The sequence below is a fragment of the Falco punctatus genome (genome assembly GCF_963210335.1).
Source record: "Falco punctatus genome assembly, contig: scaffold_33, whole genome shotgun sequence".
NCBI classification, from domain to species: Eukaryota; Metazoa; Chordata; class Aves; order Falconiformes; family Falconidae; genus Falco; species Falco punctatus.
In genome coordinates this window covers 839,677-911,263 of record NW_027660146.1, presented here as the reverse complement: position 1 = coordinate 911,263, position 71,587 = coordinate 839,677, and the positions used below count along the sequence as shown (strand labels likewise).

Genomic DNA, 71,587 nt, shown 5'->3' with positions numbered 1-71,587 from the left:
TTGCTAACTCCTCTCCCTGGACAGGAAAAGGAATATAGTGCACTGAGGTAGCCTTTCAAATTGTTTCATAATGAAAAAAAATAATATTGGTGTGAGGCATTAAAAAAAAGACATGTTTTCATTAAGTACCCTGCTTCTTTTTCAAGAACATAGCTTCCCTTTGATACTGGCTTTTTGGCCATTTGCAACTGAACACTTGGAAAGAGAAATCTGGACAATTGCATTCCTAACCAATATTCTTTTTCATTTTGCTTTCAAAAGGTGTCTCTGGATTGGAGAAGTTACAGTTCAAAGTTATAACGACCGTTCCTGATAGTTTGTAAAAATTTCATCATTATCCCAAATCACATCAGCCACACTTACATTTAGGAATCCATTTGAAGACTGCCACGTAAACTTAAGCATGTTTTCCTGAGGCATTGCCTAACTACATAACAAACACCGCTATCATATGCAGTTCAGTGTAATATCGTGTTTCTTGTGGTTTTGACATTTCAGCACTTGTTCATTAGGAAATTCAAACCCCACTGCCGTTAGATGCTACAAGATAGAAGAATGCAGTTTAGTTACACTGTGAGTGACAGACAATTTTTGATGTCTTGATTCTCTGTTACTAATCTCTCAAATGAAGCATAACGTAGAACTCCACAGTACATCACAGTACTTCAGTGAATTCATTTATCATAAAAAACCCATTCGTTGTTTTAAAGCACATTCTATACATAGCATTTTAGCAAACCTGTGGTTTGAAACATGACATTATGAGAAAAGAAAAAGCTAGTTAGACTTCATGTTAAAGTAAGCATCTTTAATGAAGCCAGTTTAAAAGTTTTTCCTTGTGTGGATGTTGTGATCTGGTTCTATCTCAGTCAGCTCGTAAGGTAGAAGAGAGAAATCATAATTTATCATGTCAAATTACAGAAAAAGGCATAGCTTGGTCCTAAGACAAAAGTCCCACATATGAATAGTAAAGATCACAAGTTTAATTCTTTTAATGAAAAAATTAAAATTACGATAAGAGGAATAAAGATTATGCTAGATTGACAAGAAACTTTCAACCTCCAGAGATTCACATTCTCCAGAATGTGAAATTTTTCACATCCACATAACCAAACGATGGGACCTCTTTCCCTCTCATCTCAGGAGCTACACAACCATCATTAAACACACCCTAACTCATTGCAGGGGATACTACTTCCACCTGAAGGGACAGAGTGCTTTTATACAAGTGGTTCTGTTAAGGAAACACAAATCAGCATTCTCAGAAATTCCAACTATCCTTGCAGTCTGCATCCTGTGAAAGTGGTACCTGGAGTGTCATATACCTCCAACAGTGCTGTGCAGAAGCAACACTCCAAGAAACCCCAGTGTTGTACCATCTGCCTCGTGGCTTCCTGCTAGCAGATATCCAACAGATTCTTTCTAGCATCAGCAGGCATAGGATTCATGAGAAGAAAAGCAGAGAAAGGTGTATTTCCATAAACCTGTTTTTCCTGCATACTCTTTTTATGCATTCATAAAGAAGTCAGATCATGCACAGAAATGACCACAGAATTCGGAGAAGAGGGTGGAATACATGAAAATACAGATGCTTTACTATGTCTAATATTGCTTTCCTTTTCATTGAAGGCTTATAAACGCTGTCCCATCTACTCCAATAATACTCAGAACGAAAACACTACCTATTAATATATTCAACATATATTTCATTATGCAGAGATGATATTTTTTAGATTACTATTTCTGAGAAGCTAAAACAATTGTGACTGTGCATAGTTGGACTTTGTAGCTTGGCTCCATGAGGACTGAATGGCTAAGTGGTTTTGTTCCATCCTTATCAGGGAAAAGATTCATTACACCATCTCTGGTCCTACTGAGGTTTCAAGTACATACAGAAGCCATCCATGACAACAGCTAACTGCTTTCCAGAGCAACGAGAAATTTTATTTGCAATGAAACACCTCAATTCACAAGAGACAGCCTGATATTTAGGGATTATAGAGAATACTACGCTGGATCAGGCAAGGTCCCACATGTGATCAAGTGGATTACTGCAAAAGCTTCCCCAAACGCTCCAGCATATTTGGTCTGGGCCTGCACTTTGGCCTCCCTCCATGACTACTCTTTACACATACATCATCTTTTCTCTAGGCAAGTACACTTGCATTTCATGCAGCTTTGCTGGACGTTTAGCTGTTTGACTACGTTTGACATAGCACTTTAAAGGATTTCTCCATCATAATATAAAAAGATGACATCTGGAATAAAACATATAAGTCTCAAGTGGAAGTACTGACTGTAATGGAAACTATCTAAATATTAACAAGTTTCCTATTTATTTTATTAGCTTTCCCCATATTTAACAAATAGAAAGTTGACTTCCTTGAGCAAGAGAAACAAACGATACCGTCTTTTATAATCAGGCAACCTTCTGATTTCTAGAGTTCTTTGTAAACACAAGAACATTAAATTATCTATGGACCAAATTAACTAATGACATCCAAGAGGTCTCTGAAGTTTTTCTTGCCCAACAGACTTGTATTTATTTACACTTCAATATTCAGTTTTAGAATTTCCTACACTATGACAAATTATCCTCATTGTTTAACTTCAAATATTATCCGCTACAGAAGATGAAATCCATTAACCAAACACCGAAACTTTATGAAGACTACTGACTTCATTGCACACTGTGTAGCCACAGAAATCCATCTGCTTGCAGACTTCCAAATGCAGCTCTGAAACTTGCACGACAACTTATATTTATTTCTTCTATACTATCTGAACAATTCCAAACATGCACACATAAAGATTACATGCAGAAAGAAACCAGTGAACACACAAATATTCCCCAATTAATTCAATGGGCCAAAGGTTTTGTTGTACTTCTTCAATAGACTTGTCCACTAGTTAAGAAGCACAATAAAAAGACAGGAGAAGACAAGGAAAGGGAAAGGAAATGGAGGGGAGGAGAGGAGGAGGAGGAGGAGAAGGAGAAGGAAAAGAAAAAAGGAAAAAGAAAGAGAAAAAAAGGCACAAAACCCCTCAACAACAAGGTACACAGTGCATGGGGTGAAAGGCTGGATGAATGGCTCAAAGAGTTAGTAGTGCATGGGGCAATACCTGACTGGTGACCAGTCACCAGCGGTGTTTCTTGGGGCTCAGTTCTAGGGCCAGTTCTCTTCAATATTTGTATCAGTGACGTGGATGCAGGATTTGCAGAGGGCTCTGGATAGACGGGGGCAATGGGCAATCATCGGTGGCATGAAATATAACAAGACCAAATGCCGGATCCTGCACCTGGGAGGGAGTAAAGCTGGCCACAAGTACAGCTTGGGAGAGGAGTGGCGGGAGAGCAGCCCTGCAGGAAGGGCTCAGGGGGTGCTGGCTGACAGGAGGCTCAGCAGCAGTCAGCAGTGTGCCCTTGCAGCCACGGGGGCAAACCCCACCCTGGGGTGCACCAAGCACAGCATCATCGGCCCGTCCAAAGGGTGATCATCCCGCTGTGTTTAGTGCTGGGGCGGCCTCACCTTGAGCATTGTGTGCAGCACCCCCCCCTCCCCACACACACACACACACACCCCCATTTAGGAAGGCTGTTAAGGTCCTTGATTGTGCCCAAAGTAGGGCACCAAAGCTGGTGAAGGGCTGGAAGGCATGTCCCATGTCCTTTGTGGCGTGGCTGAGGACTCTGCGTTTGTCTAGTATGGAGAGAAGGTAGCTGTGGGGTGACACGGGTGATCTCTACGGCTGCCTGAGGAAGGGACATGGAGAAGGAGGTGCTGAGCTGTTCCCCCTGGTGCCCAGTGCCAGTATGCCTGGGAATGGCTCAAAGCTACGTTGACAACACAAAGAGGGTGGTTAAACCCTTGAACAGGCTTCCTGGCCAAGTGGACATTACCCCATTCCTTTCAGTGATTAAGAAGCATTTGGATAATGCCCATTAATATATAATACCATTATATAACACCATGCTTTGCTTTTACTCATCCCTGAAGTCATCAGGCAGTTCAATGAGATGGCTGTTGTAGGTACCTTGCAACACAACTAGTCTACTCCCATTCCATTCCATTCCTTGTTCTCACCATGAGTTCAATAACAATGAGACTGTCTCATAGTTTCATTGTTTCATAGTATCATCCCTAAAATGCCAAGGGTTTCTTGGCTCCGTAAACACTTTCAAGGACACAAATCAGAAAGGTTACAAGTAGAAACAGGACTTTATTCTTCTGAAGCTGCTTTGAAGCACATGTTCACAAGCATTAAGACAACGCACATGTGTAGCCAGGAGCAGGCTGGTGCATCCCACAGTTCAGCTGGAAAAGCCATCCCTTGCAGCCTGGCACAGGAAAGGCACAGAGCCACGGAGAGGAGCAGCAGGGACACAGGCCAAGAGGGATGCCAAAGATGGAATTCAGTTTTAGAAGCTCTTTCAATACGCACCCAGTACTTCTTCTATGCTCTAATTGTGTATGATAGCATTTGATGTTATATAAATCCTTAATGGTACTGATCGAAGACTGGGTTATAAGTGGAAACATAGAACACATTTTCATGGATGTGAAATGAGTTCATTGTGATGGGAGCAATTAAAATGCATTTCAGATGAAACTAATGGCTGTATGCTTACAGTCTTACATTTTAAACTGCTTTCCCTCATGGATTTATTTTGGTATATTTTCTTATGGTGCTATAGATAAGGATTCATTTGGCATGCATGTGCATCTTATCCCTATTTCCATAAGCATTCCGTTAGTTAATAGATACTGTAGTGCTTGTTACTCCTCTCCCTCCTCCCTGCTGTTTGTGGACTATTTCTAATGCATGGTTTGTCTCTGTTGCTATTATTTTGCTTAATTTAGCGTAGCACAGAGACTCTGCAAGTGGAAAATGATTTCTTCTTCCTTGGGCCTTAACATATAGGATCCTGAATCATGTTAATAAACTAGAAGTACTGTGAATAGATTCTGCTGATGGATACAAGCTCCCCTCTTGCATATGTTTCAAAAAAGTAGTATATGGATGTATCTTTGGCAGGTGTTTAGAAGTTGAATTCACCTGGGGACAGAGCTGGAGATAATTTTCACAGAAAGCTCGTCGTTTGCACGGAGTACAGGGTTAGATTCTAGATTCTCCTCTAAATGTATAAGACTATTATTTCAGGACCAAATTGTACTTGTTAGTATGTATTTATATTATAATAAAAGAAATAAATACTGTAATTGCAGGTGTTTGCCCTAGCTTCTAGATTTAAAAGACCAATTAAGCAGCACACAAAATAATAGCTTACTGAAGATTTCTTTAAGGAATAGTCAGTTCCAGATATTTGCATTTTTAAGCTTCTTAGAAATGGTTGGGTGTATTTTGCAGATACCTTTCCACATTTTCACCTTTTATATGGAAAGATAAATTGTCTTAGAAACTCCTTCTAAGCCAGCTTTTTGGGCTGGAAAGTAGGTTTCAGGAGATATTCTGAGATGGGTTGTTTGTGGGATTTTTTTGTTTGTTTTTTCTTTTTTTTTTTTTTTTTCTTTAAGTGAGAGAAAGAAACAACAAAGCATTTTAAGCTAGACAGTAACAAAAAATTGCACCGCAGTGTTCGCATAACACCTGTAATAGTTTGTACATATAGTACAGCAATGACTTGTGTGTTCATAGGGAAGAGGCCAATGCATTTTCTTTCTAAGCTATGTATTCTTGGTTTCAGTCTATAGCTTCTAAGCTAAGGAACTAATTTTTCATACCTTTCTGTTTCAAGGTTTGTTTTTTTTTTGTTTGGTTTTTTTCCCCCCACCCCGGAGGATTGCCTTATTTGCTAAATATGACACCTTATTCATCTCACAGCACCGCTCCAAGTGCTCATATGGCTTCTTCCACCACAGAGCTTTCTATATAAATTTTTCTATTATGGTGCCCACACAAGCAAATGAAAAAAAAAAAAAATCTACATTTTTGTATTCCTCAGGAAACGGAATCCTGGTTGCATTGAAGCCAGTGGTAAAACCTCTATAGATTTCCTGGGGTCAGGATAACATTTGTGGCCTTGACCACCGGTGCTTTTCTAGGTTGAACCATTTCTGTTACAACTTTCAGATGTTCAATCAACCACTTAGAATAGACTAGCCCTTTTGTATCAAATTGCATCAGAGAGAACAGAAAATTCAGAAAATAGTGCAGCAACTCAACTTTTTGCACCTTTTTGTCTCTTGGGGATCATGGCATTTTGCAAAATCACTCCTGCTCAGGGATAAATTGCTCAATTAACATATTCAAACAAATCAGAATCAAAGCTGTTTATTGATCTATTCGTAGCAAGTAATTAAGTAGCCATCTGAACTATAGCTTCTGCTGCTTTTAGTTATGCATTTCCTGATAAGGTAAAGTCATATACAATTGCACTAATATATGTTCTGCTGCTAATAATAGCTTAAATAACTTTTTCATATACAGTGTATGCTGCATCAAAATGCAGTGCTTGAGGGAAGTCTGCACATTAATAAACCTGTTTTGTTGTGGGGTTTTTTTGGCTTCGTGCACAGTGGTTAAAGGATTCTCATTGCCGGGTACTTTGAGAGCCACAAATGAAGAGTAGTTTGTACAGGCTAAGAATTCTCATTCTTCTATTATGAGTTTTAGGCTTTGAGTCTTTATTCCTCTAGGTCCATGTCTTTTTTTTTTTTCTTTTTTTTTTTCTAATCATGGGCTTTCATCCGAGAAAAATAAGATGTACATCCCAGAGAACTGATTAAAATCATTTCCAACAATACATTGAGAGTCATTTTGCAGGTCACAAAGCCATTGACTTTCCACTCAGTCTGAAGGAAGCCAGTAATAAGATATTCCATGTAAATTAAATCATAAGGGACTTCTGAAAACATACCCAAAACCAAGAATCTTGTAAGACTATAGGATAATCCAGGTCTGAAGGAACTGCAGTAGGCCATCTACTCCACTATTCTGCTCAAAGCTGGATGAACAGTCCTTGTCTAGTAGTAAGTAAAGACTATCTGAAATTTGATTTTCCTTCCTTACAGTTTTGGGTTTTTTGGGGGGTTTTGGTGGGGGGTTTTTATTATTATTATTTTGAACTTGCAGCCCAATATATTTAAATTATGTTTGGAGCTAGGGATCTGTTTACAAGCCGTAATAAAGGCTGATTAGAAAAACAACATTAGTCAAATAGTTTGGAGACGTTCTTAAGAAAGTGCAAAACCAGACACCTCTGTGAAAATACACTATGTTATCACAATAAACAAAAAAGCTATAGGTACACTGTAAATTTCTGGGGAAGCCGTTTTCAAGCAGGGACCCTGCAGTTCGTGCGGTTGTCTCACAGCCTTTATGCCAGTTAACTACAGACTAAGGAGATCTGTGTCCTGTTCCTGACTGGTACAGATTTTGTCTATGATTTTAACAATTTATTTGATTTTATTATCATTATCTTTTTCAGTTAGGTCAATATGGGGCTAATGCTTCTTATTGTCTATATTGTCTGTTTAGAATCATGGAATCATGTAGGTTGGAAAAGACCTTTGAGATCATCAAGCCCAGCCATTAACCCAGCACTGCCAAGCCCACCACTAACCATGTTGCTTAAGCGCAGCATCTATGTGTTTTCTAAACGCCTCCAGGGATGGTGATTCTACCACCTCCCTGGGCAGCCTGTTCCAATGTTTGGGCACCCTTTCAGTGAAGAAATGTCTCCTAATATCCAATCTAAACCTCCCCTAATGCAGCTTGAGGCCATTTGCTCTTGTCCTGTTGCTTGTTACCTGGGAGAAAAGAGCAACCCCCCCTGCCTACAGCCTCTGTCAGGCAGCTGTAGGGAGTGAGAAGGTCCCCCCTGAGCACCCCCCCAGCCTCAACACCCCCAGTGCCCTCAGATGCTCCCCCTGCCCCCCCGGCAGATCGACGCTCCTGCCCAGCTTGGTGTCCTCTGCCAACTGACGGAGGGTGCGCTCCATCCCCTCGTCTGCGCCATCGGTGAAGATGTTGAACAGAACCGGCCCCGCCATCAAGCCCTGGGGACACCCCCTGTGCCCGGCGCCAGCGGGATGTAGCTCCATTCCCCACCGCACTCTGGGCTCGCTCCAGGCAGCTCCTAACCCCGCGCAGAGCGCCCAGCCCGGCCAGGAGCAGCCAGGTTCTCCGGGAGATGCTGTGGGAGACGGTGTCAGTGTCCAGGTAGACACCACCCACAGCATTTCCCTTGTCCACTGGGTGGGTCATCTTGTCGTAGAAGGAGATTTATTTACATTTATTTATTTAGAGAATACATCTTGTGGAACAGGAATTCCTTTGTGAATATGCAGTTGTTAGCACGACTGAAGCTTGATCTTGGTAATCCAAGTAGCTATTACTGTCAATAAATGAATGAAATGATAAGCCTATGGATCATAATTGCAATTTAATAAGTGTACATGTATATGTAAATTAAAAAAATAATACCACTTCTTTTCTTTTTTGCTCTTTCACATTTACATTTCTCATATCCTCTTTTCTTCTTGTTTCCTTGGAAACTTCCATTTTGAGAAGATAACGATAGGTTCAGTATTAAATATATGCAGAACACTAGCTGTTTTCTGCATTCTCGATGCCCATCCAGTTTCCAGTTGGTATGGGAGGTGATGGAACATTTCCCTCATTTGCAGAAAAGAACTTACTTGGAGGACTTTCATGCCCACTGGTTAGTAAGAGGGGAAAAGGCAATGCAGGATATAGAATCACTTTGGTTTTATAGGAAGGATCTTTCCTTCTTTGCTGTAAGAAACAAAGTGATATAGAGGACAGTGATACAATATACTAATAGAATGTCGAAAGTTAGTTGACAAAATTATGTATCTTCATCCACTGTTGTCATTTGACTTCCTAGTAACTCCTGCCTGTGACCTTCTTGGTATGAAATTTTCCATGGGCCACTGATCTCAGTCTCTGAAGTGGGAAGGGAACGGCACGCTGGTTCTGCAATTCTTCCGTTCGCCCTGAGAACGAAACTCTGAAGGGAGGAGGGCTGCTGTTTTCAGCATATTTGTGAGTCTGTCATTTCCCAGAGCTCTAGGAGCTGTAACAAATAATCAGAGTGTGGGAGCTAAAAGCATAGATACAGAGAACAGAACAAGATCTGTTGGTGTTGTGTTCCAATTTTTATTCCTGTTCGCTGTGCCTGCAGGCAGCATATGAAAAGCATAAAGCAGAGCTACTACAGGACATGAATTACTGTTTCAAGCCTGTTTGGAGGAAATCAGACCGCAGCTTCATGAATTCAGGAGTTTCACAAGTGAAATAGAAAACTTTATTTGCTCTTCGGTTGGTTTAGTTACAATAAAGCAATTATAATACCAGTAGTAAATAATATTTATGAGTAGATGGAGAAAAAACAAAATTAAACATTGCAATATGGAAATATGCTATTTTTCCTAAGTAGCTATCCAAATCAGAACTTAATATATAAACTTTCACATTGCTATACAGGAACAGATCAAGAATGTTAGTTGCAGTTAAAATTCCTACTTAATAAGAATTTTTCAGAAAGAGTCTGAGAGAGGAGTGGGGTTTCTGCAGTCCTACAGATGAACAGAAGCTGCTCCAAAACTTGCTCAAGCTTCAGCATTCTATTCTCAGTGTTCTTTCACAAAACATGCCCATAAGCTTTCATGTATCTTGTCCAGCCTTAAGAAATTTATTGATCAATCCTTTCTTCTCTGTCAGTGTTCCAGAAAAGCTGATTCCAACTTCTAGTGATTTTTCAAGCAGAAGGGTAGCAGGAACAATGTACCTGCTCTGCTCTGATCTACATCCCCATGTCCTAGAAGTGGAAACCGACAGCTTTTCGAAATACCTTTTTCTCCTTAGTCGTCGTCATGTTGCCACGGAACTGAAGCAGGCATTAATTCATAGGTTAAATGTTTCTCGTGAAATAGGTATTCAGTCTCCTAGGTAAATGTTAGGTAGGTAAATGGTTAGTTAATAGGCCATTTTTTCTTGTCCATTGTTAATACACCCTTTAATTATGTCTTTGTTTCACTCTGCACCTTTGCTTGTCTCTTAGCAATTCGTTTGAGGTTTTTTGATACTGTGATCAGAGTCTCTTAGTTTCACCTTATCTTCATCATTCTTTGAGCTGGTGAACTGTATGTGGTGATTTTCCCAATTATCTTTGCTGTTGTGTAGGAATTAGACTTAATCCATTATCACTAAGTGAAAAAGGCTACACGTTGCTTTGGCATTTGTTAGAAATAATAGTAGCTGGTAAGAGCTTTGTGGGTATTTGAAATCCTGTATGGAAAATGTAACTGCAGTGCTGTAAGCCCTAGTTTCTTTCCTGTGCTTTTTAAAGAAAAACTGGTGCATTTGTGTTTTAATTTTGCAGTTATAGCAGAATGTTCCAAACTGGCTGTTTCTCAGTCCCGCTCTGCAAATGTGCTCGACCTATTACAGGTTAAGATTGACTATATTTATTTTTTAAAAGACAGAGGAAGGCAATAATTACTCCACTGTTTGTGCTGAACCCTCTTTTATAAAAACTGTGTAAAACTATTCATGGTTATTGTTTTCACAGAAAGAGTCACAGACATTAATTCTTTATGAACCCAGGTTACCTTGGGGAAAAGTCATCTTTCTTGCTGAATAACCGAAACAGATTAGTTTATTAATTTCTTAGACAAAATTAATCTAGATGTTATGTCACTGCACATCTTGACCAGAATTTCTCTTTCACCCATATCCTAAATGCATTACACCTGAGTATTTTTTCTTACGCAAATCTGCAGTACAAATAACCGGTGTTTCTTTTTCCATTCCCATTCCTGAGATGAGTGTGTGTCATAAACAACTGTATGAAGAATCAAGCTAAATGTATGTGATTAGAAAAAGATGTCTATAATGACAAGTGTCTATTGAAGCATTGCCTGCCCTGTTTGCATTGATGAGATGATCCTGTTCATTTCTTGAAGCTGTGCCTTTTACCGATTATCTGAAGGTTATGGTTAGGCTTCCCTAAATTCTGACCTGAGCTTTCCCAGCTGACAGCCTGGGGCATTGAGCTGTATCTTCTATATTAGATTTTACATCTGGAAAGCATTTCTGCTTCTCAGGAGCCTCTTTAAACAGTCTTTAGTTAATGTTTGGAGCTCAGAAGTAACTGGAACTGATTTGTAAGAACTACTTTTTGTTGTTAGTAACGTTATCAGATCCCAGCCCCTGTATGATACCTTCTTTTCATAGTGAGTTCATCAGATAAACCTTCAAAACACAGCAGAACACATATGAACTTGAGAATGCATATGTAATTACTCACGTATGTGTGGCTGTTTGAGGTATGAAAGCCCAAAATACATCTTCTTCCAGGAGTATGTTTGAGTATGTTTTTTTAGTGTGCTTTTTATGTATGTATGCTTGATGTTATTTATCAAATCAGACTGTTAAAATATTTCTCTGAATTGTCTCTGAAACAGAGTGCCTGAAATAGCTTCCCTTTTTCACCTTGTGAATAATTCTGCATGTTTCCCCTACTTCTCCACATTTTCTGTATAGTATAGCCCATTCTTTCCTTGAATCCCCTTCAACAATTTCATACTCTGCCTGCATACGTTTGCTAATGTTAAACTATGTTGCTTAGAGCAGCCAACATTGCCTAAGCGTGTACGAGGATGGAGTTTTACAAAAAGCTAGAGTATGCAGGAAGTATAACATATTTAGAATCAGGTTCACTACCATCATTGCTATCATAATCTGGGGGAGTGCCTTGTCCCCTTGAACTTTTGTGCCTATATGTGCTTGTGATATAAGCCATATGTACCTGTAGATTACTTTGTGGAAATGTGTGTAATATATATGTATATATTCCACATATATATATATGTGGAAATCTATATAGGTATTTCTATAAAGGGTGTGGCCTCCAGGTAATGATCACTTCCTCTTGGAAGGGATTACTTCAACAAGATCCTTTTCCAATGTACCTCTTTAAATATTTTGTTATGTGAGATTTGCTCAATATGAGAAGACGAAAAAGATTAATTTCCTATTTTCTGTAAGGTAGACATATTTCACTGCAAAGGCATATGGACAGTAACTTCTGTTGTCAAGGAATGTGTGTTGCCAGCAAAAATTATTCATGATCGCTTCCTTAAATTGTTGGAATAAGGAGTGGGAAAAATATTTCACTTGATTAATAGGATTAGGAATAAGAAATCAAGAACCATATTTTCTGGAACAATGGATCTGCAGATTTAAAAAAGGAAAAGAAAGGATGCTTCCCATATCTACTAGTGGAAATTTAACTTTGTATCTGGGCATTTGTTGGCCTGTGCCATGATGAAGATGGAGCTGCTAACAAGGTGCAAAAGATTGAAATGCAGTTCAGCATTTCAGAAACAGCAGCTAAAGATTTGGAATCAGGTAGCAACGTAGCTGTTAAACTATAATGAGTTTCAGAAAGTGGCAGCTGATTAGTACACGCCGCTCTCTCTGTTACCCTAGAAAATACCCATTACGCTGGTTTCTGTTGGAAGCGTACCCCAACATCGCTTTGCAGAAATAGCTGGGATGTTTGGGTAGTCAGCGTGGACTCTGTAAAGCAAACATAAACTCCACAACTCATCCCGGGGTTTCACCTGCAGGTCGTTAAGGTCCTGTGCATTGCCCCAACAGCAATGATGAGGCTTGGTTTAAACTACGGGTATGCAATTAGGTATACGTGACTTATCGGATAGATCTTACTAACTCATAGGTTCAAGATATATTTAATATCTATCAAGCTTTTTTTAAAATTACATGGCTCACAAAGCACTTACATAGATGAACAAATAGCTCTAATGAATCTATTTTACCGAGTTTAAATTGTAGCCACAAAAATATTTCTATTTTGGAACATGCTATACTACTAAACAGAATCTTTTCTCCCACCACCTTAAGAACTACTAATCTGCTTTGTGCTAACATTAGTCTATCTCAAAAGTTCTTTTTACATTTATCTCTTTCCCTTTTTCTCATTGCTCTTTGATGTTTTATTGTGTCTCTGCCTCTGATATTTGTAACATATTCTGATTTCATATACACTTTTGTAACATCTTAGTAGCATTTACAGTGGTATTACTCTTGAACGACACAGAAGTAACAGATCAAAGCTTCTTTTCTTTTTAATCATCTGCCCCCTATGGCATAGACTGTGTTTTCGTCATTCTTTGCAAAGCACTGTGTCAAGCAGCAAGAATGTTTGGAAGAGATACTGAACCAATTTCCTTTCCGGAAAATCTGAAATTGCAAGCAGACAAAAAAAAAATAAAAAATCAGACATATAAGATAACTCATCTGTGATGATGTTCTGCGCCACTGTGCCAATTTTTCACCCACAGATCTAAAAATATCTTAACACAATCTCCAAACGTTAGGGAGTTGGAACTGATGAAAGTTTTGTTTTGTTTGGATTGGGGGTTTTGGGTTTGTTTGTTTGAAGATTTCTGCACAAAGTCTGTTTGAATGTAGCAGCCCTGAGGAATTGAGAGGATTGCTGAACACAACTTGATGATCGATGCAGATCAACATTTACCATGCTAAGCAAAGAGCAAGCTTAATCTGACTGAACCAACTTCAACTTGACTCTTGCTCTCATTAGTACTGCCTATTGATTTGTGGCCTGATGGCCAACTCTTGTTCACAATCATGTTCAAGTACAAAAAATCTGTAACATCAGCAAGGCTTTGGGAACACAGGAAAAACCAAAGGATAAGGAGTGGTAACTAAAAGTCTGCCAAATTAGGTCCCTCCTCTGGTAAATTTAAGGTTTTATCCGGAGAAATTCTTCCTGGCATCCACTTAGCTCATTATTGAAGTGGAACAACTGAATGAATATGCAGCATCCCAACATCAACGTCTGCTGTTCTTTGGACTCATGTGCAAATTTTGTATTGTACAGTAACACCTGGACAAAGACAGATAAAGCAGTTACTCATTATGTCAAATCACTTGGCATCCTCTGTGGTCTGACTGTTAGTGTTTTGTATTATATATGGATTCCAGTGAGCACAAGAAAAATAATAAGCATTTCCACTGTTTATAGTATGACTATTGTCAAGATCCATTTTTATTCAAAGTACTGCAACTATATGAACTAATGCTCAGAGAAAGAGAAAAGAGTTTGATTGTTTTTTGAATGTCATGCTAACTTTGGTAATCCTTTTATTATATGCCTTTTCATCAGGCCTTCACTGTATATCTATATTTTAAGAGAAAACATACACACAAAAAAATCCTGTCAATTCAGTCTGTTAAAGGATTTTTTCTCTCCCGAACTTTGTAATCCTTGCTTGGAGTTCTGACAGAGGAATGGTAACAGGAGAGCTCCGCTTTGTCAAAGACTGAAAAACAGCAATGCTTGCTTGCTGACAAAATCTTGAATAAATAAGTTGAGCATAATCAAAAACAAATTTAAAATAATTTCTCTCCTACTGCAGGATATTATTTGAGATTTCTCTCAAATTAATTGCAGTGCAACACTATTGGCAGTAGCATGGAACTTACTGAAGTCCTATCTCCTGTATTAAGAGAAATGTTAATACAGTGAAAACTTACTATACGATACCCTTGACCTCATGAAAGAGGAGGCAGAGACTTGCCGGGCCGACCCTGTCTGTGATGCGGTGGATTTCTCTGTCCTGCAGGGCAATGGGTGGGAGTGAGCTGCGCTTTTCCAGCCCCGGGTGGGCAGCGGGGCCCGGGGGGCAGCAATCTCCCTCGGGCTCTCAGCAGAGGAGCTCGGCAGCAGCCCGGGCTGCGAGAGGGGGGCGGCTCGGGGGGTGGGGGGACACCCGGGGCAGGGGGCCACCCCTCCCGGCCTGTGGGCAGTCCGGCAGGCGGTGCCGTGGGCTGGAGCGACCCCGCCCGCCCCTCCCTCGGGGACGGCCGGTGGCTGGAACCCGGTGGCCGCCCCCCGCCCCCCTGCGCCGCGGTGCGCTCGCTGCGGGGTGCGCCAGCGGGGCCGCTGTGCCCGGGCCACAGACCCCGCATGGCAGCCGGGGAGGGCTCCGCCGTCCCCCCCCCGCCCTGCCCGGGGGCGGCTGCAGGAGCGGGGCGGGTGAGCCAGGGGAGCTGCGGGTGACGGGCGCCCCCCGAGCGGTTGCGGAGGACGGGAACGGCCGCGGCAGAGGCCGCGAGTGCGGCGTGAAGGTGCTGGTCAGCCGGAGCCGCCTCCCGCGGGGGGCCCGGGCTCGCTGCCGGGTCTCCGCGCGGTCGGGGCTGTCGCTGCTGAGGTTCGAGATGTTTCGCCGCCGCCCCTCGCCCCGACACACTCCTGCGACAGCAGCGCTGGCCGTGCCTGGCTCGGGGCAGGCGTTTGCCAGCCGGAGACCGGACCCCTTTTCCGGGAGAGGCCGGAGCGAGGCGGCGAGCGCCGGGGAGCGCGCAGGGAAGGGAGCGGGCAGCCCTCCGCAGGGGGCGAGCCCGGGGGCTGCGCTGCGGCTCCGCACTCGCGGCTCCGCCTCAGCCGCAGGCAGCCCCCGCAGAGCCGCCCCCGGCCCCGAGCCGCGCCGCGCCGCAGGCAGCCCCCGGTGCCCCGGGAAGCGTTGCGGACCGACGGCTTGCACATAGGTGGTCATCAGAAGGCAGCTCTTCGCCTTCAGTGGCAACGTAGAGAAAATATGTGAGTGTCTGCAGCGAAGCACAGGAGAGGGTCCGGAGGACATAGCGTGTTGCAGGCGCTTGGCAGCACACAGCCTCGGGAGAGGGAACAGATGCCATGGGTCAAGCTGGGGTATAAGGTAAGCTCAAGGAGAACCAATTGGTTAATGAGACCAAACAGAAATTACTTGAACTGTGCATGAACACTTTAGTGAAACTAAAGACCTCTGTGCCTTTAAATGGGGACGAGGCTCGTAAGACCCAGTGAGGATTAAGTGTGACTAAAGGTCATCGTAAACGGTTTTTCCAGGTGTATAAAGTATCTTCCTGTTGCGAAGAGCTGTGCTAGCTTTGTGGGTTTGCCCCCCAGCTCCCGTCCCCGCAGAGACGTGTGCCTGGTCCCTCGGCCGTGCGGGATCTCGATCTGTTGCACGGCGGGCGATGGGATCCGGCCATTCGACGGCAGCATCAGGTCCCGAGGAGACGGTCGCTGCCAGCCCCAGCCGGCCTCGGCGCTCGGAGGGGCTGCGCGACGTCCTGGTGCGACAGAGGCCCTTCCTGGGGCTTGCCCCCCGTCTGGGTGCGAGGGGGGTGGCAGCACAGCAGGTGGCGGTCCTGCCGGGGTGGGAGATGCGGCTCCAGGTGCTTTGCCCGCCGGCCCGGACGGTGCTTTCGCCTCTTGTTATGCGTTCGGGGGAGGCAGGAGGGTCGCCATTACCGTCAGCGAGCCCGTGCTGCCGCCGCTGCCCGGCATCGGGGCTGTGTGGCATCCCGGGGTGGCGGGGAGGGGAGCGATGCACCTCGTCTTTGCAGGGTGCTGAGCTGCCCTTCCCCAGGGCCAGGGCTCGCTGCCGCTTCCAGCTGCACAGGATTTGGTCCCGCAGCCTCAGTATGAGGGCTGGATTTTCGCGAAACGAGGAGGAACTGCTGGCACCTTCTGTACTAACGGTCGGCTTGATTTCTTGCTGTGCTTTTCATACATTTTTAATAGCCAGGTGGAGTACAAATTGTAAAGGAAACGTCATACGCAGAGTTTTAAAGTTTGAAGAGAGGTTATTCACCCTCTAGCTGTCGTGAGGTTTCACCTCTCCTTCCTGGCAGGACTGATCTTCCAGTTAGAAGTGAAACAAGGTCAAACGGTTAAAAAAAAAAGTTTCCTTCTGTCAGGGCGAATCTAAATCAATCAAATTCCCAGGCACCAAAGTGTGTTGTGTAACAAATGGGAGTGCAAAGGTAAGCACGTAGCTTTGCGTGTGCGAGAGCAGTTGTGGGACTTCTCTGTAAGTTCTAACACCTTGCTCTTTGCGCTGTTCTTCTGCAAATTTGCCTGGATTTTAAGTATGGACAGAAGAGGGAGAGAACGAACATATGCATTTGATTTGCTTAATAGAAAATATCTTGGCAGAAACACATGCTTGTGCTGTGTATTCTGTTAGAGTTTGGCTTTTTAGAATACTCGTGTTCTGTCTAATGAAAATCTGATAGTATCTCCCATTCACCTAAGAATATGTTCAAACATAGCTTGAGATATGCTGCTAATCACGTTAAGAAAAATGTATAGCTTAGTATCAAACTCGCTAAAGTGCAGTCACTGGGGGATATCTTGGTGCTTGTAAACTTTAATTTAAAGAGTGCTATGAGGCTGGATTACCCAATAACCAGTACAATTGAAACAGCAGTATACCCCCTCTTTTTTGAAGGAAGACTGTAGGTCATTTTGAACAGCATAGAATCATAGAATCATTTAGGTTGGAAAAGTCCTTTAAGATCATTGAGTCCAACCATTAACCTAACACTGCCAAGTCCACCACTAAGCTGTGTCCCTGAGCACCACATCTACACATCTTTGAAATGCCTCCAGGGATGGTGAGGCTACCCTGAAACTTCCCTAGGCAGCTGGTTCCAGTCCTTGACAACCCTTTCAGTGAAGAATTTTTTCCTAATGTCCACTGAAAACCTCCCCTGGGGCAACTTGAGGCCATTTCCTCTTGTCCTATCCCTTGTATCCTTGTTGGATCTGGTAGAAATGATCCCCAAATGGCAGTGTGTAAAGGATTAATTTAAATTCCAGATTCCGGTTGCCTGGCATTAGCAAAAATAAAGCTCTTGTGTTATTTCTCTTAACATTTAAAAATTAGATGCAGGAAAAATAAAGAGAAACACTTTAAGTTCTGAATTTCCCCCCCTCCATTTACATTTTGGTAAGACAGAACTAATTTGCTCTCCTATCTGCTGTGCATCCTGCTGCTGATGATATGGAGAAATAGTGTGAAATGGGGACGATGAACACCGACTGTGATTGTATATGACTACTCAGGAATGTGGGTATGGTGACTAGTCATGGGTGCGGTGTCTGGTCACATAGGCACACAGCTCTGAGGAGACAACTACAGTTTTGAGGAGATGCCTGCCCCTCTTCCTCTAACAAAGGGGCTATTTAAAAGAGAAAGAGAAAAGGATGAGAGACATTCAAATGCGGCGAATGAAGAGACGGGACGCAGCTTGATGCAAGCAAATGTCCATTTATTAGTGATTTTCTTACAATTATATACGTTTCTACCTTCTACATATTACACACTGATTGGTTAAATCTTAAGCGTGAAAAACACGGATTGGTTGATATTTAAGGCACACCGTTAGAACAATAGGAACTTATTAGTATATCTTGACATAGCAATAATTTCTATTCCAAAGTTAGGGAGTTTCTTTCTAGGCGGCTTTCTTGATTAACAAAGTTACATATCGGCGCCATCCGTTCCCTTATCTGGCTACTTGTTTTTCTGTCCGTCTGGCTGCCTCCTCAGCTGTAAAGGCTCAGGGGTCTGCAGTTAGCTTGTTCCTTGGTTCCCAGGGCTTGTGCCCTACAAGTTCTAACAAGTCTCTATTCATCAGGCTATCAGTACTTGGACTCTTGTCCTTGAAACCTTGTCCTACATCTCCCCCTTCCTGTTGCACAAAAAGAACCCCTGAAATCGAACGAGTTATTAATTTTTGTAAGCATTGTAAAAGACAAGGTATAAGTAATAAAACAAATTAAAAAAGCAACTAAGACATATTGTCAGTGTAAAAATAACCCACTGTCTCTGTTCCGTACAATTTTACAATTTCCCCTTTTTGTTTTTTAACAGCTAGTACCAGGTTTGCCATGTTCTGCAGGCCCCTTGCAAACATGACAGCAACCAAGGTAATAGCAAACAAACAATACTGCAAATTGAGTGAATGGATGCCAAAAAGGCTGACATTTTCTCAGATTTTGATAACATGTTGCTGCAATGGGACGCCTAAAATCCACGCAGGACATACCATCCAAATGCTCACAGCCATGTCCTTGAACCAACAACAAAAAACAGTGGCGATTTTGACTCACATTCTTAACTGCCTACCAAACAAGGTGATCTAACTCTTTAATGCTTTCCCTGCTGTTACTCCGGATAAGAGAAGAACCGCTGCGACATGTTCCCATCATAGCCTCCTACTACATTAACATCTACAGAAAGACAATTATCGACATTCAAAGTGTAAACAATATCATCTTCTTTTGGATTAACATTATACATAGGTGGAAGGGCACACCAAACAAGAACTGTTTCAGTCAAAAAGTTCGAAACATCGCATGCCTGCTCTGAACATACCTCTGGGGTCATTCCCTTCATTCCCTCTCTTTTTTATGCAAAGAGAAACACTTTCACCACAACAGAGAATCCCCTATTTACATCTCTGAGCCTGGACACAAACCGCAGCTGTATGCTCCACCAGGCTCAGGGCAGAAATCATTCATGTAGTTACATAGCTATATATCTCTACAAGCATGCAGACACCTATTAAACACTAGATAACCATGTTTATCTTTCCTATTCTCCTTCACAATACCTAGCTGTTCTCTCATTTCTTGTTAGGTCAAAATATTCTCCAGTTTCCTCTCCTATCTCTCTCTTCAGACATTCTCTATCCTCCTCTTTTTTGCTTGTTAATTGCGACAAGGCAAAGGTTGTGTGTAGCTGGGTGACCATGACCTGATTTATGTTACAATCAACTAAACACTGAATACAGGAAAAAAAAAGCATGGGAGACATAAGGCAAACATCAATAAGGTGGTTAAAGATAATTATAATAAATCCTGTAATACTTTTGAGTCATGGCCCAAAGTTTCCCAGCCGTGAGAAGAGACCAAAGGCATCCCGCCCCTGGCTCTGCTGCAGATCTTTGTTTCAAGGCTTTTGAGTTTTGTATACTTTTGTAAATTAATTCACAATGGTCACTCAGATTCACGTAACACATCCTATCAAAGTCTTCACACTTGTGTCCCTGTGCTAATAATAAAAATCAATAGCAACTCAGTTCTGTAGCAACATATGATGGGACAGAATCAACATCTGTTAATAAGCCAGAAAAAAAAAAATAGTATTTGTAGTATTACTTTGTTTAGCAAGCTAGCAGCCTAATTTACTAAGCAAGTTAAGAGTGTGTACTATTCTTACAGAAGAGATTAGAGAAGCAAAAATCTGTTATGCTGCATTCCAGAACTCAGCCTGAGAATTACAGTCTGCTGTGAGTTCTGCGTTACAATCACTTGACACATGTTGGGGTTGCGATTGTGAAAGTTGCCCATTTACAATTTTCATTGACACTATCACAGCTAGTTGTTTTAAAAGCAACCCTTGAGCTTCCTGATGTTCGACTTGTTGCAAAATATTCTGAAGCCAATCAATCAAGTTAGTATTAAAGTTGGTGACTCTCTAGGACCCGGCAAGACTGTGGCAAGACTCCCGCATCCGGACTGCCTTAATAGCCATCTCATTCATTTGCAAACAGTTGTCCCTGGGATACCTTGCCTGAGTCACAGAATCGGCACAATTAATTTTCTCCAGCCAACTGCTCATAGTTAACAGCAGTTCCCCGATTAAGGTTTTCAGTCAAGGCCACTACACATAGCTCACAAAAATCAGATAACCACATCATATACTGTATCAGTTAGTACCATACAAAGCAATAACTTCCAAACATGCAGTGTGAGTGTATAAGGCTCTGCCATCACCTCAAGAAGGGACATAGCAAATGTATTATGAATCCTCCCTTCCCGCACTGCTTTGCTTAACTCTTTAACAGCCTCGTATTGCACAGGCTGCCACTCTGCAGGTTGATTTGTCTGACAAAATACTGAACATGCCATAGCGACTCCCAAAACCCATCACTTAAGTGTTTCCCACTTGCATTCCTGCCACCAATCCCTCAGATCCCCTTTCACCCTCCCCAAAAATACAATCAATGCATCAGGAGAGACAAGGGGGTGGGGGAAAGGTCTAGCTCCTTTTCCAGATCTATAGGACCTGGATCAAAAGGTTTATCAGTGTCAATAAAATCATTGTCCGAGTTGTCCTGTTCCCGTGCTTGGTCCTGTGTTGTGAGGGTCGCTGCAGTCAGTGACAGAAGCTTTGGGGGCAGAGGAGGTGTGGACGGAATCACCATCGCTGACGGTGTCTTGAGAAGAGTCGTGCTGTCGGTGGAATTTACAGCTTCCTCTGGTTTAGCACCGTTAGTAGAATTAGTCCACACTTGGCAAAGAGTAGTCAGAATTTGCCACCAAGGTGCTAAATGCATTCCCGACACGGAGTTCCCCTCCGCGGCAGCATCATACAATCGGCTGCTGTATGTACACACTTTCATTCTTTCAAAGTCTCTAAAGTTTCTTGGCTGCTCACCTGTCTCGATGAATACAGGTGTTATCCTCGGGGTTTAGGTTGTCCGCCTGGTCCAGACAGCAAGACGATCATTCAGCCAAGACGTCTCCTCCGGAACACAGCCCTCTTCCATGAGCTGTCTTTTTTCCGTCCTTATTCTTCCAAGGCTTCGGAACACCACCATAGGGGTCACCATTTGAGGAAACTGAGGCACGGACTCCCGGATCTGACTAGAAGACCCTTCATGAGTCCATATACGTCTCTTTCTGGGGACGAAGCCTGATTCCCCATTACGGATTTCCCACAGCTCACCTCTCAACTCCGGAGGGATTTCTGGCCGGCTCCTGCTTCCTTTCAGCAGATCATTCAAAGTTCTGTGGGATTCGCTGCATGTCGCTCAGATAGGCGATTCGAGAGCCCTTCACGAAGTCAGATCCTCATCACGTCGGGGTCACCAGTTTGCGGCGAATGAAGAGACAGGACGCAGCTTGATGCAAGCAAATGTCAATTTATTGTACAGAAGCACGAGTTTTTATACACTTTCAGAAGCTGCGCGTTTTAAACAGATTGGTTCTTGAAGCTAAGCCTTGCATACTAGGCAATCCCTGATTGGTGGTTAACTACCATCAATTAACCGCAAGGTGTTACCTTTCCTTGGCGCCATCCGTCTCCCACTCCCCTGTGCTCTGTAAACATCTCATCATGTTAATTGTTGTCTAGACAAGCTCGAGCAAATTCCCCTCAGCTAACTGACTTCCATGCATGGTCCTAGTTTCCAGCCCGCTCCTGCACTTTTCCCCTTTTTTAACAATTCCAGGGCCCTACACAGGGCATACAGCTCACAAGCCTGAGCTGACCATGATGGACTCAAAGGTCCTGATTCCACAGGTTCTAAGTCCTTATTAATTCTTGCATATCCTGATTTTATTTTCCCTTCCATACCTGGGAGGAGCCATCTGTAAACAGTGGTTCTCCTTTCTCCAATTCAGTATCCCTTAAATCTGGCCTTACCTTCGTCTGGGTTTCAATTACCTCTAAACAGTTGTGTTGTAATTTCTCCGATGGTTCTCCAAACAAAAACTGTGCTGGACTCTGAGCAGAGGTTACCCTCAGTTCTGAGTCAGGGGAGTCAATTAGTATTGCTTCATACTTTAGGATCCGGCTATCTGTTAACCATTTTTCCGCTTTCTGTTGTAAAACACTTCTGACATTGTGTGGAGTATACACCTTTAAAGGAGCACTAAAGGTAATCTTCCTAACTTCCTCTATTAGTAATGCTGTAGCGACCAAAGCTTGGAGACAAGCAGGCCGTCCTCTACTTACCGGATCAAGTAACTTAGAACAATACCCCGCGGGTTTCTTAATTCCTGCCCAGTCTTGAGTAAGACTCCATATGCTGTCTGGTTTGATGTATTCACAAAAAAAATAAAAAGGTTTTCCCAGATCTAGGAGGCTCAATACAGACACTTGCATTAATGCCCTTTTTATTTCCTCAAATTTCTGATCATCTTCTGTGAATCACTGAAGTTGGTTATTAATTTCTCCTTTAAGAATTTAACCTTTTTGCTGTAGCTTTCAAGCCATGGTCTACAATATCCTAATAATCCCAATATCTGCCAAATTCCCTTTTTAGTTTGTGGGGGTCTTAAGGATAGGATCCCAGATACCCTGTCAGGATCCAACTTCTTTCTTCCCTTACTCAGCCAATGCCCTAAATATTTCACTTCCTGTTTTACAACCTGTAATTTTGATTGAGACACCTTTAATCCCTTTTCTCCTAGAAAATCTAACAATTTAATAGTAGTTTCTCGGGTTCCTTCTTCAGTTTCTCCTGCTACTAATAGATCGTCCACATATTGCAATAATTTTACCTCCCTGGGTAATGTAAAATCTTGTAAGATTTTCTCTAAAGTTTGTCCAAATAAATTCGGTGATTCTGTAAACCCCTTTGGTAGTATAGTCCATCTTAATTGTTGTTTTCATCTCGTTTCAGGGTCCTCCCACTCAAAGGCAAAATAATCTCTGGATCTCTCACCCAGGGGGCAGGCCCAAAAGGCATCTTTCAAATCTATTACGCTATTCTAAGTATGTTTGGGAGATAGATGGCTCAGTAAAGTATAAGGATTTGCCACTACAGGGAATTTAGTGATTGTTTGCTGATTTACAGCTCTCAGGTCCTGTACCATCCTGTATGACCCATCAGATTTCTTTACAGGGAGGATGGGTGGATTATGAGTTGACATACATGGTTCTGAAGTTCCTTTTTCCAGAAGTCTGTCAACTACAAGTTTTAATCCCTTTCGACCCTCCATTGGTATACGGTATTATTTGACTCTAATGGGACAATGCGGATCTATTATTTGAACTTTTATGGGGCCCATTTCTATCTTTCCAGTTTCCCCCTCCTTATACCATACTGAAGGGTTAATGGCTTCTTCATCCTCTTGTGTTAAAGTGTGAAATTTAATCTGCAATTTGTCCCCTTGACTCTGAATCCTCAAGTTTAGTTTCAAAATCAGATCCCTTCCTAATAAGTTGTACTCCGCTTCAGGGAGCAAAAGTAAACCATTAAGACAATTTTTTTTCTCTGTTTCTACTTCTACATCTTTCAAGACAGGTACTTGAAAAGGTTCTCCTTTTGCCCCTACTACTGACATATAACTCTTCCCTTTTTCTATTCCTTTTGGAAGTTTTCTAATAGTGGATTTTTCAGCCCCTGTGTCCACTAAGAATAAAACTTCCTCCTTATGGGGACCGATTAATAATTTTATCAAGGGCTCTGTTGATGTTGAAGTCCCCAGAAGATATAGCCCCTGACACTTCTATTCTTCTTTGAATACTTTCTCATCCTGTTCCCGCTTGCGACAGTTCTTCCGAACATGTCCCTTCTTATTGCAATAGTAACAGACAGGAATTGTGGATCTGTCTCGATAAGATTGTCCCCTGGGTGTTTTCTCTATTCCTTTTTCCCTTCTCTCTCCAGACGGGGTCTTATTTCTCTGGCTTTCTCTTACTGCTGCTACAAAGATTTTGGCTTTTGCTTTTTGTTTTTCCTCATCTCTCCTAACATATACTTTCTGTGCTTCCCTAAGTAACTTTTCTAATCCTCTCTCTTGCCAGTCTTCCAACTTTTCTAATTTCCTTCTTATGTCCCCCCAGGATCTAGCCACAAATTGTGTTCTAAGGAGTGTGGTTCCGGCCACTGTACTCGGATCAATTCCAGAATACATTTGTAGGCTTTTCCTTAATCTCTCCAACCATTCTGTTGGAGATTCATCTTTCCCTTGTTGTTCATTAAATGCTTTATTAATGTTTTGCCCTCAGGGAACCGCTTCCCTTATTCCCTGTATGATTAATGTTCTCAAGTCCCTCATATTCTGTCTTCCTTGGGGTTGTTGATGACCCCAGTGGGGATCCACATTTGGCCATTTTTGGTCTCCCGGGGGTCCTGCCTGATTCTGTCTTTCCCAAATTCTCATTCCAGCTTGCCTAATCATTCCCTTCTCCTCAGCAGTAAATAAGATCCCTAAAACGGACTGTATTTCTTCCCAAGTATAAGTATTGGGGCCTAGGAACTGGTCCAGTTTTTCAGCTACTCCAAAGGGATCACCTAATAGGGTGCCCATTTCTTTCATCTGTAGTATTTAATGGGACTGCCACAAACCTGATGCCTCCCTGATTGCCTCCGAGGGGTACCTCTCGTAAGGGATATAGAGAAGCTCCCTCAGATACGGCAGTCCTACTTCTCATACGTGCAGCCGGGGGTTGATCTAATTCCGGTGCTGTTGGTGGTGGAGGCAGGGGCAATGGTGGTACTGGTGGAGATACCACGGCCACCGGAGGGGGAGCTGCCGCCGGGGGTGGATTGTTAAGATATGGAGGTGGTAGGTTATCTAATGGCTCCCATTTATCATCTTTTTCTCTTTCCTGTTTTTCTTCTTCTGCTTTTAGTGTAAGTATTGAGGCTGGAAAAGGACGTGAAGTCCTGATCCATAATCCTGCATAATCACTTTCCTCCTGACTAAAAGGTTCCTTTGAATTAGCATGTATATTTAAGGCCTGGCAAATCCAGTCTTCAAAAGAACCGAAAACAGGCCAAAAGACATGTGGTCTTATAGGCTCCTTTGGCCATTCTACCATACAATACTGGATCATTTTTAATTTACTTTTTCCTTTTATGGGGCCCTTGTTGTTCCAATTTCTAATCATTATTGCTAATGGACTTTCTGGTGGTATGTCTGGCAATTTGCTCCCTTTCTCGTGGTCCCTGGTCTTCGATTTTGTCTGGCCCATCTAGGAATTTTACTGTGGCAATTCCTACGGCCCTTGGTTACCTTAGTAGGAGTGTCTTGCAGGGGGTTTAGGACCCATCACCCACCCACGAATCCTATAGGAATCGCTTCGGTCCTTCACCAGCCAAGTCCCTAGCAGGAGATTGGAACCGCGGTAAGAAGACCTCCACAATGGCTTTGGAACAAAGTTCCGTCTCAGTCACACTCTTACACACAGAGGCAACTGAATCCCACCCAAGGGAACGGTATGCGCCTTAAATACTTACGACTCTGTCTTCGTTCGGATCTGTGCATGCAGAATTACGGGCAAAATATAGTGCTGCAGCCAGCAAGGGAGCTCATTAAAAAAATCAAATTCTTTGCTTGCCTTTATTCAGGTTCAGGATGGCGTTAGTCCCGACCTGACTCGAACAGGAGCCACCGAATGGTGGGGCGCCCCTCCTTGATCAAGTCAGAATTCAGGAACCAAAGCCATCCCGGATGAGCCCCCAGTTGTGATAAAGAACTTAGTCCCAAAATAGGATTATAATCAAAGTTTGCAATTTATTAAGCAAATAGAGGCAAGCAAACAGCGCTGGGTGCGCCGGGAGCCTCCGCTCCACCAAGACGCGTGCTGTACAAAGTTTATTTTTGGTTTATATTTCCTAAACTAATACATATTCCTAGCTATTTCTAAGAAAGGGTCGGTTTATATAAATGGATCCTTGGAACAGGCGTATACTTCATGGCGTATGCTCTTTCTATCTCCGAGGGTCTTCTTAACCCCTGTCTGGCGGTCAGTGGATGAAGTCAGCAGTCTTCCTTGGCTCACCCTTAGGATGACCCTAGATTTTACGCATGCGCCCTGTAAACTTCTCTTACTTAACACTATGCAGTTAGCAGCTCAGCCTGCATATCAGGGTGTGTAACCAGATGTCCTTTTTAAGATACAGAAATTAGGTATGTAGCCAGATGTTCTTTGCAAGATACAGGAACTATATACATTGATCACTCTGTTTTTCTTAAGCGTGTGGTTATACAAGGGTATGTAAGACAGAAGGTTACATTTCATCATGCGGTCCTAGCATTGTTCTATATTGACACGAATCAAATGAACACATTTCACACAGGGAAAGTGGCTGTGATGAGGGAGAGCGATTTAGTGGGGCAGAAGGTTTTAGCCCAGCCGCAGGGTGGGAGCAGGCCAAACCAGGGGAAGTGATACAGGCTCCCCTGCGCCAGGCTGTGGGAAATGAAGGACCCATTACGGTGACGGTCCCGTTTTCAATAACAGAGCTGAAGAATTGCAAAAGCAACCGCAGGAAATTACTGAGATGACCCTGAGAAGGCGGCTGGTGTTTTTGAAATAATGATGGTTAAAACACAGGATGGTCCATGGCGGGACCAGTGCGCTCCCCAGCCAGCTCTGGGAGCCGAGCGGCAACTCCCTGTTGGGCTGAGTGCTGCCCTGGGGGCTGGCAGGGGAGCCAGCACAGGGGCTTTTCCAGCTGGGACACAGGGGCACAGGCGAAGGGCCACAGTCACGCAGCCTCTCTCCTCGCCTTCTCTTGCAGACTGACAGCCCAGCATGCAGGGTGGTAATGCCCCCCATCAGGGTGAGGCGGGAGGAGACGGCCCGTCTGCCAGCAAGGCAGGCAGCAGCACCACAGAAGGTGCACACAGCTCGGGCACCAGGAGCTGCCAGCACTGGCTGCAAGCTCCTGCCTCTGCCAGCAGCAGCCTCTGCAGCTTCTGCCCAGGGCAGGGGAAAGGCCAGCAGCACTGCAACCAGCAGACACCGACAGCTTGTCCCATCTACTCGGGGCATCCCTGGTGAGCAGGGGAAAGCCACCAGAGTGCAGAGCAGGAGGCATGCCCCACACAGCCCTGCAGCCAATGCCACAGCTGGGAAGGAGACAAAGTGGTACCTTTTGAGTAAGGACCCGGACAAGGTTTTCACTGGGAGCCACCGACCCAGCCAGCAGACAGCGGCACAGTAGCATTGGGAACACAGGCTGGGTGTGGCGAAGATGGCAAGATCAGAGGAGGTCCGGGTGGCCCACAGTGGCAAGGCCCCTGCAGGTCAGCACGTGCCTGATCCTCATGCATGTAAAAGCACTGGTGCTGCTGGCAGGGTTTCTGTGCCAGCTTCCCTGGGCAGGAGGGATGTGGCTTCAGGGCAGCAGGGACAAGTGGAAGAGCGCGATCTCAAAACACAGGTGACACTCACCAAAAACAAGTGCAAAGGCAAATCGCTGCGGGAGCACCACAAGGCTCTTCAGGAGCATGTGGCCATCCCGTCAGTGAAGACGGAGGATCGGAAAGCCCAGCACAGCAGGACAGGCAGTCATGCAAGCGCAGCGGCTCGTGTCCTCAAGAAGAACTGGGCAAGGGCAGCAAGGCCACAGAACAACCCAGGGTCCCTGCCAAAGGAAAAAGACTGGGGAAAAGACAGAGACAATGAGCTGCCCCAAGAAGAGGACATCACCATTCACAGCATCTGGGTCAACCCCTAATTCCTGGAGTGCTTCCAGGACCCCCACGCTGGTCCCCAGGATGGGCCCTGCTGGCTGAGCAGTGTAGGCAGAGGGGCAGCAGCAGACGCAGCTGGCAACCTACAGAGCATTTCAGCTATGCAAGGGGAACCCGTGGAAGTTGAGCCAGCAGCTGCTGCCCTGGCCACACCTTCTGAGGAAGAGGGGCACTGCGCACATCTAGCTCCCATAGCACAAGAGTCAATGAATGCACCCGATTCTGCTCTCCTCAGTGAGCAGCCCACAGCAGCACAGGCAGAGAGCCAGGCGGCTGCCTCACACAGCCCCGCAGCCTACAACATGGCTCTGCAGGACACAGACGAGTGTAAAATGAGTGGGGTCCTGAACGAGGCTGTGGCTGCGATCCAGGGACTCGGTCAGCAACTGGCAGAACACTGGGACCCAGCACGAAACATGCATGTGGTGATGGCACCAAGACCATCTTCAGCAACTCAGGACAGCGAGTCTTCCTTGCCTGGAAAGCCTCCAGGAGAGCCCAGCACAGCCTCTCTCGTGCAAGAGGAATGTGAGGATGGAGAACACATGGCTTCTGCCATGTCTGGAGACCATCAAGGAGAGGCCAGCACAGCCATTTTCTCCCCAGCAGCGCACGAGGAAGATCTGGCTTCATTGCTGCCTCAGATCTCTCTGGATGATGCTGCCGCACCCCACCTTGACCCAGCAGTAGAAGATGAAACAGATGCCACGGGGTCTCCCTTGTCCTGGGACTCTTGGCACCAGGTGAGCCAGGGGCGCGTGACCAGCACTGAGCACCACGAGTTACTGCAGGCAGGTGCAGTGTCCAGGCCATGTGCAGCAGGGAGATGGCTGGTGCTGTCTGTGTCAGCCCGCTGACATCCCCTCCATCCCCTGCCTGTGCTCTTGCTCTCCACGTGCATGTGGCTTCCCAGCACAGAGGTGACGCACAGCCCTCCTCTGGCTGCAGGGACCATAAACCTAACCAACCCGACACATGGCACTGCGTAGTCTACAACTAAAGCATGCCCCTAAGCCCCTGTGTTTCCCCCGGTAGCCAATAACGCATGCTTAGATCTCCTTTGGCTGTTAATGTTTTTATAGGAGCAGCCAGGGCACTCAGCCATAGAGGAGGACAAGCGGGAAGACGACAGTGGCAAAGACCTGTGCCAAGGGGAAGACATCGCCATCCACAGCATTATGGCCAACCCCTCATTCCTGGAGCTGTTCCAGGACCCCCGTGCTGGTTTCCAGGAGGGGCAGCCAGCCCCTGAGCAGAGCGATAACACGTGGCCCTGCTCCAAGCCCAGGGATGAGCCTGAGGATGAGCCAGGTACATCCCCGAGTGTAGTGCTGGCCCGGCAAGGGAAGGCTTAGCCCAGCCATCCCGGCAATGTGCACTGAGGCCAAAGCAGAATGACTGCATGCATGGGGGCTGGCTGTTCCCTGGCCACCACTCCCTGGGGAAAGCTCTCGGTGGCGGGGAGCAGGCAGGATCTTGCCCGGTACCTGCCCAGCCCCCTGCCTACACTTGTCTTCCTTCCACAGGCATGGCTGCCCTCCCGCATGCCCCAGCTCAACGGCAACGGCCCTCCCTCTTCCGCAGGGCACTCAGGGCTCTGCGCAAGGCTTTCTGCTCTACTTGCATCAGGCCACAGCAAGAGCAGCAGCGCCGTGCTGGCAAAGGGGTCCCCAGAGATGGCAGCTGGCCCCGATCCTGTGCAGTATCCAGAGGGTGTGGCACAGGGAGGCACGCGAGGTATGGGTGCACGGACGGTGCCCAACACGTTCAGCTGCCATGAGGACATTGTGGTGCCAGACTCTGCTCCACCCTGGACACATTCTGAGAGCAATAAAAGCTGAGCACGTTCCCCCAGTGGTTGTCTGTGCCTGGTCCATCCTGGGAGAAAGACGTGTGCAGGCAAGGCCCATGCCGGCAGGCAGAGCTGGAGAGCCCCTGTGCTCCTTCTTCTCCATGCCAAGCAGAGCCCACGCCTTGGGCCTCTGCCCGTGCCTCTGGTGCCCCAGCTGCTGACCAGCTGGGGCCTCTGCTGCCCTTGCTCCGTGGGCCTGTTATTTGAGTCACCCTCTGTCTTCAGGGTGTCCTGGCACTTGCTCGGGAGAGCCCTGGGCTGGTGCTGGCAGCAAGCCGGCAGTCTGGCCTGAACTTGCCTCTAAGCTGACTTCCAGGTGCCTCTCTGCCATTCAAACCGAGGACTTTGACCATTTCCTTTGCATTGTAAACTTGGTCTGGTTTAACTAATGCTTGCACTGCACCACCCCACAGCACCTTGGTCTCACAAGGAACCTGCCCATTGCAGGGGGGCGTAGGAGCACCTACATGGGCCACTTGTTTTTAAAGCCCTCCGTTTTTAAGACCTTGTCCTGAGAGTAGCTGTTTTGGTGAGAAAAGCCAGACCTTAGGTGGTTTAGCTGTTGGCCAGACGTTTGGGGGCTCCATCTGAGTTGGTTCTTGACATTTTGACATATTAGCAGGGCAGCAGGACCATGCTATGAACGAAATGAGGTGCACAACAAACCTCCCAGAATAAACTGAAATAGGTTTTTACAGACGTTTGAAACAGAAATAGGGAAGACTGGATAAAGATGGGGAGGAAGACTGATGAGGATACTTGAACATTGCTTCCTGAGGAAGCAAACCTCATAGTAACTGTTACGTGTATGTGCATTTATGTCTTTGTCTCAGGCGTCTTTCCACTTGTGCATTTCCCTGACCTTTGGTTGTTCTTAGAAGAGAATCAGTTCTGGAGGAGAGTGCTTCAAACTTCTTTCTGTAACACTGGGACCCAGGAAGTGCCTCGGTGGCACCCCTAGCTGTGACGAGAAAAGGATTTTCCTTCTGTGGAGCCTTTCCTTCACTGTGGCTGTTCAGAACATGAGGAGGCATGGGAGACCTTCCAGGGTGCCTGCTAACTGAAATGATTCTAGCGTTCTGTGAGCAATATAGCCACACCTTTCTCTGTCCTCCTTTATGGAGAACATCTGGCATGAACCTTGGGTGGTAATGGGTGTAATTTTGATTCTCTTTTGAAATGTAATTTTTCACAGTTTAAACTCCAAAACGCTCTAGTGATTACACGCATGCATGCAGTTGGGTATCCTTTTCCTTCCCTGAGAGAATCCTAGAAAAACCTCAAGCATGTGGTGTAGCTGAGAGTTGCAACGTGTAAGAAACTAGGCAAGGAAGCTCTTTCTGACATCAAGGACCAAGCGGGTTGACAGTTTCCCCCCTTCTCGCTTGGCACTGGAGTTTCAAACCGTGGCACCGCATGCCTTGCGGCACCATTTTCTGTGTTGGCTGCCTGAGGCAATGGAACAGCTGAATTCAGAGGGATCCTGTGCCCAGGGCTATGAGGCCTCCTGCAGGGCCTCGCCCCCCTCTCACAGTGCAGCCAGGAGCTGCTCTCAGGTGAGCGTTCCCTGTGCCTGACGGTAGGCATGAGTGTTGGGGCTCTTGCTGTATTGAATGATTATACTGAACTTTGAAGCAAGTGGAAAAATACTGAAGAAATAAGACGAGGTCACGACCAGAACAGTGGAATGAAGAGGGAGGAACAAATTGCAGATGCTTGCACAAAACCAGGGCCAGCAGGACGCGATAAGAGGAGCTGGGAAACGGCAGAAAAGAGCCTACGTGCCAGAACGAGCAGAAACAGAAATCTTGCCAATAAGCAATTGTTAACCAATCATATTATTTTATGCTTGTAAGATAGCCAATCACATTATCGCACTTTGTATAATAAACGGATCAGATCTTGAACTCCATGAGTATTTGAATCTGACTCCCGCTCGCCCAAAATGCCCGCAGCATCTGGTGACCCCGACGTGATCCGGTGAGGGTTGACAGGATCGGTCAAAAAGTCAGGAGGATTCATTAAGGATCGTGTTACAAGCTGCGGAGCCGGCGAGGATCCTGCTGCCAGCGGAGAGAGAGCTGGGCGCCCGAAGAAAGGCGGAACGTGCACGGCTGACCGGTGAGTCAGGAAATTTAAGCAGGATGGGAATCACTGCATCAGTGGTGGAAAAAGCAATCGTAGACAGTTTGATGAAACTGGCAGAGAAAACTGAAACGCCAGTCTCACGGCAGGCAGTAATTGATCTGCTATGTTGGAGTCGCCGCCGTGGTTTCCTTGCTCCTACGCAAGATGTATACAATAATGAAACATGGAAGAAAGTGGGAGAGGACTTGTGGGAATCTGTGCAAGTCGGGACTAAGGGGGTAAAGACTTTGGCTCGCACGTATCGGGCTGTATGGGGTATGGTCGCGCAGTTACACGGCGAGGCACAAGTCGCTGCAGCTGTTAAAGCTGCAGTGCGGCCTCCCGGTGATCCTACTGCTCAGTCGGAGGAAGAGCCAGAGGGGCAACCTCCGTGTGAAAATCCCCCCGATTATACATCTAAAGCTTATCCAGTAATGACTACTGCTGAACGAATAGCGTGGGGATTAGATGATGAATTACCACCCTGGTGTCCTGATAAGGAACAAACGGCAAGCGGCAGACAGACATTAATACCGGCAATTGCGAGTACTGGATGTAAAACTGCTGGGGTGGGAACGGCACAGCTCCACCAGCTCCTAAATAACAGACTGCATTTTTTGAAGCATGTTTGTCTTTGCAAAGGTGAAAGTTGAGATCTGACTTCCTGACCAGTGTTAAAATGCACCATGGCCTCTGGCTACTTTAAGATGATTGTGTGACTTTGGACAAACCTGGTAGGAGCAATGCTGAAATAAAGTTGTAAGTTATATTTCATCCTGAGACTGATGTTTCTGGCATTACATAAAGTAATTTTGATATGGAGAAATAGTGTGAAATGGGGACAATGGACATCGATTGTGATTGTATATGTCTGCTCAAGGAATGTGGGTATGGTGACTAGTCATGGGTGCGGTGTCTGGTCACATAGGCACACAGCTTTGAGGAGACAACTACAGTTTTGGGGAGACGCCTGCCCTTCTTCCTCTAACAAAAGGGGCTATTTAAAAAAAAAAAAAAAAAAAAAAAAAAAAAGAATGAGAAAAGGATGAGAGATATTCCAATGCTATCTAGAGGGAGGGAGTGCTAAGTTTCCTTGCTGGAGAAGATCGGATGGTCACAAGAACATGAATCACCTACAAACCTGCAAGACCACCACATTCCAGGAAATGGACTGATAAGCTAATTAACATATGAAGCGGGGTTTAGGTAACGAATATGTATAGGCGTTAATTGAATATTCATTTGTTTCATTGTATAAATGTGGGATGGTTCGTCACTTCGGGTATGCACGCTTGTGGAGGAGCGATCCCCCGTGCATCTGCGCGCAATAAACATACCTACTTTATAACTTTGGAGTTATAGAGTCAAATTCCGCACGTCAGTTTTGGTGAGCCAGGCAGGAGAATTTCTGCTTGGCTGAGGGACCAGCTGTGGAGCGGACGCTCCTAGGCGCGCCCCGGGAGATTTCCTCGGAGGAGCCTCCTCTTCTCAGCTGTTCACCCGGGAGCAGAAGAGAACCCCTGGATCCGCGGATAAAACGGTATGTTTAGTAACGGGGCGGCTGGTGAGAGGCACGGAGACGTCCGGCGCGCAGCGCAGTCCCCAGGAGGAAAGAAAAAAAAAAAAAAAAAGGGGGGGGAAGCTAAAAACTTCCTTTAGGTTGTCTTAAGAATTGGGGAATTCCTAGAATGTAACAACTGAAATAGCGCTCTGTGTCTTGTTTGTTCTATGTGTTGTCTTGTTACATGTTCAAAACTCGGAGTTATGAAATGTATGTTGAAAAATAATAATATTCTGGTAATTTGTGGCAAATAGCGGAAAACTTAACACTCTGCTTAAGACCAGGAAAAATGTGTTTTTTGTTTGTTGTTTGTTTTTTGGCAATTGTTCATTGAAATGCATACTTTGTGAACTGTCAGTGTTCCTAAAAGTTGTACATAAGTGCACGGTACCGTATAACATACTGCTTGTGTGACTGAGGGCTGCCCGGAGAGTGTGAATGGTGTGATTGAGATGCGCATTTTGATTTTCAGTGTATAGCTTAATTATTTTGACTGAGTGTGAGTGCAAGAGTGCTTGAGACATGTGTTTGAGTGCAATATGAGCAAGGAGCTCTATTCGTGTTTCCGACCTTGGGTGGCTAAGGCGACCTGAGAAAAAGTAATTAAAATTGTAAAATGGGAAATGGAAGGAGTAAGCCCTGTGAAAAATCGCCCTTGGGTTGTATATTAAAACATTGGAGTGATATCGTAGGACATGGTGGTACCCAAAATAGAAGGAAATGGATTAAATATTGTAATCAGTGGTGGCCTTTGTATAAATTGGGGAGTGATGCGAAATGGCCTCAGGAGGGAGGAATGTTAGATTATAACACTCTCCTGCAATTAATGTTGTTTCTGAGGAGAGAGGGAAAATGGGACGAAGTATCCACCGACAGCTGGAGGAGTTAAGAGATCGTATACATCAAGTTAAAGAAGGTTCTTCAGGTATAGATGCGTGGTTTGCTTCTTTGGGCATTGGAGGGTGGTTGAGGGATTTACTGAAACAGGGTCTGTCTATATTGTTGTTTGTTATTCTTTTGTTACTTTTAGTGCCTTGCCTTTTACAATGTTTTCAGAGCTGTGTGGAACGCAGTATTAATGCTGTATTTAAAAAGAAAGGGGGAGGTGTTGGGGCTCTTGCTGTGTTGATATTGTTGTTTGTTATTCTTTTGTTACTTTTAGTGCCTTGCCTTTTACAATGTTTTCAGAGCTGTGTGGAACGCAGTATTAATGCTGTATTTAAAAAGAAAGGGGGAGGTGTTGGGGCTCTTGCTGTATTGAATGATTATACTGAACTTTGAAGCAAGTGGAAAAATACTGAAGAAATAAGACGAGGTCACGACCAGAACAGTGGAATGAAGAGGGAGGAACAAATTGCAGATGCTTGCACAAAACCAGGGCCAGCAGGACGCGATAAGAGGAGCTGGGAAACGGCAGAAAAGAGCCTACGTGCCAGAACAAGCAGAAACAGAACTCTTGCCAATAAGCAATTGTTAACCAATCATATTATTATACGCTTGTAAGATAGCCAATCATATTATCACACGCTTACCGAATGCCTTATAAAAGTTACTTGGTTTGTATAATAAACGGATCAGATCTTGAACTCCATGAGTATTTGAATCTGACTCCCGCTCGCCCGAAATGCCCGCAGCACATGAGGAACAGAGTTGGCTGCTTTGGGAAGAGCCCTGTCAGAGCGGCCATGGCCCAGAGGAGGTGACTTTTCGACGGAGGGGACCTGCAGGCTGTGCTGGGCCGTGGCGGGAGGCCCACCCGATGCCACACAAGCTGGGGCTCCCAGCAGCTGAGCCCTGGTGGCACTGGCTGTCCTGTCCTCCTCTCCCTCTGAGGGTGACCTCAAACAGCAGCAGCTGCAGAGATGCTTGGCAGAACCTGAGCGCCTTTCCCACCGCGATGGTAAAGAGCCAGCCCTGCTGGGGCCGGGGGGGCTGTTGGGGACAGACCGTGGGCCGGGGGAGAGATTTCAGGGACGGACCGGGGGGTGGGGGGAAGGAGTCTCTAGCAGGCCTGGGGGGGCAGAGGGATGGATTTAGTGACGGACCGAGGGGGTCGGGGGAGGCCTGTAGGTAGTGAGAGGAGTGTTCCAGGGAGGGTTTTAGGGGCTGACAGGGGGCAGGGGAACGATTTTAGGGACAGAGTGGAGGGGGGGGCTGTGGGAAGGAGTGTAGGGCATGACCGGCAGGGGCTGGGGAGAAATAGTGACGGGAGAAAGTGTGGGGTCGGGGGAAAGGAGTCTAGGAATGGCCATGAGGGTCTGGGGGGAAGGGCTTTAGGGACAGGACGGGAGTGAGGGGAAGGATGTTAGGGCCAGACTGGGGGCAAGTGGAATCACTGCAGGGCCCGACGGAGGGGGGTGGTTGGGGTGTTGAGGAAGGTTCTCAGGGTGGGATGGGGGTACAGGGGGAAGGTTGTGGGGGCAAAGGAGGGGGATGAGGGAAGGATTGTATAGATGGACTGCTGGGGTTGGGGGCACAGGGGAAATAGTTTGGGGACAGTCCGAGAGGCACGGGGGAGGATTTTAGAAATGAGCTGGGGTGCGGGGTGGGGGGTGGCTTGAGGGAAGAAATTGGGAATGGGATGGGAGCAATGGGGAGGCTTTTAGGCATGACTGGGGTGCTCGATGGAAGGATTTTAGGGACAGCCATGGTATGTAGGGGAAGGTTTTGATGGCACTGTATAGATAGCACTGTATATACCTTTCTGTCCAAGGAATCTGTTCAGGGAAGGTTGCTGGCTCAGCAACGGGACCAGATGTCTAAACTCCCCAGTTTCCAAGCTCTAATATCGTGTTTGGCTCTATGTGAAAGAAATCTAGGCACAAAGTTTAGCTAAGCTACCTCTCTAAAGTTGTTGGAAGTGATGAACAAAGGGATGACTGATCTGGGGAGTCAGCCTTGGGAAGGGCACGGAACAAAGAGCGGATGGGGAAAAGAACTTCATTCTCTCGAGTGATGCACAAAAAAACCTCTGAGTGGGGAATTTCTGGCCACAAGAGGAGACAAGTCGGTAGAGTGTGCGTGTGTGATGCACTATGAGCGTGCAAGTACTCTGCTGTATGTAATGTGTACCCTCGAGTAACTTGGTGAGCGTGCTCAGAGGTGACACTCCCCCGTGCTCCCAGCGCTGTCATAAAGAATGCCTGCCTTCTGAAACTTCACATCAGGTCTGAGAGGGTTTTTCACCGTGACCGCCTTTATGGTATCATTCTCTGGTGACCCAGGTGAGACTCTGCTATTGAGCGTCGGTGGAGCTGTGAATCGCAGCAATTCCAGCCGGCACTGAGGGACTCTTGGGGAAGACCTCTGATTCCCGGACCAACGACTCCAAAGCAATGTTCCCCCGGTAAGATGTCAGGCATTCCTTGTGGTCTGGGATACCTGCCCCTAAGCAGAGGCAAAAGCCCTGCTGGGTTGGGTTATTGAGGGCTCTCCTGGAATCAATGTGTCTGGTAAAATTTCTGCCTGACATACTCAAATATATTAATGTGTGTGTGTGTGTGTGTGTGTCTAGTAGCATGCACTCGGAACATCTGAAAATACTTCTATACATGTATATGATAAAATGTTCAGGATGCTAAAAGAAAGTGGGCCCTGGTCAGTGTACACAGCCGTGGTATTTTACAGCAGTCTCCACTGGGATGTGTTTTGGGACACTAGGAAGAATTAAGGGGTAGTTCTGAGGGAAACGTAACTAAAAGCAACCTAGTGCAATACTGTACTCAGGGGTGGTCTCTGTAGAAACTGGGCGATGGGGAAAAATGGCAGTTTGCATTATTGTACGATGTTACAGCTGATGTTGTTTTGAAGGCAAGAAAGGAAAAGGGACAGAGTTTGATATGCTGATCTTTTTTCCACTGTAAAGACCCATTCTGAATGGCAAAACCAGTGTGGTATAAATTTACCTCCCTGAGATCCTTTTCCTTGGCTTTGGAAAAGGATAAGAAGAGGTTGTTGAAAAGGGTCTGCTCTGCTTGTAGTATCAGACAGAGGTGTTTAAAATCGTAATGACTACAAGAAAGAAGGAGGTTTAGAGATGATGGTTTAGAGTTAATGGTTGGAGCCCAGCAGAGACGGGGAGAGAGTTCTGACGCTGATATTAATGATGTGAGCAGGGTAAGAGAAAATGGTGGCAGTTGAGCTGACAAAGCTGGTGGCAGGGAAAGTGGCTGTGAAGAGGGAGAGCGATTTAGTGGGGCAGAAGGTTTTAGCCCAGCCGCAGGGTGGGAGCAGGCCAAACCAGGGGAAGTGATACAGGCTCCCCTGCGCCAGGCTTGGGAAATGAAGGACCCATTACGGTGAGGGTCCCGTTTTCAATAACAGAGCTGAAGAATTGCAAAGCAACCGCAGGAAATTGCTGAGATGACCCTGAGAAGGCGGCTGGTGTTTTTGAAATAATGATGGTTAAAACACAGGATCCAGAGTGTAAGGATATAGAGGCAATACTGCAGGTTTTGTTTGATAGTAGGAGATCAGTGAGAAGGAGATGATTTGTCAAGCCACTAGAATACATGTGGAAGCTGAGGTTAAAACAGGAACTGTGGAGCATCATTTCCCCTCTGTTGGTCCAAACTGGGACCTGATTATAAACGGACCCAGGCAGCTTTGGACTTGGTATCAGAAAGGGATTGTATTTGGCATTCAAAATGCTGTGGCTAAGGCAATAACCATGTCTGAATGGTAGGAGGGTAGGCACGATAGCCAAGAGCCCCCCACAGATCTACAGAACAGAATGAAGGAGGTAGCCCGCAACTCTACAAGTGTTGACCCTGAATCTTAAGAGGGATGAGATCAATTAGCCCCTCTACTGGTGGGCCAATCCTGGGATGGTATTAGAAGAAAATTACAAAAGTTACAAGGAAGTGATTGCTTGAGATAGGGGAAAGCTGTTGGATGTTGCTTGGATTGCATATCGTTATAGAGAGAGTCAAAAGGGAAGAGTAAATTGTTGCTTGTTGGCGGTATCAGAGTAAAATAGTAGGGTGAGGCCAAGGGCCTGAGGATGGGGCAGAGCCCCGAGAGGGGGACTCCGGCCCAGCCCTCGGTTGGCTGATAATCAGTGTGCACAGTGCAAAAGGGATGGGCATTCGGAAGAAGACCATCTGCTTAATGATTGGAGCCCCTCTGCCCCCTTGCTCCCAGTAAGCGAGGAATGAGGGGGAGCGGAGGAATCTCTCCCCAGAGAAGCCTCTGGTTAAAGCGGAGCTGGGAAGTGAAGAAGTTGAGCTTTGGGTAGATCCTGGGGCTACTTCCTCTGTTCAGAAGGCTTTAGAGGGGAACTAAGCAATAAGAATATAAGCATTGCTGGTATGGCAGGGACCCATGAAACTTGGCCATTTTTGAAGCCCTTAGCAATGAAGCTGGGAAAACAGTGGGTTACTCATCAGTTTTTACATTAGCCAAATTCTCCAAAAGCATTGTTTGGGGAGAGATCTACTCCAAAAAATTGGAAGCAGAAATCTGATTTTAAAACAAGGAAATAGAAATCTTCATTCCAGAAACTGTTTGTGTCAAGGCAGCAGCTTTGTTATTACAGACTATGCTGCCTTGAAAGGAGAAAGATAAGCCCAGAGGTCAGAGATGCTGTGATTCCTATTGTACGAGCCGGAGAGGTTCCTGGAAAATCCCACAGGTCAAAACCTGTGAGGATTGACTTAAAGCCTGGATCATCCCTGCTGAGAATGAAACAGTATCGCCTGAAGCTGGAAGCTAGGAATGGGTCGGTAGCGATAATTCAGAAATTCTTGAAGTACAACCGGTTGGTGGGGTGTGCGTTGAAATCCAGCACCCCTGTTTTGCCAGTGAAAAAGGCCAAGGGTCAAGATTGCCGATTGGTGCAGGATTTAAGAGCAACAAATCATACCTCAAGGTATTTATCCTGTAGTAGCACATCCATACAGATACTAAACCACCCTTACAGGGGAACAGGGATGGTGTACAGTTTTTGATGTGAAGGATGCCTTTTTCTGTGTTCCCCTGGGCACTGACAGTCAGAAGCCTTTTGCTTTTGAATGTGCAAACCCAGAAACAGGAAGGAAAATGCAATACACTTAGGCGATTACACCACAAGGCTTTCAAAATATCCCGACAATCTTTGGGAATCAGTTGGCAAAGCAGTTCGACATTTGGAGAACAGAAAATGATCAGGGAAGAGTTCTGCGATCGTAGGATGATATTCTGGTCGCAGCAGGGACTTGGGAGCTGTGTCTTTCCCTGATGATAAGCCTTCTAAATGTCTTGGGAATTAGTGGATATGGAATTATCGAGGAGTCACTTCCATGTTTGGGGTTTGAAGTGCTGGAAGGCCAGAGACAGTTGGGATCTCAACAGAAAGAGGCTATTTGCTGCCTCGCAGAGCCTCAAACTCTCAAGGAACTACGAGGATTTCTCGGGGTGGTCGGATGGTGTCGGCTTTGGGGAGGCAATTGTGTTTTATTTGTGAAAGCTCGGTACGAGCTACTGAAAACCTCCTGCCATGGGTCTGTTGGCGGGACAGAGGAGGGTAAAGCCACTTTCAAGCGTCTGAAAAAAAGTGAGCTGTGGTGGAGGCCCCCACGTGGGGATTACCTGATGTGACAAAGACCTTTGCACTTTTTAAGCGTGAGGGAAAAGGCATTGCCTTTGGAGTTCTGGCACATTGTTTAGGGCCTCAGGGGCGGGCTGTAGCTTACTCCTGCAAAGAGCTGGATGAGGTGAGCTCAGGATGGCCTGGATGCCTTAAAGCAGGAGCAGCACCTGTGCTACTGATGCAGGAGGCCCCTAAGTTCACCATGGGGCAGAAGGTGACCGTCCATGTACCACCCGTGGTCGTCACGGCACTAGAAGAAAAAGAAGGACATTGGTTGGCCCCTAGAATAATGTTAAACTGTCACGTGTCATGTGGGGAGGGGGTCCTCCCATTTTGGGATGGGGGGTCTGTTTTGGGGCTCCGTTTCCTTGACAGTGCAGATCTGAGGGCTGCCCTGCTGGTAAGACTTCCATCGAGGGGGAGCTTCTGCATGATAACTGAGAATGACCTGCTGGAGGGTCCCCTTGGGGGGATCCTGATGTCCCAGGAGTGCTCTGCGGAGGGTCCTTCTGCTTCCAAGATGTCACTAGGGTGTCCCTGGGAGTGTCCCTGGTGTCCCAGGGATGTCTCCCAGGATGTCCTAGTGTTCTCAGTTGTCCCTATAGGCATTTGGGTGTCCCAGTGTGTCCTGTGGGGGTCCTGGTGTCCCAGGGGGAGTTCCTAATGCCCCTACAGTTTCCCTGGATGCAGGTCATGTGTTTCCAGGGGGGTCCTAAATGTTCCAGTGTTGTCGCTGGCGTGGTCCTGGTATCCCCAGGCCATTCTAGATGTCCCAGTGGTGTGTCAGTGGGTCCTTGTGTATCACAGTGTGTCCCTGGTGGGGGTCATTAATGTCACAGCGGTATCCCTGGAGGGGTCCTGATGTCCCCAGTCCACTCTAGATGTCCCGGTGGTGTCTGTCAGGGGGTGCATGTGACCTCATATGTCCTTCTGGGGGTCCTTAACATTCTAGTGGTGTTCCCCAGGGGAGTCCCTGATGTCCTCCTCATGGTGTCCCTAGGGGGGTGGGGGGGGTGGGGTGTCCTGGTGTCCCAGTGTGTCCCTGGGGCATTCTGGGGTGTCCCTGGGGGTGGTCCTGGTGTCCCCAGGGAGGTGAGTGGGTAGTCTGTTATGTCCTGGGGTGGGGTTCCTGGGAAATTCCTAATGTCACAGTGGTGTCCCTGGAGAGGTCCTGATGTCCTAAAGGCTATTCTAATGATGTCCCAGTGGTGTCTCCCAATATGTCCTTGTGTCGCAAGGTATCCCTGTGGGGGTCCTTAATGTCCTTGTGGTGTCACTGGGGCAGTCCTGGTGTCCCTGATGTCCCAGGGATGTCCCCAGGAATGTCCTTGTGTCCCCAGAATGTCCCTTGTGCGTTTCTGGTCCTGTGGGGGTCCTGGTGTCCTGGGAGGAGTCCTTAATGCCTCTACATTGTTGCTGGGGTAGGGCTTGTATTAAAGGGGGGTCCTTAATGTCCCAGTGCTGTCCCTGGAGGGGTCCTGCTGTCCCCAGGGAAGGTGAGGGGGTGGTCCCTGATGTCCCAGGTGGTGTCCCTGGGAAATTCCTAATGTCACAGTGGTGTCTCTGGAGCGGTCCAGATATTACCAGGCCATTCTATATATCCCCGTGGTGTCTCCCCATGTGTTCTTGTGTCCCACTGTGTCCCGGTGGGTGTCTTTAATGTCCCAGTGACATCCCTTTGGGAGTCCTGGTGTCCCCCCGGAAGTCCCTAACGTCATAATATTGTCCCTGCCTGTGTCCTGGTGTCTCCAGTGTGTCCCTGGGGAGTTCCTGTTTCCCTAGGGATGTCCTCAGTGAGCACAGCCTCTCCTGCCTGATCTCTGCCTGCCCTCACCCTCGCTGCACTCTGCGATTGAGACCTGCAGCCGCTGAAAAGCTCACCCACACCCAGCCCGATGGCCAAGGCTGAGAAAGGTGAAGCGTTGCTGCTCCTCCCGCGGAGGATTCACAGCGGGCCTCTCTCAGGGAAGTCCCTCAACAGCTCTCCTGCTCTTGCTTCTTGGTCAACCAGGAGTGAAAGCACGCCCAGATCTAGTCTGAGAAAGCATTTGGCACGTGATAGAGTTTCGCTCTTCCCTGTGGTCAGCCTTTGTGTCGTTTTCCTGGGCAGGGGGTCCTGGTCACAGGACTTGGGACCTTTGCTACGGTCCAAGAGTGATTCCAAGGTGAGGAAGAGATGTACACCGTTCGAAGACCCATCTTCCATCTGGACATTGCTGAGCTATCTCTGTGGGAACTCACAGAGGTTATCCCTGGTGAGAAGGCAACTTCACATGGTTACCAGGGCAAAGTGAGAACCACAAACAGAAATCCTTCCTGGCACCTTCTCTGGTGGAGCTGTGCATGGGTGGTGCCGTGGAGCATTTTGGCTGCGGCTGAGTGCAAATGTCAGCTTTTCCCCATCTCACCCCAGAAAGTAGGTAGCACAACTGTTGTGGTGTGCTTCACATGGCTACCAGGGCAAAGTGAGAACCACAAACAGAAGTGTCCTGGGGCCTGGTTGTGGGCCACAAGTTCCTCTGGGGGGGCCCATGGTGCTTGTTGGTGCCGGAGGGGGGGGCATAGGGGCCTCTGGGGAGGCTCTGAGGGGCCATAGAGTCTAGGAAGGCATAGGGGCCTCGGGGGCGGCACAGGTGCCTCTGGGGGGGCTTGGGAGGCATAGGGGGCTTGGGGGGGGGGCACAGGGGCCTCTGGGGGTTTTGAGGAGCCCATGGGGGTCTGGAGAGACATAGGGGCCTTAGTGAGGGGGGCTGGGGGCTTCTGGGGCATCTGGAGGGGCCCATGAGGCTAATTGAGGGCCGGAGGGGGGCATAAGGGCCTCTGGAGGGACTTGGCGGGCAGGTGGGGGGGTACAGGGGCCTCTGGGGGGGCAGTAGTGTTGCTGAGAAGGGACTTAGGTCCTTTAGGTGAGCTGGGGGGTGCAGTGACTATGCAGGGGCCTTGGCAGCAGCTGGGGGGCTGGTTGGAGGGCACAAGGTCCTCTGGCGGGGCTTGGGGGGCATCTGGGGTGGATGGGAGGCACAGGGGCCTCATGGGGGAGCCCATGGGGGGGCCATGGGGCTGGGGGGGCCATAGGGCAGCTGTGCCCCCAGCCCGTTCCTCTATACTCCCAGTTCCTGCTGGTGGGTCCATGGAGGGCCCAGGTCGAGCTCCCTCCCCAAGTAAGGGGGGACCCAGGACGGCGGACACGGTAAGGGGGCTGGGGGCGGCACTGACACACCCCCCCGAAGCCCCCCCGGCACCGCTGTCCCGGGGGGGGGGCGGGCGAGCGGTCCCCCCTGTGCCTCCCCAGCAGTAAACAGGCGGGGGGGGGGCTGCCCCACCCCCCTGGAGCAGGCAAGTGGTGAGGGGGCGGGGGGGCAGTATCGGGGCTATAGGGGTTAGGAGGGGCCACAGGGGCTATGAGGGAGCAAACCGGGGCTGTAAAGGCTGAGGGGGCAGGTGGACAGGGGTGCACGGGGGCATGGGGGGGGCAGGTGGGCGGAGGACGCAGGGTGGGGGGGGACACGGGGGGGGGCAGGTGGGTGGTGCGTGGGGGGCGCACGGAGTGAGCGGGGGGGGGCTCTCAGGGCAGGCACAGTTTTGGGGAGGGATGGGGATCGGGGTGTGGGCAGAGGGGGGCCGGGAGGGGAAGGGGGCTGGACGGGCAAGACAGGGGCTATAAGGGTTGGGGGGGGGAGGGCGGCAGGGGGCCACAGGGGCAACACACCACGGGGCCGTGGGCATGCCCGTGGCCGGCAGCGGGCCCGGCCCGGCCCCGGAAGGCGGGTTTAATTTCCGGCCACGGGGCGCCCGGAGCGGCTGAGGCGGTGCGGGGCTTCCCCGGGAGCCTGGAAGGCTTTCGGGCCGGGCCGTGCAGCGGCGCGCTGGGTGAGCGGGCGGGCTGAGGGCGGCCGGGGGCCGCGGGGCGAGCCTGGGCGTGGCTGTCAGGCAGCGGCCGACCGGGGGGGGATGTGACGGGCCAGCGCTCGGCCACGGCAGGGAGTGCCTGGTGCCAGTGGCAGGCGGGCTGAGGCGGGAGGACAGCCCGGGACCGGCGGGGCTGCCGGCGGTTCTCGTCTCCCCGCCAGTGGCGGTGGTCAGCCGGCTGCTCACGGTGCTGCCTTTTTTTTTCTCGGAGCTGCGCCGCTACCTCGGCGAGGAGGCCAGGAGCGGCGGTGGGGCGGCCCCGGTGCTCCCTTGTGGCGGCGGGGCCCAGGAGGGGGGTCGGCCTGCGGCGCCCTGCCGCTCCCCCGCCGCCTCCGGGCTGCCCGGGCAGCCGCTGCAGCCGCCGCAGCTCTGCGCGGGGCTTTGTCTTTCCCCCAGCTGCTGGCTGGGGCCGTGGCAGCGGACTGGGGCCGCAGGGGCTGCCTTGGGGCCTGCGGTAACGCCGTCGCAGGGGGGCGGCTCAGGAGCCTCTTCCCGCCCCTGCAAGCGGGCATGACAAAAAAGAAAGCCGGTGGCGGAAATTCCCCCCCACCCCCGCGGTTGCTATTTTTCGTTAAAAAGCATTACAAAGGGCAAGCGCGAGGAATTGGTGGTGCCTCCTGGTTACGCAGCCAGGCCTGCTGGGCGCTTAAACCAGTGCGTCCAGTCAGGTAGCATTATTTTTCTAGGTTGTAAATAAGCCTGAGGTTTAAACCCACTTACATTTCTGTATGGCAGTGTACTTGGTCAGAGAGCTCAGTCACACTGACAGAGCTGGCACAGAGTTCCCTTGGGACTCCAGACTTGACTGTCTTGTTGAAAGGCTCGAGAGCCTGCTTTGGAAGTCACTTGGCAAGGCACAGCTTTGCCGTGACTTTGGTACTTGAATTCTGACTGTGATGCCAATGCCATGTATGCCCGTATGAGGTTCATGGGAACAAGGGATGGCTGATTTCAGAGCGTTTAAAACACCACAAACTCTTGAAGAGCTTATAGGACGCCAACCTATTACAGATATCTGGCAGATGAGGCAAGCTCCTGTTTGTTATAGTCGGTACTTCTGCGAGGCATGTCTTTGCCTAGTCCAGGGGTCCTCAAACTACAGCCCGCGGCTGGATACGGCCCCCCAGGGTCCTCAATCCGGCCCCTGGTATTTACAGACCCCCCCGCCAGGGGCTGGGGGCGGAACCAAGCAGCCGCAGATGACTGCCTGCCACTGCATCCGTGCGCCGGCCCTCTGGTTAAAAAGTTTGAGGACCCCTGGCCTAGTCCCTCTGAAATTGCGACAAGGACTTATGGCTGCACTTCAGGAGCAAAGCTGCCGAGTACATGGGCTTTTCCTACTAGAAATCAAGCAGCTGTTCTGGCAATACTTGACTTTGGTTGCATCTTTAAACCCTAGGAGGCCGACTGTCCCGGTTTCAGCTGGGATGGAGTTAATTTTCTTAGTGGCTAGTCAAGTGCTGTGTTTTGGCTGTGATGTGAGAACAATGCTGATAACCGCACTGATATTTTTAGTTATTATTGCTGGGTGATGTTTATACTAAGTCAAGGACTTGTGGGTTCCTTGGGCCCTGCCAGCCAGAGGGCTGGGGGGCACAGGACACTGGGAGGGGACACAGCCAGGACAGCTGCCCTGAAGCAGCCAAAGAGGTATTCCATGCCGTGGGATGTCATGCTTGGTATAGAAACTTGGAGGGTTAGCTGGGGGGGGTATCGTTGGTTGGGGACTGGCTGGGCATCGGTCAGCGGGTGGTGAGCAGTTGTACTGTGCATCACTTGGTCTTGGTGGGTTTTTTTTCCTTTTCCCTTCCTTGGGATTTTACCCTTTTCTCCCCACCTCTCCATCCTAATTGTTGTTATCACTGTTGTCCCTATCTCTTTATTCTGTTTACATTATTAAATTGTTCTTATCTCAACACTCGAGTTTTGCATGTCTTTCTGATTCTCCTCCCCACCCTTCCGGGTGGTGGGTGGGTGGGGGTGAGCGAGCGGCTGGGTGGTGTTTGATTGCCGGCCGTAGTTAAACCATGACAGTCTATTTTTTGGAGCCAAACGTGGGGCATCGAAGGGTTGAGATAACGACAGGTCTAATCGGACTGTGTTGCTAGGTAGGGCCTGGCGGCCAGAAGATCTCGCGCTGTATGGAAACAAAGGGCCCCCCTCCAGCTAGCCAACAGCTTTTAGTTTATGATGTAAGCAGACGGAAGTGACATTGTAAACCTAGGCTATATAGTGTCACGTCGTTCAGCAATAAACGCCATTTGCCATCCACCACATTGGTGTCTGTGAGCTGATGGACCGTGCGGCCAGGGGTCGGCCGCCGTGCCGTTCCTGAGCCAGGTCACCGCGTGCCTGTGAAGGCAACAAGTGGTGCCGAAACCCGGGAATAATCACCTGGAGTCGGGTGAACGGTGGCCAGAGCGGCAGGACCAGCCCGGCGGGGAGGACGCTCCTGGACCAACCAAGAGGATGGAAGCTCTTGCGAAGGTTGTATTACAGCTGCATAAGCAGTGGGGTATCGACTGTAAGCCCAAAGATTTTACTCTCGCAGTCGTGAGACTTTTGGAGCTCGGGGTCATTGACCAGCCGGTGGATATACTCCACCCAGATGCGTGGGACAAATGTTCCCACGCTTTATGCGATGAAACGATGTCTACTGGTAGTGGGAAAAATCTGAAAGCGTGGGGGAAAGTCGTCCAGGCTCTCCAAAAAGCTAGACACGAGCAGGAGACCTGGAAAGCTGCCAGGGATTGTCTGTTAACCACCCCGCGGGTGGGAATTGGGGCGGCTACGCAAACCTCACGCCCCCCGGCTGAGGAGGGTTCCATCAACCCTCAAAGCCGACAGTACGGTGACGCGCCCACTCAGCGTCCAAAAGACTCTAACATCTTCAGCTTGCCCACAGACTCCTCGGCGAACTCCTTTTGGGGCAAACTGGCTGCAGAGGCCAGGGATGCTGAGGCGAAAGCCGAGGCCGAAAATACACAGATTGAACCACCACCATATGTGCCCCAAGATGTCGCCGAGCAGCAAGGGGAAGGGCGGGGCGAGACCGCCCCCGGCGGGAGCAGGGGGGGAGCGCTAAAGTTAACAGGCGCACACAAAGGGGAGGGGGAGGAGAATGGGAAGGAAAAGAGTGATTGGCATGACCAAAAAAGGGAAAAGCTCACGAGCGAGGGGCGGAAAGCTAATCAGAATGACCCTCCCCAAAACCGTCCTTATAAGGCAGGTGCCTCCCCAAGCGGAAGGCGGGGCGGGCAAAAAGGGAAAGAACCGCCCAATTACACAAGAAAAGGGAGGGGCCGAAGCCCAACCACATACCACAAACACCCAGAAGAGAGCAGTCAGTCGGACTCTGACTCCGGCTCAGACTCTGCATGGGAGAATTGGCTTGCAAATACAAAGACCAAAATATCACCACTCACGGAAAAAGAAAAACCTAAGGGGACAGAAATTACTCTCACTGATTGGAGAAAAATACAAATTGCATGTGCCGATTGGGCCCCACCAGACACACTAGCATTCCCCGTCTGAGTGACGGACGGGGGACAGAGGTTTCATTCGCCCTTAAGCCCTAAGGATATACAAGCGATTGTTAAAGCAATCGCGGACAAAGGACTCAATTCGGCCATGGTCTCCACCCTCATAGATGGGGTTTTTGGGGGAGATGATTTGCTCCCATTCGATATAAAACAGACCTGTAGGTTGATTTTTGACGGGGCAGGGATGATTGTGTTCAAACAAGAATGGGAGGAGAACTGTGCGAGGCAGTTAGCCTGAGTAACCGGAGCGGATCATCCGCTACACGGCTCCAGCCTACAGCGGTTGATGGGTACAGACCCAACAATGATTACCCCCCAAGCACAAGCCCAGGGCCTGCGGGCCCATGAAGTTATGGCAACCACCCGTGCAGCTAGAGAGGCTATTCGCGTAACCTCTAGAGTTATTGCCAAGCCATCGCCATGGTCCACAATAAAACAAAAAGAAAGCGAGAGTTTTACACAGTTTGTAGATCGCCTCCAAGCAGCAGTCGATTCCTCGACCCTGCCCCCAGAGGCAAAAGGCCCGGTTGTCGCAGACTGTTTGCGGCAACAGTCTAATCTAAAAACCAAGGAAATCCTGCGATCGCTGCCACCTGGGTCAAGTCTCGCAGACATGATTAAACATGTAGTGAGCGAGGAACACCTGGCCCCAATCCAAGTGGCCGTTCGTGCACTGGCTAGCGTGATGATATGCCCCAAATGTGGCCAACCAGGCCATGTGATGATCAATTGCCCCCAATCGGGAGACCCACCAACGGCACTCCCTCCGCAAAACCGATCTAAAGGACCGTGTTGGGCCTGTGGAAAGAGAGGGCACTTTGCGAAGAAATGCAGACTTAAAAAGCAGGGAAACGGGAAGGGGAGGGGGCCCCTGGGCCGCACACAGCCCTCTCCCACTTGGGATGTCAGGCGGCCCCATTACACCAACCCCAGACAGGGGGGGTCACTCCCGAACCCGTTGCCCCCGCAGGAAGCAACCAACTTTATGGCCCAGCCAACGACCCCACAAACCTGGCCTCCGTCCCAGGGACAGCAGGGACCGCCCGGTGGGGGCGAGACCCCTGGGTGGCCCTGGCAGTAAGGTGTGACAACCCGCCAGTGGTGTGGGGGATTTTTTCCCTCCATAATTCCCTAAATGGTACCACCATCAGTATCTCCTTTTTGATTGATACCGGAGCAGATGTCACAGTCATTCCTGAAACGAGCTGGCCCCCACATTGGAAATTGGAAGAAGTCTCCATGGTGGGCGGAGTCGGGGGATTAACCCGAGCTCAGAAAAGTGCTCACTTGGTAGCAATCACGCTCCACACAGAAAAGGGACCAGAAAAGACCATTACCCTCTTCCCATACATCATGTCAGGAGTCCCACCCCTGTTGGGAAGGGACGCCCTAGCCTTATTAAAAGCCAGAGTGACAAATTTACAGTAAGGGCCATTGCCGTACACCCACTTCCACTGATCAGACTGACATGGAAATCATCCGACCCAGTATGGGTCGAGCAGTGGCCCCTGTCAAAGCCTCGAATGGATGCCCTTCTTGAGTTAGTTGACCACAAACTACAACGAGGTCATATAGAGCCTTCCACTAGTACATGGAACACCCCAGTCTTTGTAATACCCAAACGAGCAGGCGAGGGGTTTCGTCTCCTCCACGACCTGCGTGAGGTAAAAAAAAAAATCCAGCCAATGGGTCCCGTTCGAACATTGTTGCCCATGAACTCCATGGTTCCGGAGGGACAACCTTGTGCTGTCCTTGATATTAAAGACTGTTTTTTCTCAATATCTCTGCATGAGGCGGACAAAGAGCGGTTTGCTTTTTCTGTAGTGTTTCCAAACAGCCAACGCCCTAACTTACGCTTCCAGTGGAAAGTGCTGCCCCAAGGAATGATCAATTCACCCACTATCTGTCAAATCACAGTGGATCGAGCACTGGCACCGGTACGGCGCAGTGACCCGACTGCGACTATCATTCAATATATGGATGATATCCTGATTGCCGCACCATCAGGCAATCAGGTAGACCACCTGGTGACAATCATTTCAGAAACCCTCAAGACAAACGGGTTTGAAATCGCAAGTGCAAATATTAAAAGAGGACCCTGTGTCAGTTTCTTGGGAATGGGAATCACAAGTTCTTATATAACACCTCCTCAAATAAAAATCCGTCAAACCGTTAAAACACTCCATGATATGCAACAGTTAGTGGGGTCTTTGCAATGGCTCCGCAGTTGTCCTGATCCCTCCCAAAATCATGTCCCCCCTGTACGATCTTTTGAAAGGGAAACACCCATGGGAACAAAAAACTCTGACGACAGAGGCAGTAAACTCTCTCGACTTTATCGAGCAACAGGTGTCATCAAACACACTCACCAGGTGGAACCCAGCTATACCACTTGATCTGTATGTGCATTTCACGGAAGGGGGGGGAGTAGGAGCACTGGCCCAAGGCCCTCCTGAAAAAGCTCAGCCAATACAATGGGTAGTCCTGGGGAAAACGTCACGTGCTTTCTCTCCAGGAGTCGAGTGCCTCGGTAACCTCATCATGAAAGGCAGGAAACTCGCCCTAAGGCATCTGGGCATTGAGCCAGCCAGAATATACCTACCCTTTCGCAAACAGCTCCCAACACAATCAGTGGCAATGTCAGAATATCTAGCTATAGCCGTCGTCGGATTTGGGGGGGAAGTCCGGTATGCCACAAAGCCCCCCTGGACTCAAATGCTAGCTATTGTCGGCATCGACCTCCCGCAGAAAATCATGGACCGGCCCCAACAGGGACCAACAGTCTTCACAGACGCATCCTCAGCGACCTCAACCGCGGCAGCAGTATGGCAGTCGGGAGGAGAATGGCACTGTGTCAAAATGACCGATCGTGCGATCTCTGTCCAACAGCTGGAAGCAGCAGCTGTAGTGCTGGCATGCAGTCTGTTCCCAACAGGACATCTCAACATAGTAACTGATTCAATGTTTGTGGCCAAGCTTTCCTTAGCCATGTCAGGGCCCGGCGTGTCAACATCCACAATAGCTCTGATGCTAGAAGAAGCACTTTTTTCCCGAAAGGGCACTATATCGGTTATCCATGTCAACAGCCATAACCCAATCAAAGGGTTCTTCCAAATCGGCAACGACAAAGCAGATGCCACTGCAAAAGGGTTGTGGACACTGAAAGATGCCCGCCAATTACATGAGTCCCTCCACATTGGAGCTAAAGCGTTAGCAAAGAGATGTGGGATCTCGGCCACTGACGCGAAACATATAGTAGCTACATGTCCCCACTGTCAAAAAGCACCATTGTGGTCTAGCAGAGTCAACCCCAGAGGTCTTAAAGCCTCCGAGGTGTGGCAGACAGATTTTACGCTCTGCCAATTGCTAAAACCTCGAGCATGGCTAGCAGTAACTGTAGACACATATAGCGGGGTGATCGTAGCAACACAACACCTTAAGACCGACGCTAGGGCAACCATCCAACATTGGCTAACAGCCATGGCATGCCTTGGCATCCCTAATCAGATCAAAACGGACAACGGCCCAAATTTTGTGTCTAAATCAGTCCAGGCATTCGCTCTGAAATGGGGTATTACTCTGGTACACGGTATCCCATATAATAGTACAGGACAAGCCATAGTCGAACGGGCAAATCAAACTCTGAAATCTAAATTAGAGGTATTAGCAAAACCAGAAGGTTTTACCAACGTCATTCCCTCAAGGGACCAGGCACGCTTATTAGCAACAGCCCTATTAGCTTTAAACCAGTTCCCCAGGGGAGACGAGGTGAATAGCCCTGCCCAGAAGCACTGGGCCACTCGAGCGCTAGAAGAAGGTCCGTACGTCATGATCAGAAATGAGCTAGGAGAGTGGGAACAAGGGTGGAAATTAGTTCTGACAGGGCGAGGGTATGCTGCGGTCAGAAAAGATAACAGAATCAAATGGTGTCCACTTAAGTCTATCAAGCCAGACCTTCAGAATAAAACTAATGAAAACTGTGAGTTTTTATCTGCAGGACCTGATCATCGGACACCCCCGTAACCAGTATACCCTGGTGACAAGAGAAGATGACGAGTCGGCAAGCGGCCTGTCTGCATCTGAGAGCTCTGCACCAGCGGAGTCCAGACAATGGCGAAACAGCTCCCGCAAGGCGGGGCTGCGATGTTTTTGTGTGTTCTCAATTTGGGGGTTCATAACGCCGTCTAGCAGCTTGTATGAACGTCAGCCATGGGAATGGGTACTGGCAAGATGGAAGGACCAAAAGATACTGCAAAGGATAGTTACCCCGGGATTCCCTAGTTTTCAAGTATATCTCTGTGACCTAATCCTCTCAACCCCCTGTTTAAACACTATAATGTATTATATGTGTCCCAGCTCTAACCCCGGCAAATCTTACTGTAACGTCCCTTATCAGTATTACTGTTCTCGCTGGGGCTGTGAAACCATCGCATCTGGCTGGAAGGTAGCGAAACCAGACCCGTTTCTTAAAACCAGTTGGGGACCAACAGGCTGCACCCCTAGGAGACCAAGTGGGGTGGGAAGGACAGTATGCCGAGGGAAATGTGACTGCCAACATATTTTCTTAAACGTAACCAATGAAAACGACTTAGGATGGACCATCGGCAAAACTTGGGGCGTTAGATACTGGCAACCCGGCACAGATAGGGGGGGACTGTTTTTTATTAAAAAACAGGAAGTAAAAAGCGGAACAGCGATTGGCCCCAACGTCGTGATCAAAAGCGATAACCAGCAAAGAAAAGAAAACTTGCAGACTGCCATGCCCGCCCCAGCCGATCCCTTACTAACCAAGCAGATAGTTCCCTCAAGCCAACCTAACATGAACCTTCACCATTTACGCGACAAGCCATTTTTTAGCGTGTTAGATGCCACCTTTCGGTCACTGAATCAGTCAAACCCGGATCTCATGAATTCCTGTTGGTTATGTTATGGCGTGTATCCCCCCTTCTACGAGGGCATTGCCCTTGATGCTTCCTTTGATTATTCATCAGACAGCAATCCAACCCAGTGTAGGTGGGATACACCATGGAAAGGAGTTACCTTGAACCAAGTCAGGGGCCAGGGCGTATGTATTGGTAATGTCGCCCTAGCAAGCTGGGATAATGCTGTCTGCGCAAGAACCGTTGCGGTTGACAAGACCCGTAAATGGGTGATCCCATCCGCACCTGGAATGTGGATCTGCCATCGATCAGGAGTAACCCCCTGTGTGTCCCTCAAAATTTTTGACGATTCTGCTGACTTTTGTGTACAAATTCTGATTGTTCCTAGGATCCTATACCATCCAGAAGAAGAAATGTACCGCTACTGGGGAGAAGCCAATAGCAGGCTTCAAAAAAGAGAAGTACTGACAGCTGTAACAATAGCAACGCTGTTAGGTTTGGGAGCAGCCGGCACGGCCACGGGAGTGACCTCCCTAGTGACCCAGCGACGAGGCCTGCCTCAACTGCAAGCTGCCATCGATGAAGACCTACAAAAAATCAAGAAATCCATTACCTTTTTGGAGTAATCCCTCTCCTCGCTATCAGAGGTTGTTTTGCAGAATAGACGGGGATTAGACCTCCTGTTTATGCAGCAAGGAGGCCTCTGTGCCGCCTTGAAAGAGGAATGTTGCTTCTATGCGGACCACACCGGAGTAGTTAGGGACTCAATGGCCAAATTGAGAGAGAGATTGGCTCAAAGAAAAAGAGACAGGGAAGCCCAACAAGGGTGGTTTGAATCATGGTTTAACCAATCTCCGTGGCTAGCCACCCTGATATCCACCTTGGTAGGTCCGATTGCAATAATCCTGCTGACACTGATCTTCGGACCCTGTATATTAAACAGGCTTGTGTCCTTTGTCAAGAGCCGGCTAGAAAGGGTCAACATCATGTTTGTAGAACACCAACAATGCGACGAGCGAGGGGAAGCAAGCGGCCAACTCAGTGAGAGTGATAAAGCAAGCTTCGATTTATTACGGCGCGATTATGTCTTATATACAGTTCCAGTTAATTATGCCTACAAGTCATCTGCTGATTGGCTAAGCTCTAAAGGGTTACATTTTCATACGTCCTCCTACTTGCGGTTTCTGCGGATAGCTAGCTACATATATTTTTTTCTCTCTTGTCTACGCGAATTCCTCAAAGTTATTTACAACATTAGGCACAAGGTCAGTGTTTTTCTCAGCTTCCTTATCAGCATGCCTCAGCACAGCTGCAAGGCCTCCTTCAGCTAACTTACGCTAACTTTGTTTCACAAAGATCTTTAAGGGAGTCATGGCCGTGATCACACAGCCATTCTGCAACATTTCCCCCTTTTTCTCTTTGCGCAAGCAAAACTTGTGCAGTTACACGCTCGAGTAATTTTCGAATACAAGAGAGAGCACAGCTTAAACATACGAGTGCAATGCTAACAATTATTACTATAAGCAACACACTTTACAACAGCCCTTTAAACTACCAGAAGACCGCCCTAATAATAGAGCACCATAACTTTGTCCATTAATTATCAGAGGTCCTCGGACACGAGTTGCAATATTTTGTGTTCGGTTGTCAATTAATGTTGTATCTACTGCTGTTGCCAGGTCCAGGCCGAGGCTCCCTCGGGTGGCGGGTTGTAACACGGTGTCTGTCGATAAAAGTTGGTCATGTCTCCTGGAGGGGGTGTCGTGAAGGTGACAGGAGTCGCGATTGGGGTCGACGCGCTGCGGCTCCTCGCGCTCGGTTTCTCGTTTCCCGTCTGCCGACAGACGTTGGTGTTGTGGGTTCCTTGCTGACAATTTCGGCACCACACTTGACGTTGTCGACATCGGTCACGGGTATGTCCTGGCTTCCCGCATCAATAGCAGAGGAAGTCTCGGCGCGTGGTGGTCACTGGCTTCGGGGGCGCGGTAGCCCCAGGGGGGCGCAGAGGCGCAAGCGCTGCAAATGCCTGACTTTGGGCTTGCACTAAATCTCTCCCTACTGCTTGGATTGCTTCCACTAGCAAGGCTTGCTGACCTACTGGCACCCGACTCATTCGCTCTAGCATTGTTTCTACAGAAGAATCTAAGGGCAGGGTTACTAAAATGCCTTTGGTGTCACTGTTACTATTCTCCAAAATACATTGGCGCAATAACGGCCCTTTCATAAAGTTAGGTATATCTGGTGGGCTCACTGTGGAGGCCTGACTCATTCACTGTACTACGTAACTGACAATATTTTCCAATCAAAGCCTCCCAGGTTCCCTGTCTTTGGTTAGCGGCATTCATCTGATACGTTACAGGGAAAGCTTGTAGGGGGTTGACTTGATCAGCAATATCAAATATTCCCTGACCAGCCACTTCTTGTGCTATTTTTTGCCAATTAATGTGCGTAGAACGCACCAGTTTCTTTACTGTTTTTTTTTGTTTGTTTGTTTGGGGTTGTTTTTTTTTTTTTTAGAATTTTGTATTGACTGCCCACTGCTATTTTCTTCCTCAGCAGCACTTTCGTCAAATGTGTCCCCGCCCTCTGGCCCCCCCGAGGCTACTGCACCGAAAAAGGCGGGGGGGGGGGGGCGAAGGACACGAAGGGTCTATAGGTGGTACAGTGGGCTCTATAGGTGGTACAGAGAGCACTGTTTGTGATAAAGGGGGTATTGGAATGTGATTTTCACATGGCATAACTTTTCCTGCATTAGGATCTGTGCTTGCAAGTCGGCTTGTTACTGCCGCAGCAAGGCGCTTTTCTGCTTGATATCCTTTTATACAATTAGTTACTTCACGCCATGATTTCATCAATTCTTTTGCTGCCTTATCGTCATCTATAACTAAGTCCCACAAGCAGTCCCTAAACGCACGCCACTCCTCTACTTCAAACATTTTTTCGGGGTCTGTAAAAAACCCGTTCGCTTTTCCCATAGTAATTAACCTGGCCAGATCTTTTAAAGGGCCTACTCCCCGCTTTTCTAAAAAGCATTGTAAAAGTGCTACCTCTTTTTCCATAGCGCACTTAAAACAGTCCTTTTCCTTGATTAAGATGCAGCCTTTTCTCTGGGTAGACATTCACGGACGGCGAACCTTTCCTTGATTAGTCGTCGGTTCAAGCACGGATCGAGTTACGATGCCTGCATCAGTCGATCTTTGCTCCCTGGTCGCTGCTACCAGTGCTTCTCCGTCCTCACTGTCCGGTGAAGAACAAGGATTGGGGGTCCCTGTTCGGGCGCCACTTGCGACGAGCGAGGGGAAGCAAGCGGCTGACTCAGTGTGAGTGATAAAGCAAGCTTCGATTTATTACGGCGCGATTATGTCTTATATACAGTTCCAGTTAATTATGCCTACAAGTCATCTGCTGATTGGCTAAGCTCTAAAGGGTTACATGTTCATACGTCCTCCTACTTGCGGTTTCTGCGGATAGCTAGCTACATATATTTTTTTCTCTCTTGTCTACGCGAATTCCTCAAAGTTATTTACAACATTAGGCACAAGGTCAGTGTTTTTCTCAGCTTCCTTATCAGCATGCCTCAGCACAGCTGCAAGGCCTGCTTCAGCTAACTTACGCTAACTTTGTTTCACAAAGGTCTTTAAGGGAGTCATGGCCGTGATCACACAGCCATTCTGCAACACAACAACTGCTTTAAAAATGTACTTGATCAGTATTTCCCCCGATTCTCCCTGGCTCTCCCCAAATATCCCAAGCTACACTCCATTACCCCCAGTCGCTTCCCAAGTGCCAATTGCTCAGTGTGCCTTATCTTTGTACTCTTTTTTAGAAATATTTTTACTATATTAACCTGTTTAGTTAAGCGGGGGTGGGGGGGTGGGGGGTGGGGGGGTGGAAATGTTGCTAGGTAGGGCCTGGCGGCCGGAAGATCTCGTGCTGTACGGAAACACAGGGCCCCCCTCCAGCTAGCCAACAGCTTTTAGTTTATGATGTAAGCAGACGGAAGTGACATTGTAAACCTAGGCTATATAGTGTCACATCGTTCAGCAATAAACGCCATTTGCCATCCACCACATTGGTGTCTGTGAGCTGATGGACCGTGCGGCCAGGGGTCGGCCGCCGTGCCGTTCCTGAGCCAGGTCACCATGTGCCTGTGAAGGCAACAGACTGTGTTAGATTAAATTGTTTGCAGTAGTCATTGTATTAAATTAATTGTAATTGGCTACAATGCTGGCTTATCTGTTTTTGAGTTTGCTGCCCAATCTTTAAATCCTGGTAGGCTGACAAATGGAACAAGCTGGTTAGAGGAATGAGCCTCTTTCCAGGGAAAGCTCCACTGACTTGAACTTTAAGCCTAAACTATCATCTTACTGCGTTTACTTTGTGTGTGTTAATGCTTACCTGATAAATATATTTCAGTTGATTTATCAGTTTAGTTACAAGTTGGAGTAAGTGGTCCTTGGCTATACGTAAACCTCTCCTCTGCTTTTTTAACATGTTGTGTGTCATTACACTTACTGTTGTACTTCAATACAAACCGGGAATGATTCTGGTAGTGTTGCAATCTAACGGTAATACTGCATCATCTTGTCTGTGAAGAGAAGGGAATCAAGCCGACTGTCGCTGTTCTACCAGGCAGGGTGGACACCCGAACAGCTTCGGTCTCGATGCCCAAGCCTGGGCCCAGCCCAAGAAACGACTGTCTGCTTCAGTAATTTGGCCATAAGGTATTAACTGGTTGTGTGGGAAGGTGCCTAAACAATACTGTCTGTTCTTTGCTTCGGTATGTCTCATCTGTAATGGATTCTTAAACGCTGGGTGTTGCAGGAGGCTTGGAGAGGCTGGGCTGGTCCCTGGCCGGCAGGCCATGCCCTGTGGCAGGGGCTGGGGTCTGCGGGCGGGCAGAGCTGCGGTGTGCAGGGGCGCAGCCCGTCCCCCGCTGAGTCGCTCTGCCGGCTGCTCCAGGGAGGCTGCTTTGAGCAGCGCTTTTGCTTTTGTATTCCTCTTGCTGAGAGGCAATGTTTTACTTTTGTTCTCATGAGATTTTGTCACGTTAGCTTTAGGCCCATTTCTCACTTATTAATTAAACCTGGTCTGCGAAGGACTGGGGCTGCCCTTCTTCCACCCGTGCTGTGATGTCATGTGCAGATTTTGTATGTAAAGTCTCTGTTCTGACATCATGGCTGACCCCTGTGCAAATACCTGTCTTGGGCTCCAAGTGCAGTATTTTATACACCCGTTCAAGCCACCCACCTTATGGTAATTACAGCATGACAGGATTTCCCTTGTTTGCTTATAGGACATTTGCATGGAATAGGGTTTTAGGCTTTAAAAAGTTTAGGATACAGCCCATCCCCTACTTCCCTCTACTTCGCTGATCCAGTTATCCTCTTAAAGGAATTAGAATGGTATGACACTACTGGCTCTTGGGGAAAAAAAAAATTGTGACTGTTTTCTAGTGCTGCGTTACTTTTTAGGTGCTTGTACATTTGTTTTGGTGTCCCATTCCCTTACCCTGTGGTTCATCCTAGTATCTTTTCATATTGAGTCGAGGCCAACCACTGTGTCCCTCACCACTGCTCCTTTCGCTATAGGAGCAGGCAGATAGGGCAAGTAAGAAACAAGCGGTAAAAGTGCCGAGCAGAGGATTTGGTTCTCCCTTTCCCAGGCATCCCTTTGATTTGCTTTGTGACTTATTCCATGGTCCTTTATTACCTCTTCTTTAAGAAAAGATAGGTATTTACCACACTGCCATAACGTGAGTTTTAATTAACCCACAGCTGAACAAAGCAAACCAGACCTAGCACAGATAGTTCTGTCATTCATTGGCATGCTTTAGGTGGGTAAAATGGGAGGAGGTTTACCCGGAGACCTGTCTTCCCTAGTTGTTTAGCTCCTGGCACCACCACCTATCCATCACCTGCCTCAGTCCTACCTTTCTTTTCAGGGTTGTGCAGATTATCAAGGCATATAGGTTGTGTGAGGTCTTGATTTTCGAGCCTTGCTTCTTTGGAGGAGATGCCCTTGTCTGCACAAGGGGTGAGGCATGTGTCACTGTAGATGTCCACCAAGAGCTGGACACCTGGCCATCCTGACATGAGGTGTCTTGAAATAGATCTGTATCAGTCATGCCAGTCTATACATGTGCAAGATATTAGGAAGAGCTATAAGAAAGCAAATGCAGCGTAGTCGTGTATTCTGCACATACACACCACACACCGTGGTGTTCTAAAGCAGCCTTCTGCTTTCAGCCTCCCAGGCAACGTTACTTTACAGGACTGTGCCTTTTTGTGGTGGTTCCCAGGCTCGTTCAGTCTCTTACTGAGGCCTTCTTTTATGGATGGATGGTTTTTCTGTCGTAGGTGATGATCAGGGCTTGTATGTAAATCTGAAGTTTGACAGGTAATCTCCGTGGAGCAACAGTAGTGGGTAACAGGTAAACTGAAGCCAGGAAAAGGCAAGAGCACGCCTGCAGTTTCAGGCAGTGAGGCTGTAAAGAGGCTGTGTAAGGACAGTGGTGATGACTAATACGTTGTCCTTTCCAGATGCAGACTTGTGGGGTTTGTGGCAAAACAAAATAGCACGTCAGCACAGGATACAGATGCATCCACAAGTCATGATGAAACGAGCTGGTTTGCCTTTACAATTCATTTATCAGATCACTTCCTGTTCCCATTTTGAAGGCTAGAGGCTAATGATTGATAAGTATCACTTCAGGAACACTACATGGTGCTCAGCTCAAATGATGTTCAGTCAAAAAGCAAAACAAACAAAAAAAACCCACCCCCACAAAACCCGAAGAGTGTCTGTTTTGGCTTGAAGAGTATTAAGCAACCTGGGAGGACAGCTGAAAACACTTTGCATATGCCGAAGCAAACAAGAATTTTTGTTGCCAGTTTGGATTTGGGGAGTATACAGAGATGTTCATATGCAACGAATCAGTCCTCAGTTCAGAACTTAGATGCTCATTTGCCTGGGGGGGATGACCCTCCTATACTTTTTTTTATTTAATCAGTGAAAACTGCTAGCTGGGAATTGATTTGGGGGATCGGATCCAGAAACACCTTTCTCTGAAAGGCAGCAGTAACAGCAGTTCAGTAGAAAGGATAAACAGCTTATAGGTGTCTTCTGACACTGAATATTGGTCTAGGACCCAGATTACTAGAAATGCTGTCCTTCCAGGCTTTCATAATAATCTAAACGTTTCTATAGGTTTTCTATTAATTAGGATACGTAGGGGTGTTTATTGACCATTGAGAAATAATTCCAGTGTTTATCAATCTTGCTGTGTTGTTGGCCGCTTCAACTTGCTGGAATTTGCCACTTTTAATTTGAGGGCAGAACTCTGTGGTTCTTATGCCTATTCCAAGAATTCACGAGGGAGAATAAAAGGCTGTGTGTTGTTTTGGGGTGGTTTTTTTTGTTTGGTTTGGTGGGCTTTTTTGGTTGTGATTTTTTGTTTTGTTTTTTAGAACAACAACCGCCTCAGACACACTGTCATGTCTTAGTCACCTCCTCATTTTCTAGTTCTGTGCAAACGTGCTGCATTAAAATGACAGTCTCTCTCGGTCTGCCCTTACGGAGCCAAGGCAGTTACGGCTGCGATTCCAAGGAGAGGCTATGTCCTTTATTTCATTTGATTCCTATTAGCTGTAACAGAGTCACTGGACAGCACTGAAGGATGCTTTACTCAATGTTCTGTCCTGCTTTTGTTTACCCGATTGCCTTAACGGCACAGAAACCATTAGGAACAGCCTTCAGCAATAAGTATTTAGACCCTGTTCAGAGCTTTGAGCACAGCCATGTGAGTTATCTGCTCTGTTTCTCTGTGCTGCTTCAGATTTAAGTTTTTAGAGTAAATGTGGAGTGTGATCAAGTACATTTCGGAGCAATTTGCAGGCACTGCTTTTGGAGCCTGTGACAAACTGCCAATGTGAAATAACGCCTCCTGCGACGCTCATCTGCACGGGAAGCTGTGGGAGCAGCACTAAGCGAGGGTTGAGGGCAGAAGGCTTGAGGCTTCTACTTCTTGCCTACAGGTAACAAGCCTGGCCCCGACCAGGGACTGGGGCTCTATGGAGGAGTTTTCCCTGCCTGCCACGTCCAGTTCCCGTAGCCTCTGGGGAGGGATGGTTTCTGCAGCTCCCTCTGTGCTGATGCTGCAGGCAGCAGCTGAACCAGCCGGGCTGGAGCCTATAAAGAGGATCGGAGAAGTGTACTGAGTTTTCCGATGTCCCATCCTAAGCTAGGTGCTCCCTTGTTTTTGGACCAAGGGCTCTGGGGATCTGTGCTGAACTCTTTACAGTTTATTGAGCCTCCTGTGACCAGATGTGGTGATGACCCCGCTTTGTTGAGGGGAAGGATGTCTGATGTTAACTAGTCATGTCCAGTGGAAGCCTGTGGGAGTTAACGTGGGCATAGAGAGTTCTTTAATCCAGTGCTTGGTGGCACAGACTGCTTTAATTTTGACTTAAATGAGATAGGCACTTGGAATGCAAACTGCAGAGATGTTCCACTTACAAGCAAAGCATTTGACGGTTTCACTTTTCTTAGAAAACTGAACAGGCAGTATAAATAAAGGAAGCAAGCTGAACTGTAAAAAAAATAAAATAAAAATCAGTGAAGCTATCAAGGAACTATGTGTACCCTCTAGAACAGGGGTCCTGAAACTTTTTAAACAGGGGGGCGGCGTGCAGATGAAGTGGCAGGCAGTCATCTGCAGTTGCTTGGTTCCCTTCCCTGCCCCCTCCCCCCCCAACCCCTGGCAGGGGCAGGGGGGGTCTGTAGATACTGGGGGCTGGATTGAGGACCCTGGGGGGCTGTATCTGGCCTGCGGGCCGTAGTTTGAGGACCCCTGCTCTAGAAATTCAGCTAGCTAACATATCAGTGGGTGAGATTTGTGCATTTTTCTTGGTGGAAAAATATTTCTGCCCTGTGAGCCCTGAGGATGGCTCTGATAGCAGGGAGAGGCAGTTTCTATCACTGTGCAGAAGGGTGATGCTTCTGCTTTCCTGGCTGGGTTTGGTAGTGCTGTCAATGGTGATTGTGTGGCTCTACCAGATCAGTCATCTGAAATGTTGCCGCTTGTTATGTATAATTGGTGGCTTTGGTCTGGTGGGAAGCTAGATCTGCCCTTCACGCTGTGTGACAGGCCATCAAGACCATGTGTCAGACTGGTTATGCCTTTACTGGTGGCTACAGAAAATCAGAGGGCAAGTGCTGCTCCTCACATTCACTCTTTCCACCTTTTTGCAGGCTCCGTGAGAGAGCACCTAGATGTGTTTGAAGCGTCTGGGAATGAAGCAGACATGGCTTTGCCACCTCCATCAGGATCTCGGAAGGGGAAAATAGTAAGAGAAGCTACCAAAGCCCCAGCAGAATTGGGACAGGGGAGATGGGAGCTCCCAATAGGGTTGGACATTTGGGAATTGTGTGCCAGACAAGTACAGAATAAATGCTACATGTGAAGCAAAGACACCGTAAGGTGAGGAGTGTGTGAAGGGTGTGTTTGTATGAGAAAGAGCAGTCTGAAGGCACAAAAGGAAAATTGGTTGAACACAAAGATAAAATAAATGAAAACATAAAGCAAAAGCAAGAAAACAAAAGTAGTAGGTAATGTTTATTTGGAGGGGAGTGTGTGTGTGTGTAAATCCCAAGCCTTAGGAATAGCCTGCAATTTCTAAAAAAAAAAAACACCCCCAAAAAGGGCAGGCCAGGGGGAGAAAAAAAGAGACTGGTCTAGGAGAAACATGTAAGAACAGGGAAAGAACCTGGAAAGGGCATGAGGTTTAACGAAACATTTGAGTTGCCACTAGCAGCAGGGATGTCCACTGTTAGCCTGTATAAATGTGTGATCTAGTGGTGACACGGCCTCTCCTCTTTCTCTTCTCGGTCCCTGTGCTCCCCTAATACATCTGCCTAGTCTGGGCTCTGGTCCTGCCCCATTGCCAGGGTGTTTGTGCTGTGGCCAGGCTGAAGGGTCCTTAGTTTCTATTGTGCTTGTGGCGGTTCACTATAGTACAAATAATGGATATAAGCTAATTATTAATGTAAGCTATGTTGTCATAGGGAGGCTGAGTGGGAGAGAAAATTCACTTACAAAGTAAAGGTTTTCAAAGAAAATATTTACCAAAGAGCTTTCTCTGTTGATGTGTTCTGTACCTTGGAAATGGAGACTGACTGTTAAAGAAAACCTTGAGTAAAACAAGAATAAAAGAAAAATAACTGAGAGGTTACTGTGCCATGTGCACACTATTGCCAAACAAAGAACTTCAGACTTGATGACAAAGCTGTATATAAGCTTGCATGATGAAATCTGAAGCTGGATAAACGCAGCTTGGTTTTCATTTATAGTTTAGTGCCCGTCATCTGTCCAGCATCATAAAGATCTTAAAGCTGAGCCAAGTTTTAGGAGACCTTGGGTGAGTTATATTTTCTGATGGAAACCATGCAAAAAAAGATGGGCTTTCATGCCAAAGCAGACAAAAGTTAGGGTTTTGACTGTGTTATGCTTCAAGTTTCAGAATTAAAGTCTAAGCTCAAAGTAAAATAAAACCGGGACACTTCTGGCCAACAAAAGAAAAAGTTAACTGGAGCTGCTGCTTGCTTGCTGCTTTTTTGGGGGTTTATTTCTTTTTTTGTTGTTTTTTTTTTTTTTGTTGTGACAATCTCTAGTCTGCCTTTGTGTTTTTTTTTGTACTTCCCACATTGTCAGAAATGAAAATGGAATACAGATTCTGTTCTGCCTTTTATTTTCTTGTTGACAAGAAAGTTGACAAGTATTACAGACTCAGCTTCTGTAATAACTAAGCCTTAGCAAGTAGGTCTTGCTCTACAGTGTCTCTTGGGAGTGGTTGTTACTACTGGCTCTGCTCTAGAGGAGGAAGACAGCTCAACTTGTGTTTTCCCGTTGCAGATGTTGTCCTGGAGAAGGCCATGCATAAGTGCATTCTGAAGCCGTTGAAGAGCCATAATGAAGCAATGTTGAAAGTGTTTCATACTGCAGATGGTTTTTGGAAACAACTGAAGGAAAACCTTCAGGTGGTGCGGCAGAGGAATCCTCAGGAACCAGGCGTGTTTGTTCCAACACCAGACTATGTGGATGTTGAAAGTCTGTGACCACGCAGAAAATGTATTCACCTGAAAAGAAAGTCATGCTGCTGCTGAGAGTTTGCAAATTGATTTATACTGTTATGGAGAATAACTCAGGTATGGTGCTTCTTGTGGTTCAAGGTCATTGTTTTTCTAAACCTGGGGTTGTGTTTTGGAGGAGGAGATGAGACCACCTGATTCTGCAGCTTTGTCTCCTTCTCCTGGAGCTCTTGTAGCATCTCCTTGCCCTTTTGAGAGGGATTCTTCCTCTCTGCTTCCTTCCTGATCTCTCTGCATCTGGCAGCACATCTTACAAATTCAGTGTGAAGCAGAGTTGTGAAGCAGCTTAAAAAAAAAACCCAACCACCAGCTTTGCTTGACTGTAGGCATTTGAATTTGGCTGTCAGAAAGGCTGTCCTGTAAGCCTAGAATTTGACACTGGTTCTAAATTAGTATTTTCCTGGAAATTTAATAAAGGATGCACCCAGTATCTAGCTGTAGTAATTCAGCAGTGTGTATGAAATATGAAAATTACAAGGGCTCTGTGTTAATGGCTGGAGGAAAGCAGCCCCTGATCCAGTGTTTTGGGTTTGCTGTGCCTCTGAATGTTCTCATTTGGACAATTTCTTTGTGTTTTTGCAAGAGAAATAACATCTATTTTTACGCTGTAGCAGGAGTCCCAAAGGGACTTGAAACCTAGATGGTGAAATGGAACCACAGACCAGTTAAGACCCGCTTGATTAGTCAGTGGCACAGTTAAAACGCTGTGCTGGACAGCATGAAATCATAGGTGCAGCTCTATTGCCTGACATCTTATCATACGCTGCCGTGGTAGGTCACGAGCTAAGGTGAAGCAATGCTGGTGGTAGTGGAAGATTTTTTTCTCTTAAGAAAGTATAAGCTGCTGCAGGTGGTTGGCAGTTTTCTTTCGAGCGCTGAATCTGCAGCTGGGCTCTGTGCCGATCAGGATGCTTGCTTTCTTTTGAGACCTGAGGTGAATGGTGAAAGCTTGAGGCTGTAAAAGACCCCCAGGCACTTTGGCAAGATTTGGGCAGGAGCTTAGACCTGGCTTATTTCTGTGCAAAATCCTGCATTTTAAAATGTATATAGGAATCTTTGCCCAAAGTGATGTAAACTTTGGTTTTTTCTCCATACTGTATTATCACATTGAGTAAGGTATTCCCAACATGCAAAAGAAAAGTACTGAGAGGCTTCTGGTGAACCATTGTACTGAGGGGCTTGGGCTAAGATGCAGCAAATGCTCCTTGGGGTTGTCTTGCTTTGTCGTGTAAAGTTTTAAAATGTGGCATCGAGCCAGCACCTGTTTCCAGTACCTGCTTTGTCCTGTAATCTCAGCCATATAATAGTGTAATACCTGGAGGGTATGTCTTAGCTGGTCTGACTTTCAATATCAGCCCTTCAGTCCTCTGGAGTTTCGCCATAGTTTAAACTGGCTCCCGATCTTGATGTTTCAAGTGGCCATCACACCGCTTCTGCAATGAGCACAGTTTGGCCAGACCCAGAGATCTAGCCACATAGCGTTTTCTAAAGAGAAAGTTTAAATGCGGTAAGAGGAACACATACAGACCTAGGTACAGCAGAGCCTCTGTGTGTTGCGTGCTGTTGTTACTGATGATGCTTCACCAGCTAGTTGGGAGTTACGTGAGGCTTTGCTCACTGGTGTTTTTAACCATGATCCATCAAGGAAATGTGCAGAGTTTTCATGTAAAATCTAATAGGCTTTTATATGCAGGCTTCTCTGCTGGGTTTCGGACTCAGGAACCGATACTTGTGGCTGGATCCTTCCAGAAAGGGGACGTCGTCCGTGCACATATAAAGAAAATGCCCATTGATTTTCTTTTAGCCACTGACAGAAGTGCGGGTGGAGGTCAGGCCAGACTGGCATGGCTACCTCTTGTGAGTTCACCAGTTGAGCTGACACCAAGGTGAGCCCAGTCTTTAAATTCCCTTGCGTGCTTCAAGGTCTGCGTCATCCAGTTTGTGCTCATTAGAAGTACAAGATGAAGCTGGACGCTGCCCACCAAGTGTCCGATGATGTTCTCTTTGCTGCACATCCGTAACGAGAGGCTCTAGAGTAATACAAACCTGGTCAGTAAAGGCAGCAAAATAACACTTCCCTTTCAAACACCGAAACTGGTAAAAGGGTGTGATTTGTCTATCACTGCCTGTGTTCTCTTTGACCCAGGGAGGCTGTATGGAGCTGATGACTTCTTGCCTGTGTTGGCATATGTGCTGGCCCAGGGTGATACGCTGGAGCTGGATACTGAAACTGAATACATGGTGGAATTGCTGGATCCATCTTTGCTGCATGGAGAAGGTATTCAACTGCTATTAGAACTGAGTGGAGGGCTGGGGAAGGGGGATTCTTCCTCACCTCGTTTGAGTAGAAACCCTTTTGACGGAGTCATGTAGTCGGTGATGGCGGTAGTGTAAGAAGAGAACCTCGTAATTATTTCCACCTTAAAATAAGAGAAGGCTGGTTAGCTTGCAGAGTTACAGCCCCAAGTGACCTGGGAATCTACCGACGTCTTAGGAGGGAGTATGTTGTTTTCTGCCAAGAAGGAGGAGGCATCCTGACTTAGCAAGCAAACATAGGCTGTGCGGGTGCCAACTGTGGTTATCCTTCTGTGCCTGAAAATGTCCCGAGAGTATGTCTGGGTCTGCAGCATTCAATTGAGTTGTGAGACCTGGAATGGGACCCGGGTTAGGTGCTTTGTAAAATCTTCTGGGGGAATTCTCTGCCCCTCTGGGGAAAGTGCTTTTGAGAATGTTGCCCCCCTTAATGATCCTGGTTTATGCCCGATACTTGCTTCTCACAGAGTATTTTTATAAGGCCTAGGAATATGTTTCTTAAGGCACTCTTGAACAATGGCTGAAGTCTGCTAGAGGCAAGGAAATCTCCCTCCTTTGTTTTCACGGTGGTGGTTTTAACAAAGAGGTATTCTGCCAGCCCTTGGTAGGCCCCAGAATCTATCAGTTTATGAGGAAGTTTCAAAGGTTCTTGTGACCAAGCTCAGCTGTGAGTTAAGTATATGTGTATACGTCCCATTTCTGCTATCTCTTGGGTTGCTGAAATTGCTGTATCCTTTTACATGCCGATATGCATGACAGAACTGTGTCGGGTTTCCTCTGGTTCAGTACTAGTCTGTTCCCTGCTTTGTGTGCAGGGTGCATTGTTCAGGAATCTTAGGACAGAAAATACTTGAGATGTGAAGCTGGAGATCATTAACACGCTTGAAAGGCAGAAATATTTACTGGGCTGTTAAGTCGTGTCGTTTTTAATGTAGCAAAAGTCATTCATCTATTGGCTGGCCCTGTCTGTGCACTAGTTAAACTGTACGGTGCAGGAAAAATTGTTTAGTGCTTTGGGGTTGTGCGGTTCAAATGTAAATGTATTTTCCAGTTTGTCTGGTGGGTCTTGCATGTCTTCCACGTATTGAACTCATCACAGAGCTGAAAGCGAGAGGATGCTGTCGGTAATACAGAAAGCACTACTGTGAGCATAGACTGCATCTCTGAATGACTCCACAAATAGACCGTGCTGCCTCTTAATTGAACGCTCCCACTCAAATAGTTTACTTAAAGAGCAAGAGAAATAAATGATAGCCTGTCTTCTGTTTCTCCTGGCTGCTGAGGACTGTTGCCTCCTGCTGAGAGTCCTTTTCCTTTGTGACCTGCAGCTCCTTTTGTACATCGGCAACTCTGTTGTGGCTGTACTTTGTTCTCCACTCATGTAATAGAGGTGAAGTCTGGAGAGCTGTACACGCTGCCTCCTGAACTAGTTGGATGTAGTGTTGGACATAGGTGAACAAACACAGCCTGCCTTTTAAAAACAAAAGCAAAACCTTTGGGATGCTTCCAGGTACAAATCACACGCTCGGTCATTGCTTTGTTGCCACTAAGGGGGTCACTTTTAAGTTCCTGAACAGTGGTAGATGGTCTTTTATGTCGTTTAAACAGCTGTGTTTGTTTGATCCCCGCTTGAAGCTCAGGAAGAAAACAAATCGCTGTTTGGAAATGTTTAGAAGAAAACTCATGTTCCACCTTTGTAGAAACACTCAGGAGTAAAGGAGCGACACTGGTCATTTAAATAACCGGCCACCCCCAGCGCTAGCGGACCCAGAGATGGATACTGTTGCACCACTTTGATAATATGGAGCCCAGGCAACCACTGCATGGCTCTTAGCAGCTGAGAACACACTGTCCAGTATTTTGCAGGCAAGTAAGCTGTTTTTCTTTACGTATAAATATTTTGTCCATAGAATGCAGTGACTTTCTTGTATGTGTGCGTTTGTTTATTAAAAAAAAAAACCCAGAAATCATTTGTACTTTTGACTGTGACCCGTTGGAACTGGCGTGGTGTTTGCAACCACTGTGAATTGTTCTTCCCCTGCTGTCCTTCACAGGAGGATATTCCTTGGCAAGTGCTTATGGAGCACTTTTGCTGATCAAGAACTTCCAGGAAGACCAGGCTGCCCAGCTGCTGAGTTCAGAAGCTAGAGATACTCTCCGGCAATGGCACAAGAGGAGGACAACTAACAGAACAATGCCTTCAGTTGATGGTTTTCAGGTAGAGCTTTAGGCTGAAGAGAAAAAAAGCCCAGGGGATGGTTGTTTTGTTGGAAATCTCCATTTGAGAAGTATGATTCATAATGATTTCCTTGGGGCCACAAGTGGTGTGAAGCAGTGCTGAGAAGATAGCTGGCAAATTTGCCTCTGTTTCAAAGTCTTTCCACTTCATAACAGAGTGTGGTTATGATGGTATAAAGGAAACACTAAATAATGGAGCTTTCCCACTGTCCTTTGTATTTAAGTCGTGCAGAGCGAGGACAGACCAAATTGTATTTTCGATTCAGCTTCTTTGTACGCTTTGCTGTTAAAAAGAACAAACCCAGATTTCCAGTGGTATAAATCATCACAACTCCCCAGTTGCGATTGGTGGCTTACCGTGGGTAATAGAGAGGAGACTTGGCAGAAAAGCTTGCCTACAATTTGAAAGTTTAAGCAAGGAGTAGAGTTCTGTATTGTGGATGTCTTCATGTTTGTAGTTTGTTTTGTGGGTTTTTTTTCTCCCCCCTCCCATTTCTTACTGCTCTTTCAGAGTAGGGCAGTAACTCCAACTGAAGAATAACAAAACAGTCGGGATTACTTTATCTTTTAAAACCAAGTCTGCATGCCTTTCATATAGGAAAAGATTGTTACGTAGATAGGCGTGCTGTTGTCTGTCCAGATGCATCAGTTTGCGAACTGAAGCAAGGAGGATGTTGGAATCGAGAAGAAAGGATTTACTCCTTTGTGTCTGGTTGTTTACAGTTCATACCACAGTGCAAAGCTGCTGGAGAGGCTAACAACAACCGTCAATAAGTTATGATGGAGCTAAGAGCTTGATAAATGAAGGTATGGGGTCATCAGGAGGTAATTAAACCTTTCACTTGCGGCTCCTTCTGCTTTATCAGTGTCCATGCAAACAACCACAGCACATCACTGAACAGGAAGGAGCTGGGAAAAGCAGCAGTCTCCCACAATATGCCTCTCTTAGGAACAGGAGAACTGACAAACAGAAATTCCAAACTGTGGCAAGCGCACAAAGCTAGTCCATCTTACTGGGATCCATTTTATATTCTGCTTACCTGTAGTTAGGTGTCACATTCAAGTAGCTTGAGTCTTTGTTCTTTCTAGCAAAATATTACGCTTAATAGGAAAATTAATCACCTTTGTATTTCTGCTGGATGACTAAATGACAGAAGATTTTTTTCAGCAGGATCTTGTATTCAGTTTCACCTTCTCTTCCTCAGCAACTGAACTTCAGCCAAGCTACCTGTACAGCTGGACGCCGTGCTGGATGCTGGAAGATGCAGGGGAGCACAGGAAGAGCTGGCACCAGCTGTGTCCAGGGCTGCTCCTTTAACTCTTTGAAAGAGAGCCTCAAATCAGTAAGGTCGCTCCGCTTCCAGGCTATGCTTGGCACAAATTCAAGCACTTTGCTGCCTGCCCAGAATGCCAGTTTTCCATCTCCCTTCTCCACATCTGCAGTCCTGACATGAAGCACCTTCCCTACAAGGTATGTGTAACACAGCTTCAGCTCAACTCATCTTTCCCACATTGAACCAGGATGTGGTCACTACATGCCTGTGGTGCTGTCTCACAGCCTTACCACCAGCTTTTGGGTCCTGGAAAGGCCTTCATCCTCCCTCCCTCAAAAGGATGGAAAAGCAAAAAATCCGGTATTTTGATGATGATGAAATACAACTTGCTGATACTGCATAAAGAATTTTGATACTTACTATATGAGTTACAGGCATTTGCACAAACCTCAGCCTCTCCTTGAAGCAATCCTGTCCATCTAGAAGCATCGAAAAACAGGTCTTCTCTGTGTTAGCTACTTTAGAAATTGAAACTGTAGTGTGCTTTGCCTTATTTAGAGCTGATTTGATTTTTTTTATTTATTTTTTCTTCACACCGGCTAACAAAAATGGATTAGTTCTGCTCAGTCCTAATGGTTTAAAAGCTGTTGCAAAGTTCCAGTGTTTCAGTCTGCAAGCTATCAAAAGTTTATTAAAAACCCAGAGTGCTCTTTGGAACTGAAGTCATATGAGCATTCTTCTCAGTCTTAGCTTTTAACAGCTTGTTCTTAGGAAACGTGAATTTTTGCCATTGTGATTTAGCATGCTTAATTTATTCAGCGTACAAACGTAAGTATCAGCTCAGTAAATAAACAGGTCTTTCTTACTGTCATTTTTTCCATCTCCTTTCATTTTACTGCTTTTAGTTTCTAATTGCAGTTAGTTTTTTGCAAAAAAGCACGTGATGGCAGGCTGCTTTGCTCATGTGTCCAAAAGTGTTTTGTGGTTGGGTGTGTTTTTTTCCAGTTGCTTTTTATTTTACTTTTTAAATACTTTTTGAAAGGTAGAACTGCGTTTGCTTGTAGGACTTGTTTAGAATTAATCTATGTTATCAGTTGTGCACATGTGTGAATTTCAGCAGAGAAAAAAGATCCAGCTTTTGCCTCGTGATCATACGGATTTACTTTAATGTTGCAGAGTAAATTTTCTTTCTGCCTCCCTCTAAGCCTGTTAGATGAAATTTGGTTACATCAGGCTCAGACACTAAGTTGCCATCGGTTAATGTGATGGAAATGTCCTGCATGAAAATGGATTGCCTTTTGCATGCTGCAGCATAAAGAGTGTGAATGGTTTATCGTGCAGCAACCTGTGGATCAACACCCTTGTGTGTTGCTGGCAGAGGGTTGGGTTTTTTTCTTTTTCCTTATGATGAACATATTGCGTGAAGCTTCTCTTCAATAGTATTGACCAGCAGTTGCAGCATCATCTCTTGGGCATGCTGCCTCTTGCGGCGCAGTTCCTTAACAACCGAAAAAGAAAGAGGTGGTCCCCCTGCCCGACCCTGAGTGTACAAGACCGGAGCAACTATAGTCTTAGCCATTTCTAAATCCACCTCCCTTAAAGCTTGTTTCTTTATTTTTGCCCACAGATCGCGTGGATCAGGAGAGTATAAATCAGGTCCTTTTTCAGGGTCTGTCAGTCCTGGGTCAAAGGGATCTTCCTCTGACGGATACTCAACTGCATTGACACCCAGGGGTTTAGAGCACTGTGACTTAGAGGCTGGTAAAGAGCATGTGACACCTCTTCCTCTCCTTCCTCTGCCTTTTCTTCTTGTGCTTTCATAGTTTCAAAAATAACTCTCCATGAAGAGAGCAGATGGTGGGACTCAGTATTGCCTTTTGTCACAGAATCCCACAATTTCACCCCTGTGTTGTTCTGAAGTTCCCGTGCAAAAATTGTAGATGCAGTCACTGCGGGCATATCTACTTGCACCCACTTGAGCATTGCTTTAAGGTCATGCCCAGAAATACTTTTCTCATGTTTGTTAGGGAGACCTTTCATAAGCTCATAAACGTCTCTTTCTGGGGACGAAGCCTGATT

The 71,587-nt window shown here is 47.1% G+C and overlaps 2 long non-coding RNA genes across 4 annotated transcripts; both read left to right on the top strand.

The window, feature by feature from the left end:
- Positions 1 to 22,088: 22,088 nt before the first annotated feature.
- On the top strand, positions 22,089 to 39,676 carry LOC308057810. The gene is made up of 2 exons (XR_013925468.1): positions 22,089 to 26,699; positions 37,803 to 39,676. It is a non-coding gene; the product is annotated as an uncharacterized lncRNA (long non-coding RNA).
- Positions 39,677 to 43,882: 4,206 nt separating this feature from the next.
- LOC308057806 lies at positions 43,883 to 69,691 on the top strand. 3 transcript variants are annotated; one of them, XR_013925463.1, is made up of 6 exons: positions 43,883 to 44,074; positions 61,788 to 62,016; positions 63,448 to 63,740; positions 65,498 to 65,569; positions 65,830 to 65,961; positions 68,051 to 69,691. It is a non-coding gene; the product is annotated as an uncharacterized lncRNA (long non-coding RNA). The 3 variants fall into 3 exon arrangements; XR_013925462.1 differs by lacking the exon at positions 65,498 to 65,569; XR_013925464.1 differs by lacking the exons at positions 65,498 to 65,569; positions 68,051 to 69,691 and adding an exon at positions 67,707 to 67,893.
- Positions 69,692 to 71,587: the final 1,896 nt, after the last annotated feature.